Consider the following 72,089-nt stretch of genomic DNA (forward strand, 5'->3'; position numbering starts at 1 on the left):
ATTTCTGGCCTTCATTCTTTTTGAAGCAGAGCAATCTCATTGTTTGTATGAAAGAAATTTGATTGAGTACGTTCCTTGCGACTTTTCTCTTTTTAACCAAGTCTTGATTCTGTGGGTATTCATAAGTCGAAAAACAAGAAAAAAGAAACGCACATATTATAATTTGCCTTTCCTATGACAGATACTAGACATACGCACACGCAGATCACAGCGAATATGCATCATTTCCATAAGCAATGGTTTGATCTTTTCTAGTGGAACTACCCTAACACACCCTGCAGTGTGCAAATAAATCTGCTGTTTCAAGTTTGTTCTCGTTTTTTCTCCGAAGAAATGATTTTCGGTGAAGGGAAAGTAATGAAGATGATCTCTCTACTCGCTAGTGAGAATAAATAAAACTTTTAGGAATTCTACCAAGTGAATGAGGCTATATATATCGTATGCTAAGATATATGTATCTGATAGATGACTAAGGATATAGAAAACTGAATAAAATGATGCCATAGCGCAGTGTAGGGGAATGTTTGATATATATTAAGTTCCGTGACTTCCTTTCCTTCATTTTGCTATCCACATAGTGGAAAAATAACTACAACTTGACAGTACAACTTGGTGGCATCAAATCATTGTATTTGAATAATATTTTTCATAATTTTTTTCTTTCTTTCAACTTGCACCAAGGCTAATATGTACATAATCTTTGACAAGATATAGGAGTATGGTTTTAACTAGTCAAGATATATTGCCACATACATCAACACGCGAGGTGCGCTGCATATTCCATGTTTAAGTGCACGAGTAGACTCGAAATGATCGAAAGGGAATACGGGTTGCAGTCGTGCTTTAAACCTGCAAACACGTGTGAATGTTTTCTCACACACCAAACAGGCTTGCGTACACCACAATAACACACACACACACACGCACACAAAGAATATTTGATTAGCTGGCTGCACACACCAATAAGACAACACACGCACATGAAACACACAAAATCAGATAAAAATATCATTACTACTTTGCTCATTTCAGACATTACACTAGCTCCCCTAGCCATAAGAAACACAGCCCCTCGAGCCATCCACATGGACTCCCCTTACTCTAACAACCATCTCACCTTACAAACCTTTTGTGAACAAGGTGATCTTTTGGTCGTTTAAATCCTGTTCACTTACACCCAGCACACTGTCAGTGAGCGGGGTGGAGCTTTCTAATCAGCGATACAGTATTCACGCCTGCTTCGAAAAGTTTTTCCCTCTCAAACTTCTCAACATGGGCATTACGTAAGTAGAGATATTCATTTCACGCAACCTTTTCATTTTTTCCCAGATTGCAGCATTGGAATTAGTTAAAAACAGAGAAAAGTAACAAACACATAAAAGAAAAGGTGATCGTAAAAGAAAAGTCCCCTAATGCATGAACAGATTTACTGGACTGAGCACTGGTGGGTTATCTTCCAGTCATGCCCACACTTATACGTCCAAAGCATTTTCTTGGCTCTTGTTTTGGTAAAACAGTTTTTCCCAAAAGACACACAAGCATAAAACATACTGTAGCCATTCATTTTTATATTTCATTCACAGTTATCACGATAGAGAACATGGAAATTAAGTTTCAAAGGAACGCTGACTTTCCTTCATATTTGGTGCATATCACAAGGATAAAGATTTTGTTTCAGTATCTGTGCATGATTAACCTCTTATCGCTTATGAATGAAACACAAATACATATTAAACTATGGGAGGAAAGGGTAAGAAGAAGATGACACCTTTCATTACTGCCAGATTAAGTACTTTTATCACAATTACGGGACAATCAGCCTCGCAAGTTTTCAATGTTGAAACTGCTGGAAATGACACACTTGATTGATCCCACCCTTACTGTACTTAAGCAGTTTAGTGATGATACCTCTGTTTTAGTAAGGAGAATAACTCTGTCAACTGGGTAACAAAAGGTCATTCAATCTGTTTGTGTGGACTGACTGGCTAACAAAAGGTCATTCAAACTGTTTGTGTGCAGTCCACATCATATATGTCCATATGTCCCCTTTTCACCCAGGAACTAGATATAATACTGTACTCAAGATGACACAGGCCATATGTTTTTTCAACTGAAAGAGTGAAGAGAATTTCAGAAATTGTGACACAGACAGACATGTGCTAAAAGAAAAGAAAGTTCAAGTCTTACCTGAAAATCATGTATACATAGCAATTACCATATATTATCACAAAAGGTAATATTCTTCTCCTTTTTTTTTTTTCATGCTGGAATAGACTGATGTCATTCTCAAGTGATTTCTCAACCCTGAGTACAAACCAGTCTGCATAAAGACAGAATTCTGATTCAAGAAAGGAAAAAAAAAGAACAAGGAGAGAGCTGAAGATATCATACACACACGCTGCTAACTACATGCAACCTTCAAGCGACTACGTACTATCCTCTTTTTGGCAATGTTTTGTCATCTTGAACATCAATGATTCTTTTTCTTCTTTTATTGCTTCGCAGGTGTGCACTACAGATGACCTCTATGTTTTCTCTACCTCTAACGATCTCCTCAAAATGTGAGCGGGTGATAAACGATACACACCACCACCACTTTGTCGCCTTTTGCCACATGCCTCCTTTTCAAGCGATTCATGTCGATGGACAAGAGTCACCAATCCATTGCCTGTCCCTTCTTGAAAGCTGTGAGTGATGGAGCAAACTCGGCCTACACAGATCAAAAAGAAGGGCTAATGTCTCGGGGGTTACTTTCCTTTCACTCCTTTCATTGTAGCAGGCATATACTTCTACTCCACACATTTTGTATACTTCACTGATCTCTACCATCACTTGCCACCAAGTTCACAAGGATTCCACTCACACGATACGTTATGACTGGAACCACACAACCACTTCTTTTTTGGAAGCAGAACAAGCATCGCGGAGTGGCAGACTCCACGAGTAGCAAACTCTTCTCATTGGCTCAAATTCTTCTCGCTGGCTGGCTCACTTGTACGCGTAGAGCAAAGGGCCAGGCTACAACAGTAGCCTGGCCGACCGGTCAGACGTGGACTGCTGTCAGCTGCGCCTGGTCTTTAGCAGTTTGGCGTCCCGGCATCATCCAGCTTGAGGTTTCACACTACTGGGAGGCTACGACTGAATATGCGGACATGAGAGTTACAGCTTGAGAGATGCATTCACTCACGTAGGTCATAGAAATTGATCTTTTTCTAAAGGCATTCAACCCTGTGATTTTGAAAAGTTATGAAGCAGCAAGCAGTGCTTAGAGAGATGATAACGGCAGAAAAAAAAAAATCCAAGGAACTTGGAAAGAAGAAGTGGCACTGTAGCTCAACCACTGTCATACGATTGTGATGATGGATTGGGGGGGGGGGGGGGGTCCTCCAACCCACCATCCATCTCATACTGATGCTCCCATGTCGCTACCTTCATCTTCAACTGCGGCCTCGGTGACCTCAAGTGACCTGATGATATTGATTGGCTCCAATCAAGAATGATTTGCTGAAAATACCATTACTTCCCCATCACCATAAAATATGTTCTTCCTTTGGCTGGTATATCGTGGTCTCATGAAGGGGATAAAACCGAGTCTCTCTCTCTCTCACATGGATGATCGAGCTTTCAATCGAGATTGTGCTGTCATAATTGTCCTCGCTTCCTCAGCTCCCTATGCAACAACAGACAGACTCCGCCCCCTTCTTCTCCACAAACTCTTTCATCACCACGGTAACGGTGATGGGAAGCGAGGCACGGATCCCTGAAGGCATCACAGCTGCAGATCATCTGCTGTAAAGTATCCAACAATGATGATGATGATAATGATGATGATGATAAAGAGAGTGTGTATAGGAGTCCTTGTAGTGGGGAGGGGGGGATGAAAGGGTAAGCGTTGTGCCCAGAAATCATTCTTCGGCCCCACCCACAGCTCCCCTGGCATCGAGGCTGGCCGACTGGTCCGACGTGGACTGCTGTCGGCTGCGGCTGGGCTTAGGCTGCTTGGCTTCCCCGGCACCATCCACCTTCTGATTGGCACTGATGGGAGGCTGCAAGTGAACATGTTAACAGAGGAGTTAACAAACAGGAATCATACGACCAGCAAGCACACACATCTTTCCACACAGATAGAAATACTGTATACAATAAATATTTTGCAATGTTTTTATTTTCGCGAATTTAAAAGCACAAAAAAATATTAACTCTGTACGACCTGCACGTGACGTGCACACATACATTTCTCCAATCAGTACTGTACTCCACAAAAAACAGATGGAATATCCTTTAAAAATTAGATTTTTGAAAGGAAAATCAGACTTTCCAGAAATCTTGACACCCCCACTTGCCTGTTGGCCCTGGGTCAGTAATAGAAAAAAAAAAATGTTTCCCCGGTAAGAACGGGCAAGTAAACATCAACATCAATATTGATGAAAAAATTGTATTAAGCATCCGCATATTTTCCACCCACTTAGGCTCATACTTCAATTTTTGTAGGGCTTGCAGGAATTTAGAAGTACATTTTACCATGTGATGTACTGTTTTTTCTGCACTTTTCTGCACTTTACCTTGCCCTCATTTTTTGTTCTTTTTATTTGAAGGATGAAAAGTCATACTTACAAGAGGCAATATCATATTATCGTATTTCATTCTGTTTGTCGTACTACATACTATAAAATCATATTGGTTGGCATCTCTGCCTTCATGTCACATGTACCTCCACTCGGAAGTCCTCCAGTGTTCGATACTTCTTGAGGGCCTCGCTTAGCTCCGGCAGGATCCCCAGCTCCCTCCTACGAGAGTACTTGAGGTACGCCCAGAACTTCTCCAGGCCGTACAGTTGCCCTGTTTGAATCATCCATCAAAAAGGAACAGTCATCACGGGGGAATCTCAATGCCAAAGATACATCTGTACTTGATTTCGACCTTCATTCACAACCTTGCTTTTCCAAAAGATATCCCTACACGATTTGCAGGACTCACTTGTGGTATTGTGTAGACTTGGGGGTCTAAATCTACCTTATCTACAACATTATTTTCTGGACAAGTAGATTTTACCGATATCTTAATCTCTCAAATGCATGCCAAGTGCTTGCACAGTGTCAAGATATTGCATTCAGGGTGGCTTTAATTGTTTTTAAGAATCAAAGAATCAAAAGGGTAAAAATGTCATCAATATCAGACCTAAAAGAAGAAAGTTACAGCATTTTTAATTTTTGAAAATTTTCACGGGAGAAAAATAGATGTTTCATTCATCTCTTGAACAATCATCCCTGCCCTTCTCCCTTCCCCCCTTCACTGTCCATCTGCTTCTGAATGGATTGGCTCCCATCATTTAGACCAGTTGTTCCACTAACCTGACTCGTAGTCCCGCAAAGTCTCCAGCTGAAAGTCCTTGAAGATGTCAGGCCGGAACTTGACCTCGAGGCCGTAGCTGAAGAAGCGGAAGAGACACTCCACCCCGTAGCGGTAGCCCTGCTTGCCGTCCTCCACCGCCAGGTTGCGGAACTCCTCGTACATCTTCTTGTTGAAGTTGGTTCGCAGGAAGAAGGACCAGAAGCGGAAGAGTGTGTTCATCTCCTGCGACTTGCCGATGCCCAGCTTCTTTCGTTCTGCATTTGCATGAGGAAAATGAGATTGACCATGCCATTATTGGAAATAAAATACAAAAAAAAAAAAAAAAAATGTCAGCTTACTACAGCTTTGTTGGCCGTGGCATATGACAAATGCTGCTGAAACTCGTCTACAGCTAAGGCAACCAGTGATCGTTCAAAGGGACAAAGGGATCAGCTAGCACAAATGACTTTATAAAGGTATCTACATAGTATCAAGGTGTAGATGTAATCACAGGAAGAAGTGAACATTTCTATGACAGGGCCACAGTATGGAACCTGTCTAGAATGGCCACCTGTCCAGAATGACCACAGTTTTCCCTCTGAGTAGTCATTGCAGACAGATTTGACTGTATTAGGTGAATCACCTTCAACTATAAACAGAGCAGATAATCTTGGATCTATCCCGGTAAAAACTGAGAGCTGGCATTACCTTTAAGACATTTCTGGTGGTACTTGTGGTAGGCGTGCTGGGTGAAGTTGTTGTCCTTGAGCAGCTCATGGGACGGATGCTCAAACTTGGGGAAGCTCTGCGGAGTGCCGTAGCTGGTACTGATGGGGGCTCCTTCCGACGGTGAACTGCAAAATGGAGAAAAAATGATAATATAGGAATGAAAATCTGACAAGTGGCACCTTACAGATGCACCATCTGTAAGTCAAAATCTAGTCTCCGTTTCAATTTGTTTTACTTCTCCACTTGTAAAGGTGAAATCACTATGACAAAATCAACAATGTTCACATCAAACATAAACAAGAGTATGTAAAAGAAATACACATAATTATGTGAATAATAAATGTACATACATTTCATTGTAGCATACAGGTAGAGGAGACCATTATCAGTGAGTAGGTTTCAATAGTCAGCAAATAATGACAATCAGCAGGCTTTCAAGCGGGAAAATGTAAAAAAGTAGGAATAAAGTAGGAACAAAATCTCTAAAAAAGTAGGGAAGAAGTAGGACATAAGAGGGAAAAAGTAGGGCATTTAAGAAAACTAGATATATCGCTACGGCTACTGATATGCCTCCGCCATAATGCATGGTTCTGGCCTATAGTACAATGTCTTGACAATGTGTGATGACAGTTTCACACAATTGGCAAAATATTAAAATGACAGGTTTGACACAAATGTGCTGAATGTTCACTTTCCTAGAACTAGGTTCAATTGGATGAATGATTAAAATGTCAGAGTGCAGGTATTTGGGGAACTGATGATTTTTACTTGACTTTTGACCCTTTTATAAGTTTATGCATTGAGTAATTTTCAAGGTATTGAGAAAAAGTATAATTTCAGTATCAAATGGGAAAATAGCATTATCTAAACCTGGCCTTTCACCTTTGACCTCACAGTTCCAAAGAGAATCACTGTTAGGTTGAACATGCATGAATATGTAAGTTTCATGATGATACCTCGAGTTACTTTCGAGATATGGAGGAAAAAGTGCAATTTAGCACTTTCACTTGACCTTTGACCTTTTGGCAAGAAACTTCCCAAAAAATATACATTGGGTAATACATGCCATACATCAAGTTAAAAAAAAAAAAACCTTCAGGCATATTGCATTTTAAGGAAAGTAGTGATATTTTGAGGAGTTGACCTTGACCTTTGACCCCCCTGACCTTTGACCCATGACCCCAAACTTCCCTAGATAATCACTGCCCATCGGTACAAGCATATATACTAAGTTCCATGAAGATACCTTGAACCATTTGCGAGATATGGAGAAAAACATGAAATTTCAATTTTTTTTTCACAAAATAATCTGTGACCTTTGACCTTTGACCCTGTGACCCTAAAATCCACACAAAGAATTATCCCCCAAGGATATACCCTCATACCAAGTTTGATGTAAAACCATCACACGGTTCTTGAGATATTGACAAAAACAAAACGGGACGGACGGACGTACGGACGTACGGACGGACGGACGGACAGACGGACGGACGGACGGACGGACGGACGGACGACCCGAAAACATAATGCCTCCGGCCACTTCGTTGCGGAGGCATAAAAAAGTAGGAATAAGTCAGGACATGAGCAGGCTTTTTGGAGTAGTTTTCGTCGATACTCACCAGAACTCTTGATGTTACATGTAAATCTTAATTTGTACTCACAACCTTGCTGCCTCAGCCTCACTTTTGCTCCTGGGAGAGCCTGGTATTATTTTGAGCGATGATGAGAGCTGGTTGAGCACTGCACAGGAGCAAAAGCTGAGGCTGGCAGCAGTCTTGTGGTTGATTGGTGTGTGTTATCCCTCTTTCATGCTGAAGAGGCTCTCCCCACCACTAAGAATCTGCAACTAGAGTCTACTCATCATTTCTGAATATAAATTATTCAAGTAGCCTTGCACATTTTTTTTTTTTTGCGGGGTTTTTCACCAAAAAAGTAGGAAAAAGTAGGAAAAGTAGGGACGGCAGTAAAAAAGTAGGAAAAAGTAGGAAAAGTAGGGCCACTTGAAAGCCTGCAATCAGGCACATTGTCACATACACGAAGAGAGATATCTACACTATGAATTTACCAGTCTTGCCACCTCTATCTAACTTGTGAAAAGAATACATCAGGTTGTTATACAACCCTTTAACATTCTTGTTTTGAATCTATGCTGTATATCACTAGGAACGTCAGTTTCCATCTTCAGCCTTATTAAGCACACCTATGAAGGCTAGTTGTAGTGATAAACATTCAATGGCACATTCTCTGTAAATGGCTGGAAATATCCAAGATGCCAGAAGTCAATATATGGGTCCATGTTAATTTCTGCACAAAATCCTACCTTGTCGAAGCGTGCCTTGACCGCGGTGGGTGCTCTCTCGAGTCGAGAACCCAACCGACGTGACTTTCTATAGGTGGGTCCTCACTGTGCTTTGTCTTGCGTTTCCTTGGAGTCTACATAACGACAATCATGCAAATTGACAAATTGAAATTAATATATACAGGACTTGCAATCATCATCACTATCTAGACTGTAATATTGACAAGAAAGAATGGAGACAAAATTTTACTGAATGCTAAAAACAGAATGCCCCATCATTCATAAATCAGTATGTCGATCACATAACATTCATTAAGCATCTGGCAAGTCTACAAGAGCCTTGTTGAGGTCTGCAAAGAAGCATAAGCATCCATTTCCTGTCCATCTCTGTCCATGCAAATTTGAGAGGACATAAATGCCAAAAACAAACCTGCAAATGTGCAAACAGTAAGCCTGCTAATTTGTAGAATTGCCTAGAAAAAAGAGAGATCTTAACCTATGCCTTTATCACACTGTATATGCCAAATATTTTGCAAGGTTTTTATCTTCACAAATATCATGAGAAAAGGCCACCGCACACTACACGATCAGACTGGTCTTAAAGTCTTAAGCCAAGCTGGGTCTTAAGACAAGTCGTACGACCGGACACCGCACACTACATGTCCGAACCTTACGAGTAGGCTTACGACTGTAAAGCCCGCGCAGTGCGCACTGCGTGCACTTGCATTTTACTGCATTGTGAATGGCTGAAAGCCTACGACCGGTCGTAGGAATTTAACATGTCAAATCTCTACGACTGGCGCTAAGACCCAGTCGTACGACTAGAAAATGGCAAGACTCTGACGTCGCACTTCTAGTCTTAAGGTCTTAAGACCAGTGAATCGGGGCAAAATCGTGTAGTGTGCGGCGGGCTTAAGGTGCTATTCGTGAATTTAACAACACACAAATATATTAACTCATACCCAGAAATGAACATGACATGTCTCACCTTGTTATCCACTGGCTTGGTCTCCTTCATGACTGGGTAGAACCTCGGCGACATCTGCGCCTTGCCGCGAGGCGTCTTGGGCGCCCTCAATGCCTCCCTCAGCTGGGGACCCTCCGGTATCGCCGTGGGCAACGACCTCGCCACCGCGGGTTCCACTTTGATGGAGCGAACTGTATCATTTCAAACAAGTCATTGACGTTAAGGCAGCACTTCCAAAGAGTGGCAACATACAACGCACATACATAACTACATTTTGATGTCTGCATTGTATGATTGTACTGTAAAACCAGGAATGTTTGCGTGCATTTTAATTTAGGGAATTTCGCGAGCCTAGATTTGCGAAATTATAATGCCTTGTCTACATTGTATGCATAGAATGCCAGTGACAATTGCAGAATGTGAACAGCACCTTGATATAATCATTAGTGACAATGCAACTGTTCACGTCTTTTTTTTATATATTTTTTCCCCTAATCTCTTTCTTTTGCCCTTTGAACAAAAATTTCAATCATTAACAAAAGATACACAAATCATCTCTGACTTAGAGTCCTGACATTAAATTGCTAAAAAGTTACAAGGACAGATTTCAATCATAAACACTAACTACATGTATTGTCAATGAATTGTTGTCCTGAAATAAATGAACAAATCCCACGACTGAATGAATTTCTTTTCAATGGGAACAGTGCATAGTGACTTCATACATTAGGATTTGGGTTTTTTTCTACAAAGCGACAGGGCCGTTGTCACTTAATTGCAGAATGTGAACAGCACCTTGGTATAATCATTAGTCACAATGCCACTGTTCACATCCTTTTTTATTTACTTTTTCCCCTAATCTCTCTTTCTTTTTGCCCTTTGAACAAAAATTTCATGCTGCCAAAGAGGCCATCGGCTCCAATTCGCAGAAATTTCATGCCGCTAATATATCTTGTTTTATAAGCCATCAGGAGCCTATCTCTGAAAGATGCTTGTAATCAATGATATTGGACGGATATGTCTTAGAGCCACTCGAAACACACAAAATTGAATCATGACAACACGGATGTTTACAGTACTCACCGGCACTCTTCAGGATAGGAATGCCGCCTTCCTCCACATCCCTGGACGCCTCCTCCGAGGCATCACCCTTGGGCGGGGCCGGGGGCACCTGTTGCCTGGTATGGGGCTTCTCGGGGGTCAGGTTGGAGAACTCCTCGTTCGTGATGGTCTGGATCTTGCTGAACGCCATGGCAGCTATGGGCCCGGCACCAAACCCACCAGGGGCCATTGCAGCAAGTTCAGCCTGCGAGAGAAGCATATTAACTTATTATTATTTTCGCTCTTCATTACCCTGGTCATTCCAACAGACCAGCTTTGGCAGTTATACAAATTCAACACCACAAAATATTTACAGACTACCTGCTTTTGTGCAAGGACATCTAGAAGTATTACATACTGTGATATGCAATAATGCAAAACATCTCTTTAAAGAAAAGTGAAGTGCGAGTCTGAGAGCATTTGAGGTATGACCTTTTTTTTTTTTCATTCAGAGACTAAAAAAAAGTGCGCAAACATACGTCATTTTGCTCTTCAATGGTGTACATCACTGGTCTTTATAATGATGTATTTTGGAAGAGACACTCCTTCCACCTATGAACATGCTGCAGTTTTTCATTGCGAAGATGCTGGTCTCCTAACCACTTTGATCTGAACTTTGTGCATGAAAGAGGACGTCCTTATTGCAGGAACATGACATACACACAGCAGCATTAGATTTGGGGGGGGGGGGGGGGGGGTGGTTCATAAGCAGGCTTAGATAACAACAAAGGGACTATCAAAACATAAATGGACAAATAACCTCCATTGTTTCACTATAACAAAACTAGTTTTCTTTCTTTCTTTTGAGCAATTTAATTCAGAAAGAACACCAAATGAGCCAAACGTTATGCAAAGAGCAACGGTCATAAAACACTGCGTAGAGTGTTTCATACTAATTTCAAATATTTGCATGACACATCAAGAGTTATGTGGAGTTAAAGGCATAATGTACCATTTGCAGATGAAACGAAAACCCAGCATTAGTGTTTTAAAATAGTTCTAAAATGCCAGTTAGGGATAGAAACAAATTTGAATCTGTATAATCGATGTTAAGTGTTGTTAAATACACAAAATGTGAACAATAGTTATAATAAAAATGTTTCCAGACTAAACCGTCTACAGTTACGGTTTTTAGAGAAAAACATTGATATCTCCTTATATTTTAGGCTTTATTGCGAAAACTTTATATGGTAGGATGTTTTGCGATACAGCAGACCTGCACATATGCATCAAATGTGATATCTTGAACATTTTTGAAATCACTGCTCCCAAAGGTAAATTGGACCTCTAAGTATGATCTAAATTGAGCAGAGCAAAGAGCTAGTCCACACCATGGAGGGGCATTCATCCTCCCACAGGTCCATCTCATAGTAGTAGAGACCGTCGTTGATGATCTTGGCCAGCTCAGCCGTCATCTTGGAGCGGGACATGTGATAACCGGTCCTGTCGCCCCCGGGGTGCTTCTTCAGACAGGGCGGGGTCTGCGTCACAATGATGATCTTGTTGATCTCGTTGTCGGAGATCTCGTAGTCCTCATCGTCATCGTCAGACCTAGGAATGTAAAAACAAATAACTTGAATGACTAAAACAACTAGAAATATCACTTAAGGTGATTAATACCCCCGCCCCGTGACGACAGTCTTACCCAAGGAATGATCTTTCCTTGATCTTCTGCCATTTAAATGCCGTTACCATGGCAACGCAGCTTCCGACACGTCTGAAAAATATGTCTTGCACATCTTCCCACCAAGACTATTGTGTGTGCCACATTTCATAAGCTTTTGTCAAAAACTGAGGAAGTAGTTCAATCCACAAGATCTTTCCTTGATCTTCCACCATTAATATGCCGTTACCATGGCAACCTACTTTCGGGTACTGTCAAAAAATGCGTCTTGCACATCTACAACCAAAGGCACACATCTGTACCAAGTTTCATGGAAATTGGGCAAAAACTGAGGAAGTAGTTTGCAACACAAAATTTTCCATCATTTTGGCTCATAATATGTGAGCTGTTACCATGGCAACATACTTTTTGTCACTGTCAAGAAATGTGTCATGCTGACCTATATCCTAAGACAAACATTCAATATGAATTCCATGAGAATTGGAAGAACACTGATGAAGCAGTTTTGCCATGAAGCATTTTGCTCTATATTTTACCAATAACATGCCGTTACCATGGCAACGCACTTTTTGCCACTGCTGAAATATGTGTCTTGCACATTAACATATTCAGATGAACATCTGTACCTAATTTCATAAAAATTGATCAAAAACTGTGGGAGGAGTTCGCGACGCAAGATTTGTACCCATTTTTGCCCATAATATGCCGTTACCATGGCAACGTACTTTTGGGTACTGTCAAAAAATACGTCTTGCACATCTACAACCCAAGGCACACATCTGTGCCAAGTTTTATGGGAATCGGTTGAAAACTGAGGAAGTAGTTCGCGACGCAAGATTTGCAACGGACCGACCGCCCGACCGCCCGACCGCCCGACCGCCCGACCGTCCGCTGATTCCTATATACCCCCTTCAAACTTCGTTTGGCGGGGGTATAAATATTTTATTCCTTGTGTGTTCACTGTAACTTCCACTGATGTACAAATGTAGATACAATGTTGCATTATTATATATTTTCTTTTCCTTTTTGCTGTTTTGCTCCTTATTCTTTCATTTAAGTATTAACATAAATTGCTTCAGGTGTATTCAAGAGTACCAAGTTGACTTACAAGTGGGAAATATACACTTCAAGATCCAACTGCATCTGTACTTAACCCTCAAGGGGCCAGGGGGGCAGAATCTGCCCACCCCCAACGTTTCGCGCTATAATTCTGTAACACGAGAAGGCCTTGTCGCAAAGCTTCTCGACTTTCTTGACTTTCTCGCGCAACTTTTGAGACCAAATTTGCAATGTCTGAAGCCACACCCATTTTTGTAACGGCATGTCACCCGAAAATGGGCACAATTTTGTGATTTTGTGTACATTTCCTATGGAAAACGGTGCTGTCATGAAAGTCATAAAAACCTGATTATTCTTACAATTAATCACTTTCACTGATTAATTTTATTCTAATTATGGTAGAAAAAGTGGTCAATGACAATTTCCAATTAAAAAAAACAAAGAAAAAACAAAAGGTGAAACACAACGAAATACGTAAGAAATTCCGAAAATAATAAAATACATAAGAATTGAAATGACTTTTGGAAGTTTTTGTGATGTACAATTGTTGAATATGCTAAAACAGATAAACAAACCAAAAAGTAGACTCTCATTGCTTTTAACTAGGCTACAGTATGATCTTGAGCTTAATTTGCCTCATTAATCAATCAAAATCAAAAATTGATTGTTTCAAAAAATCTTTGACACAATCTTGTAGATTACGACATGGGTGTCAGGCATGCAAAATTTCATCGCGATTGCACCTCTGATGGCCGAGATCTCATCGGGGGCGGAATCCGCCCCCCTCCGCTTTTAGCATAGCCAAAAAAGCCTGACTAGGGTTTTAAGAATAAATCAACACATCCCCTTTATCGATACACTTGATATAAAATTGTAATGCCAGCAAACTCAAAACACAAACGAGGAAGTATGTTTACCATTCAGAAAATGTGTTCTTCCTCCCCGTGATCTCAGTCAACTCCTCGTCGAACTGGAAGTCCAACTCCTCCTTGGCCCCCTCGGGGTCACGGAAGTCGGGCTGGGGCGACGTCGCTCGCTGGTGGGAAAGGATATATCACGAGAGATAGAGAGAGTGAGTGCATTTGTAAGGGAGGTAAGAGCTAATCAGCTATAATAGTGTCAGACTGCTCATACAAGTCCTGTTAGGAAGATTGCAATGTCCATTAAGAGCCTTGCATCATCACCAAGGCCACCCAAAGAGGGCGCTTTACTTCTCCCTTGGTGACTCACTGCAAGGGTAGAACTCTTTGCTTGCATCATCAGGATGTAAGCATTGGTATATTATACACAGACACAACCAGGATCCCCTTGGATTTCATCCTGACCAAAACAACTGTAGGTTACAACAAATACAGTCATCAAAATTAATTGCAGTGACCAGGTAATAACAAGAATGCCCCCAGATAACTGATAGCAGCAAACCTCTTAGAATGGACTCTGAAACTCTTAAATGCTGTAACTGCTGTATACTGATGATAAACCGTATTTCATATATTCTTTTGTCAGGTAGTGGTAATTATTTGATTTTTCAACAAGCAGACTGCAGCAATTGGGATCAAGTCTGCACAGGTCATGGTCTTAAATTGTATATCTTCTTAATTTTGAGCAAATACAAGTGACAAATTTCTTCACCTTGTCTTTGGGGGTCGGGGCCTTGTGTCTCCTCTTCACCTCAGTCCAGTTGCCTGGCTCCTTCTCCGGCAAGCTTGTGGACAGTCCAGGGGTCCTGGGCGTCTGTAGGGTGGACTGTCCGCCAGCAGGCACCCCATTCTCTGGTACCCTCTCGTGCACATTGTTCTCCCCTGGAGTGGGGGAAACTGGAGCTGACTCTGAAATACAAAGGGGGAGGGGGAATGGGGATTGGCATTGGTAAAACAGAGAGAAGAATGATATTTTAATCTCGCTTTCAAACATACTACTGAGAGCTTGTCGTAGAATCAATCCTTCTATCAGGATGATATCATCTATGAAATAATATAGCAGTCTTAGCAATCACAAACATTTAGTTTTTTCAATCTTTGCAGAAAAACTGTGCTTACAAATTTCAATCATAAACAAAGGATAGACAAATCATCTCTGACTAAATGTCCTAACATTAAATTGCTAAAAAGTTACATGGACAGATTTCAATTAAAAATATTAACTACATAATCGTCACTGAATTGTTGTCCTGACATAAATGAAAAAATCCCACTACTGAATGAATTTCTTTTCAATGGGAACAGGGCATAGTGACTTCATACATTAGGATTTGGGTTTTTTCTACAAAGCGACAGGGCCGTTGTCACTTAATTGCAGAATGTGAACAGCACCTTGGTATAATCATTAGTCACAATGCCACTGTTCACGTCTTTTTTTATTTATTTTCCCCCTAATCTCTCTTTCTTTTTGCCCTTTGAACAAAAACTTCATGCTGGCAAAGAGCAAGCTACTACACGATTCCAAAACAATTTTTCTTTTTTTTTTATTATTATCATTACTACTATCAATTGCGTGAGACTAATAAATAGCTACTGAAATTGAACCATCAAATTCAGGGAGATTCCACACAGCAACCTGGAGATGTGAGAGTGTTACATGCATCTTAATGAGCAATATATAACCAAGTCACATCTCATTCTAGTATCTCTTGTGTATCCCTGTTAAATATTATTAGATACCATAGGATGGCTGTATGCTTAATATCTTCTACAAAGTCTGAAAAGAAGAATAAATGTTAAATACATCAGATCACGACAGTGCATTTCTAAGCAGCTATATTCCTCTAAACTCAAACAGGGGTCTAGTCTCACGGGGGATCCAAACACTCCCCTCCTCACCTGTGTCATTGTGGTAAGGGTACGGCTTGCCAGGGACGAACTCAGGGCTATCATAGGAGAGCTCAAACTTTGTGGTGGAGCTCTGGTCCCTGATGACCCACTGCTCGGGGGACTGGATGCAGCGGATCTTGGTCTGATCGGGTGACAGCTCCACCTCCGTACTGTCGCTGAGGGCCTGCCCAGCCAAACAGAATCAAGAGTGGAAAAGAGCAATAGACCATTTTGGTAATGTATTCAAATTCTATGCATGCTTTGCTCACAAAAGCTGCCATTGACAACCACAAAGGTATCGCCGTACCTAGCAGCAACTAAGTAAAATCCTAACGAACTTGATTGGAGGGAACAAGTGAATGAGAATGCTTTTTTTAAAAGGCCGCTGCAAAAGAAACATCAATGAAATGGTGTTTTCTACATAAAGTTCAAATCTATTTTAATAAATAAAGAAATATCAAACAAACAAATGATAAAAATCTCATAAGAACAGACTTGAAAAAGGACGGAGGTAGAGGAAAACGTCCTAGAATGTTAAGATTGATGTGCTCTCACAACAACAACAAAAAAAGTGCTATGAGAAGCAACCAAATGACTGACATGTACACAAAGATAAAGGCCTCATCAGACAAAACCTAGCAAAGATATATGGGTCAATCTGTTGCCTAATCTTTTGAGGAACAAGCCACAAAATGGCCTAAAAATGACACAGCCTGGCTGGACACAGCAACAACAATGAGCTCTACGACTTACCCTGGTGATTAGGGAGTAGTCACTGGTCAGAGCCTTGACCCGATGGAAGCTGGCGATCAGACTGACGGGCAGGTAACCCTCACTGTCCATCTGTGGGGAGGAGGATGGTCAGATAAACAGGAAACATGAATTTACACTCCTCACAAGATTGAACGGTTGTGAGAATTGTGCCAAACTGTCAGGCACTGCCAGCCAAAATTTAGGCATCATCACTAGCTGCTCTTCACATTTTTACACACTGCAGTACTTTCAAAGCACAGAGCCACATAAATTAAATCATTTGAAAGAACCTATACTATATTTCAAATTTCTCAGACCACTTCACAGAAGGTTTATTTCATAACACTAAAGCAAGACGGATTACGATGCAGACAATATAAAACTCCAACCCACAGGTTGGAAATAAAAAAAGAACTTTAAATAGGGAGGGATAGTTCCTTGCTATTAACAACATAAGCTTCACTGAAATTACGCTGCCCCCTCCATCCACAATAGGGGCAGGGGGCAAGATCTGTCAATAACACGAATCATCTTACCTTATTTCTCAGGAATATATCCTTCACAAGGTTTGCAACACTGAAGTAGTATTCACTGCAATAAGAAAGAGCACATCAACATACAAAATATCATCAATTACGCTTTGTCTGTAACACATCACCGTATGAACCACTGTCAGAAGGACGGTAAGTTTCAAAATACATGGGTTCCTGTATGAACAATCTTTTAATTTCAACAGGGATCTGGCCAGAATTGGGTGGGGTTTTTTTTCAAAACAATAAACTTTGCTCTTTGGCGAGAAAACAAAAGTCAATCTGCCTGTCTCAACAAATGTCATGAATAATTCATAAGATTGGGAAAATCAATGAAACTGAGTATCAAAGGTTAAACAAAAACAAAATCTTGAAAAGTTAATGACTGCCTTCACAGATATGCCAATTCAGTATAACATGCATGAAAAACATCTTTGAGCAAAATGGACATAAGTAGCACGACATATATATACTACATTATCAGTGCAAGCAAGTATGTCACATGGCAGTCATTTAAAACTAAAGTAAATAATTACGCTCCTTTTGCCAACACATAATCATACAAGCATGATGCCACAATTGCTTACTTATGAAATCAATCTACTGTCTTTTTTATATGAACCTAGACCTACATTTGCTTCTTCACGTAGTCCTTCAGCGTGTTCTCGTCGAGCGAGAATCCCAGCCCAGCATTCCTGGGTGTGAACACCGGCGTGGAGCCATCGTAGAACACCGGGCTGGTGTACTGGGGCGTCACAAACTGTGGAGTGTCGAAGTCGAGCTCCGCGCCAAGGCCGCTGCCGCTGTCAGCGCTGATATCGTAGTACTGCCGCCCATAGTCCGAGAATAATTCAGATTCAGGCGATGCTGGATGAGGATAAACGATACATATTACCAATCTGGTCCGTGCTTTCAATACATAATCAGAAAATAAGGATATAGACTGACTCAAGCTTGTTTAACTCTATGTATGCCACATTTTCCTGAGACTAAAATACATTAGTGCTTTCGGAAAACATTCTGTTTTTCAAAGCCATGTAAATATTTTACAGAACCGCTCATCTTAGAAATGTGGACGGAAGTTTTGCCGTGATGAAATGACAAAGCTATATACTGTGGCATACTACGATTAATGGATTGCTTTGTACACGGTTGTGCATTAGGGAAAAATATGCAAAGTTGGCAAGATGTCAGGTGAGGAGTTAAGGGTGACACATTTAATTTTCTATTCAATCTTTTATTATATTTATAAAATTTCCACTATTCCTTTTTTATTATCATTGCAGTTTGCATTATGTGTATATTAGCTGTTGTCACCATTACAAGAACTGTTTTTATTTATTACAGAAGTACCCTAAGGATTTGAAATCATACAACTTGCACACAGTCACAGTGCACATGGCGGAATCATGTGACCAGTTTACCATATGTCAGTAAGAGCCAAAGTGTTCACGCAAACAAATACTACATGCTACACGACTCAACGGCTCAACTACATGTATGCCACTCCTTCAGGTCATGTCACAAGAATTTCTAAAAGGTGTATGGTCCCCCCTCTTGGAAGTTGTTACTATCACATTTCAGAGCAATCATTCTCAAAACCATCTACATTCTTACAGAAGATTCTCTGTCTATAGTGTCAAATTCAAGGAGAAAATCTGTACTCTTTATATGGATATTTAATATGGATTATATTAGTTCCACATTCATGATCAACATTTTCAGTTCCATGGATAACATGTTTATAAATATGGTCAAGTTCAACATGGTGGTCCTGAGGAAGCTACAGGGTATTCAATTTCTCCAGTTTGTATTGAAATCAGTATCACTTTTTTAAAGTACTCGTTGGTAGAGATGACCCGTCACAAACTCATGCCTAGTGCCTCCACACTGGTTATGTCCCCACTCAGGAGGCACTACTATCCAAACTCTTTGCCAGAAGCTCACTCTGTTCGTGGTTGGTCGCTGGCGAGTCCAGGCTGTTGCTCTGCCAGAAGTCCCTGGAGTAGCCACCGCGCCCGCCCCTCCCTCGGCCGCCGCCTCCGCCCCTGCCCCTGCCCCGTCCTCGCCCTCGGTACGCCCGCTGGTTCTGCCAACTGCGGCTGTCCACGCTGGAAGCACTGGGACTGCGGCTCCGCTCCTCCTTGGGTGGGGCGAACCCAGCAGCTGGAAGAGGAATGATTTTCATGTCTTCAAAAGTTTGCAAAGTACTCAGGACACTACAGCACTCCTAACACTTCACCTTGAGTTTTGTCAAATTGATCATGTTGATGTTGGTATATAACCAAGCATTGAATACCAGGGCACATGTTTTAGATTATACGCCAAAATCACATTGGTACAATAACCACAGTCTTCCTTGCTATGATCAAACAAAATATGATTTGCAAATGAGGGCGATAAACTTTTAGAAGCATTTAATGCTCAATCAGATCCATGCCATATTCCTACAAGCTATATATATCAGCTGTGCACCTAGCAGCTTAAAACTAGCATTTAGACATAGTTTCATGCTCATTTATACGTTATCAATATAAAAAAATTCAATTTGACAGCTCAACATTGAAAGAAATACCATAGCATCAAGACATCATTGATCTGTCTTGTCCACCTAACTCAAGTAAATCCTGAAAGAAAAGTGAAGCATTTGAAGCATTTACCACAGGTTTTCAAATTGCAACTGACCACACCAGGATAGTAGACAGATGAATACAAAAACCTGAAGTTTTTCCATAGTAATTATGTGATAATTATATCAAACTTTGAGCAGGCACAAAAAAGGGGTCAAAAATGTTTTTCTATTTCCAACAGCAAAACAGGTAACTGGTACAAGCACAACACAAGCTGTTTGGGTATAAGAGCATTTAAGATGAATCCTGGGAGGTTTACAATACCTTTGGTAAGAGTCTCTCTACTCGTTCTGCCTTCTCCATAACCCCTTCCCGGCCTCTTGGCGGTGGCAGGGTCGCCGGCGGAGCGAGGTGCCTCCCTCCAGTTCGTATCCCGGTCGCTGTCCCTCATTGGCCTCTCCCGCATCCTGCCGTCGCTTTTGGGGTTGCGTCCTCGAGGGTCACGACCCTTGCTGCGCGGCTCTGGCGGGTCGAGCGGAAGAGGAATCCACTTCTGTTTTTTGTCTGCAAAGGAAGACGCATGAACACAAGGTACACAATGAGCCTCTCCATTTTGGTTCACTCAATGTGTACTATCGTATTCTTCTTTTTGAACTGTTTCTCACGATTTGAAACTTTGATACCATTATGCCACCATATTCAGCCTCCAGTTGTAATTTTGAAATTCCAGTGTGTGTTGCGATACATTTTTTTTTTCTTTGAGATAGCAACAACAAACTACAGTCAAACCTGTCCATAGCGGCCACCTGCCGTATACGACCACTGAAAACAATTCCCTCCAAGAGAAAAAGCATGCTAAAGAACCTGTCTCAAACGGCCACTTTTTTCTTCTCTTGCGTGGCTACTACAGACGGGTTTGACTGTATATGCAGGTCACTTGACTTTGTTCTGTAAATTGCTTTCAAGAACTCTAACTGCCACAGCTACGGCTTGACGACAATCAGCTTGAAACTTAAACACCATCGCTACGAGAACGACGATCAGTCATATCGTCTAAATTGTCCAAATCTAAGTCTCTTCACGACAGCTCTCAAACTTCTACATTACCAAGACTGTACATCAAACAAACGTTTCTGCAATCTATACCTTTACCACGATTTTTCTTGTTCTGTTTTTGCCCATCCTGCCCACTCTCATGACGCTCCTTCTTGGATGAGGCGTTGGCGGCAGGCGGAGCAGCGGGCGGAGTTGCCGAACCTGTTGGCGATTTCACGTCCTTGGTCTCCTGTGGGGCTGCCACTGGCGACTCCGAGGGCGGCACTGGGGGAGACACAGCACCGGTCGCGGCAGCGTTGGTGTTGGGGGTTTTCGTAGAAGAGACAGTTTCAGTCTGGTGGGATGCCTGCTGTGGGGAGGGGCTGGGTGTGGCCGGACCGGTGAGCGGGGGTGTCTTAGCCCCTCCCTGAGAACTAGCTTCTTTCTTGCGCCTGGGAGACTGAGGGTCCTGTCAAAAAGTAATAACAACAATACATTTACACAACAATCACTGAACATATCAAACATGATTGGACGAGGGATGACAGGATAAACTCTCCTGCAAAGATTCCTCTTCCCTTAATTCATATTCTCAGTAATGATACTGCAGGGGCCAGTCTGTTAGTGTTGTAAGTTCTAGGCTACAATTCATTCAATGTACATTAACCTCTCCTCATTTTGAGACCAATACTAGTATACTATGCATTCAATATGGCAAAGGAACAAATGCATTCACAAGTACATTGTAATTAATATCAGCATGCAAATGACCTTTGGGGAATCTTTGACTTGCTGTATTAAAATTGATATCGGCATCAGACTTGCTGCGTTCCCTGGTTCATCATACATCACAACGTTTATGCAAAACTCTCTCTCAAGAACTGCAGACATTTTACAAATCTTCAGAATTGTCAGTCATACATTTACCATATTCCAGTGCATGGCATTTAATGCTTACACCGATGAAAAAATTGAACACAACTTTCAATAGTATACATTTTTGCAAGGTTGGGGGAAAGTGAAGAAGAGGATCAGCACAGTTACATACATATGTAATGTCTCTATATGTGTGTGTGTGTGTGTGTGTGTGTGTGTGTGTGTGTGTGTGTGCATGTTTGCGTGTATAAGTGTGTGAGTATCATAATCATATTGGGGTGTGTATGTCATGCTTGTGTGTATGTAATGTGTGTGAGTGTGCGTTCATGCTTGAAAATCTTCGATCTCTACTCACCGTTCCTTCTTTGACTGCAGCGCCCAAAGACGGCCAGCTGTTCAGGTCATTGAAATCACTCGCCTGCATCGGAAGACCACATATAAAAGTGATGATGTCACAATCATTATCAAAATATCCACAGAAACCACTCAACTCCTTAGCACAGAATGAAAATTCCTAAAAATTCACCAGCAACAACTCTTTTCAATCTAGGCTGTGGCCCTAAATATTCACCTTTTTTTTTATGGCAAGTTCAATTTCACCCTTTAAATCTTCACTCTCCCTTTCTCTTTCAACAAGCCATGGCCATTGAAAATGAAGACTTTCCACTGAGTGAGCTGGTAAAATAAGTGTCATTAACCATTACACAGTCACTATAAATAGCTCAGTGGACTAAAGCACCAAACAACTGAACAGACTCTACTAACAAACAATCCAACGGGCAGGGGGATAATATTGTGTTCCCTATACTCAACTAGCACAATAAATTGTAAGAACAGTGTAACAACAGTCAAATCATATGAGTGAAACATGAAGACTGCTAACACAACAGGAAACTATGCCAATTAAGCCAGTTCGTAGTTCTACTTTGCGCATGAGCAGAAAAAGTTCATTGGTACCAAAACGCATGATGGTTTTTAAATTCACGGAGATAAGCATGTTCTGTGATATAATGGTTATTCATGCAATCCTTGTACATGATACTGCCATTACATCCACTGACTGAAAACCTGGTATTTGGCAATACGAATATAAACATGCTTTAATGCATTCAATACGAATATAAACATGCTTTAATGCATTCAATACAAAACAAAGAGATGGATGCTTCCCCCCGAGGGTTGTTTGACGGACCATTCTGGTCACCTGGTCTCGCTATGCAAGATCATTTTTCGTTGAACACGAATTCCATAAATTGTTACGCCGGGCAAACTTACCGGTATGCCTTATGTTGCTTTGAATATGAGTGAAGTGCCTAACCCACTAAAAAAATAGAAAGGTCATTTGTACCAACGTGCACATGAGCTAATTACGAACTGGCTTATTCTCTCGATACCCTTCGACTCCATCTAATTTTCTCCGTTTGTTAAGCTGTTCCTTTTAGTTTGATGAGATCATTCATAGTAAGCATCTCACTGACGGAAAACTTTTGCTTTCAGAGAAATTTGACACAAGAGAAAGTTGTCTTGGATCACAGCAGAGAGGAAGAGGAGAGACATAAAGACACATGCATGAGCACTTGACTGTCTGTTTAACTGTCTATGTAATCCTTAAAAACCTGAAACTTGCAAGTACTATATCTGTCTTGGTCATGTGACTACTGCCTACATTGTATGATATACAAAAGCCTCTTGCATAGTAATCATAATTACTATTATCATTTTTTTTTTTTTTTGCTTTAGAGAGCTCGATTGTCCTCTTTATGTTCCCTTTGCTTAAGTATGGAATAAGGTGTCTCTTTCTAAAACAATGCAGCAATAAATTCATGCACAAATATCACCTTTTTTACAATGCAACAAGCTCACATTCAAAGTTGTGAACCAGCCATCATGAGAGGCTAGTGTGTACAAATATCATAGGTCAATTTCTGAAACTGCTTTACATTGACTTAATAACAATGTGCATCTCTGTGAGGTAGTTTCAACATTCAACTACACTGCAAAGCTTCATTTCAAGGTGGGAAGCAATCTTTATCTGTCTCCCCTCCTCTACCAATCTTATCAATCCATCTGTCTGTACATTTTATCACTGATTCATCTTTCCACTTATCTACCTAAACATTTATTTAGCTACTGGTACATTCAAATCAATCCCCTCTCTCTCACGAAAATTTTCCTGTCACCAACAAAGTTGGTTTTCATCCCTTTCCATCCATTTACTATACCAGTAGCAATATCTATCTACTATTATAAACAGATGAATATATAAACTGGAAAATTAGAAAAGAAAAAAAACAGAAGGGGGGGGGAGGGAGAACAGAGTCATTTATTTTTACCAACTGGTAGATGATTACCAGTCAAATTGGAAGTTTAACACCCCATTATTCATCCAATCACTGGTGGGTATTATTATAAATCAGCTCCACTATATCTCACATGTATGGCTCAGCACACGCTATGGAGCTTTCTTAGCTCCATGCTCAACAGAAAAAACACTCACAAGTTGATAGACACTCCCCTCCCCAAACCCCAACCCAGATGAGCACTAGCTACTCACCACTGCGTTGCTGACTTTCGACGCAGCCTTGACAACAGATGGTGCAGAAGTTGCTGGTACCGATGCAGTCACTGTTGCCGGGGTTTCCTTGTGCTCTGATAGTAGCAAAAAAAAAAAAAAAAAAAAAAAAAGGACCCTCCATTAAGAAATGTAATGATAGAAGGAACAAGAGACAAAATATACACCAAGCACAATGCTGAAAAATGACCATGATTACTACTTCACCTGTTAAGCAGGGTGGTCCACAACTTGAAATTTTAGCATGTTGCAAGCTCAGAATCTGAGAATATTGCAGAAATTGAATATGCGCGGAGCGCACACGATGAGTACGTAGTACGCAATATTTTGCTGCTTATCTCTCTTTGTGCTGCTTACATTCAATGTTCTCTCTCATGTTTTGCATACAAATATCTAAAGTACCTGGTAGTTTGATGTTTCTTATGTTATGCACATGTTTTGCACATTTTTGAATACTTTTACTTTGAGCTTGTTGCAAATTCTTGAGGATGTTGCATAGCATGTTGCTGGCTTTTTAGGATGTTGCACAAGAATTTTAGCATGTTGCAGCGACATGCTAAAACCCCTCATGGACCACCCTGGTTAAGTGTATCACCACTTACTGTATACGCCGAATATTTTGTGAATTTCGCGAATCTGGTGCTATTCGCAAAATTAAAGACACACAAAAATTTTGACTCTGATCCCGATGTGAATGTGACGTACGAGTGTACACTTCTCCGTTCAGTACAGGACTCCACGATCACGAATTACATGGCGTACATGTATACAGTAACAGACAAAAGTCAAATGAGGGCAAATGAAAATCATATCTACATTTTCAACATCAGAAAATGGTTGATAGTTATTTATGTATCATATTTATTTGTGTCAATGTCATGAACTTCTGTTGATCACTGTGAAGGATATTTAAGTAATTATGTACATTTGTAAGTTACCAATTCCCAGAAGAGTGACCACAGATATGCAGGACTAAATGGTACAAACACAATCTGCTTTTTCTATTATTGTAAATAACTAGCAGCACCCGTGGAAATCCACGGGTCTGAGTGGTTTTATTTATTTTTTCTCTCATATATACGATTTTGCACTTTTTATCGATGAAATAAAAAGAAAAGTTTTCTCATTCTTTCGTCACTTGTGCTCTCTTCTACCCATGACCACCATCCCCCCCACACACATTTTCGCCCTCGCAGAACAAACAAACAAACAAACACTCAGGGAAAAATCACCAAAAAACGCTTATGAGATTCTCCGAAAGTTCTGCCCACAGATTCTTCCCGTCTGAACTGGGAAATACTATTGACACTATGACTTTGATATTAATTATACCCCCTGCTCTTGCATCCATGCAGGCACCCGAGGGTCAAGGCATCGCATTTTTTTTTATTCCTATTTCTTTTCCCACGTTATGAGAGAAAAATATATTTTCGTCTTCAATTGCTCCCTGATTTTGTTTTTAATCACCAAAACTTGGTTTGATATATCATAGAACCATCCGTTTATCTGCTTCAGACTAAACATCATCATTATTATTATCATATTATCATTCTTATTATGCCCCTACTGTTATATTATTATTGTGATCATAGTCATTAGGCTTTATAAGTATAAGAAACCCGTGGAAATCCACGGGTCTGAGGGCTTCGTATTCTTTCTTTAATATTTCTTCACCACGTTATGAGAGAAGAAATACACAAAGAATATTTTCGTCTTCATTTGCTCCCTCATTTCTGTTTTCATAATCAAAACTTGGGTTGATGGAGCTAGAACCGCCTGTTTATCTCATTGATACTGTTTATTGTTTTTATTATCATTATAATCATTGATTATGATTATGATTAGGATTATTATCATTATCATTATTTTGAGGGAGGGAGATCATAGTCATTCGGTTTCATTATTATTTTATATAACTCATTGACATGGGGATGACTCAAGGGAATTAAGAAAAAAAGTTTATCGGTCAAGGATAGTGAATCTTTTTGTCCGTCATGTCAAGGTTACTCTCAAGGTTACTTATTTCAAAAAGCTTCATTATCATTGATATTTCATAATTCAAACATTGCGTCTCTTCCGCCCACTCTTAGTTATGGATCATAGCACCCCTCCCCATTCATTTGCATTGGCCTATTCTCTTATTATCATTATTTCAGTGTATTATTGTTATTGTTATTATCATTTTATTATTACTAATATTATTATTATCATTTAGGGGAGAGGAGAGAGTAGAGTCATAATATAGGGATGATCAACATAGGGAGGCGGAAATGTTAATTTGTTAAGAATTGTAAAAGTCTGTTTCCCCCCATTTTTCTGCTCTTGATAAAAAGCCTTTCTGAAGACAGTCCTGCACAAACTGTCCAAAACTGCTTCACTGCACTAACATACGTAATATTGTGCTGAGCAGGACTATTGTTGCTATTGTGCTGAGAGAAATAAAATATTTTCGTCTTCATTTGCTCTCTTTTTTTAAATCACCAAACCTTGGTTTGATAGATCATAGAACCACCCGTTTATCTGCTTCAGACACAGGTACATTTTATCATCATTATTGTTATTATTATTACCATTGTTATTATTATTATTATTATACTATTATCATTATTATTATTATTATTATTATTATTATTATTATTATTATTATATTACCACTATAATCTCCAATATTATTTGTGGAGGGGGAGATCTATCATAGTCATTAGGTTTAATAAGTAGGCACCTGTTGGAATTCCATGGATCTCAGGGCCTCGTATTTTCTCTTTATAACTCTTTTCCCACGTTATGGGAGAAAGAAAATAATTTTTGTCTTCATTTGCTCCCTCTTTTTTATTTTTATCACCAAAACTTGGTGTGATGGACCATAGAACTACCCATTTTATTTCCACTTGGAAATTCAAAAAAAAAAAAAAGGCGGTCGGCAAGGCGAGGGTTTCCTCTACGTCCGCTTGATCATCTTATGAATATTCATGTTTACAGCAGCTCTGCAGTAAACGAATGGACAGCGGCGCGTGTAATCTAAGGATACGATCGGCAAGGACAAAATTTAAGTGGATATTTAGCCGTCCTAATCAGTCTGAGTACAATGATAACTGACTTGAGAGTAAACTAAATGACGTACCTGAACTGCATAGTATCCTGCAGTTGTGCAAAATACAATAAAATAACAGCATTCGTTGTTTTCATTAGGGCACGCCACGGCGAACGTCACTGTACGTAAATGCCCCTGTACGACCGCGCCGTGTATTATACCATGTTAGATGAGAGTCCATATCATGCGCAAGCAGATAGTGTTTCTTAGGTAACCATCGTCAATACATACACAGGCGCAGGCCACACACTGGCATACCGTACCCACCCGAGAGTACATTGTGTGCGTGCGTGCGTGTCCGCCGGAAAATGTCAGAGATTTCGCTGCACCCATCATCCTTATATCCCTGCACTGTCTCTGCAAGCTAAAAGATGCACTATCGAGAAAGTAGGAGTCCAGCGCAGGATTGGTGAATATTAAAACGCTCGGCTCTTTCGTCACGCACAAAAATGCATTATGCATCTATCTAATTAATTTTTCTTTTTTGTCTTCGACGTCGACACGGAGGCGGAGCGGGGACGAAACCCGCGCCATTCGATGCAGGATACTCTCCTGCGGCCGACGGCACCGCTCGCAGCTGCCCGGAGCCGACGGCTCGGGAGGAGATAGACAATCCAGCAACGCCGGAATAAAACAGGAAATACATAAGGCCGCGACAACAACAACAACTTCGCGTATTATATGTATAGATAATAAACCGTCTACAACAGTTACAGTTATGATTTAACTATTTCAACCATTTGAAATTACATTTGGTTTTGTATTCCGTGCCATGATTACCCTTAAACTTCCACTATTCAAACACTGAACATGTTTCTGCATGTAATGCAATTATGACTACCCTGACACTCACATCAAACTTCAAAGGAACTTTCCAATAAGATATCACATCCCCTAGCATAACTTATTCAAGCTTTATTCAAGAATGTTTCCTCGTGACACTTCATCTTTACTCATACATGAAAGTTTGCATGGTATTACGGACTGGTCCAGATGGAGAATAAATATAAACATCATTGGTGTTATGTAGATGTAATTTTTCCCTCTGATTTTACCTTCATGAAAAAGATCAATTCATACTCGGAATATAAATGTGCTGATCCACTTTTAATACACCAAAAAAAAAAAAAAAAATCTATTTCACAATGCATCTGTGACACAGGTTCATGTACATTGTATTCAGTGCACAAAGTGCGCTAAAGTATACTTTAAGTGTGGTGCGGGAGTAATTCTACATGCAGTCTTGGATTAAGACTACATGTATGTGACTGCTGGTACACATGCATTTTAATGAAGCTGCCACAAATGAGAACACAGCTGGAGAAATATCGCTCTTTTGCTAATGCCACGCCACACTCCAGTGATCACGTTAGACTGGGGAAAAAGTGCTTCTCCTCAAATTTGGGTGAAAGTGTTTCAAAAAAGAAAAGAAAGAGGAGATGGCAAGATATCTCAAAATTAAAATCTTGGTCACTGGCCTGAAATTTGAGACATCGACGCCCACTCAGTGGGGATTTGTCCTTGAGATCCATCATGTCTGGTTGGGACATCGTGATTTTCACGGGCTACCAGGCAGAATTGCGCCCTCTTTAATTTATAGCCGGTGACGCATTAGGTCACCATGTCGCGGCACAGCCACTAGCCTGGGCTCAAAAGCCTGCCGCTCGCGCATGATCTGTGATCCTCTGCTTTTCAGTCAATTTCAGCAGGCCGTAATGTCTGATACCATAGTTTAACCTACCTACATGTTTCACAGTATGATGAAGCACAGCATGGTAGCTTGGTCCAAGCAGAGAGGAAGTGCAGCCATAACAATTCATTCTATTGAACTAGTTTGTTCTGCTCTTTTCGACTGCCTTTAGTGATGAGCATGTTATACGCTTTGGTGCACATACCAGCTGACGAGCAAATTTCTGTTCCAACAGATTGATATACAATTGTAGTCTGGCCAATCTTTCCATTACATACTGTACAACCAGAAACATTTATGGCATGGCACATTGGTGAATTGGAACCAATGGCCTTTTCTGCAGCCTGAAACAAATTGCCACTGGCATTCAAAGCATTGTGTAGACAAACACTCCTCCACACATTTTACTTTTGCGAATCTTGGCTCCTCGCAACATTTGCAAAAAGTTTCATGCACATGAACATTTCTGGTTTTGCAGTAGTCTTCCATTGCTACGGGGTCTTAAGAAATGCAAATTTATCACAAAGAGTGTAATTCCAAGCTACTGTACACTAAATCTGGTTTCTGGTAAGATGCTAAAAATAGTTTGAAGTACATGACAACGTAAACCACGATCCTAATCATGACATTTCATTTACTAGCATATTACATGGAAACTGACAATGGGAATTTAGAAATTTATCACTGAACAGAAACATACATGTATATCACAGCGAGTGCACCTTGAAAATACACAAAAACCAAACAGAAAATTCAGGGGCTTTGACTAAACACCTCCCTTCATTTCATCTTCAAAAGAAAGGAAATAAACAAGCAGTTGACTTATTTAACAAATGCCATAAACGTACAAATTGCACAATTCATGTGGAGGAGCTCCTTTACTTTTTTATTATTATTATTCGTAACGGCATGATACACTAGACCTCTTTTCAAATGTCAAATTCACAGTGCATGACACTAGACCTCATGGCAATCGAGTTCCTAAAATGGCGTAGTACAGTAAATCTGAAGTATTGGAAGAACCTACATGTTGTACAGCGCTACAACAGAAAGATAAAGTTATACGAAGGCCTATCATGGTTGTTTTTATGTAGGTCAGTATTCACCTCGTCCAAAATCACACCATTTGTACTGCACATGCAGCCCAAATTGCAGGCTAAACCGTAACAGCTGTCTCTTCACAGCTCATTGACAATGCAGCCACCATTCTCACCCAGGTGAGGAACGCCAACTCCTAACCTACTTATACATTGTGCCATGCAGAAAGCCTGCCTGCACTCACTTCTTACATTTCAACAACCATGAAGACGACAGGAAACACACTGCACGGAGTATGTATCATGTTTGAACTATTTTTGATGGAAAAACAAATATTAGATTTTTAAAAAGCTATATGATTACCTGCTACAGTCTGTGTATGTCAATAACATATGCTTCCAAAAATACATATATACACTACGGAGCAATATGAAAATTCTACACTGTTAAAGAGCAGATTAATAATTTGAACTAACACAACTAAATTTTCCCAAAAAAATAAAAATAAACAAACTATAAAACAAGTTGTCAGTTTGATATTAATAGAACTATTCACAACAAATAGCTGTATGATAATTAAAGAACAATCAGTTATTTCGGCAAACAAAATATCAGCATACTAGTCTCATTATTTGTTAATCAATTTATATGGACATTCAGCACTAGTGATACTCTTTATGAAGGAGTTTTGCAAGTTCTGTATGTATTCTCTTCACCATTTACTTCGGTTTGATAGACGTCACAAAACAGTACACTTTCACTTACCAAGAAGACTGGCTTTGGTAAAATTCCATACATTTCCTGATAGGGCCATTATTGATCGATGCTCAAATATTCCTACAGCTGCAGCTCTACCTTCCTTTGGGTTTTTCCACTTGCGACACTTTCACAACGATATCAACAGCTCAACCACAGTAAGGCCATGATCTTTTATAGTCTTCCACTCAAAGTGACAACGGCAAAAGTTCCACATGTAACATTTAGGCAGTGGCACATGTGTGGCTGCAACAAGACTATCATATTACCACCAAAAAAAAACAAAAAAAAATCTGCTCATTTCAGAACTTGTAACTCAAAACTGTGAAGCTCTAAATAAGACAGTGCTGGCTAATGCCGTAAGTGCGCCTTTCCAGAAGCTGTGCCCGAGCTGCGGAGCAAAAAAGCAGGGCTCCTGGTGCCACCAACCACACCACACGTCACAATGTTCCTTCTGCGCCGCAGATGAGCACCAATAGAGCAGCGCACTCGACCCCTAATAATGACATGGCCCGCAGGCACTAACGAGATAGCTCAGACAACGTGGTGAGCTACCAGGGCACAGATTACTGCATCATTATCATATCCACAGCGGACAACGGCCACACACCACACACCCATGCCAAGGGTGAGACCTGTAACACCTGTTCCCATCATATCTATCTCTGACAAAACTGTGCCGGCAAACAAGCGCCAATATTTGGGCGTTGAATTGATAGAGAGTTCACATCTGTCCATCACTCTGTGTATTGTGCGAATGAGCTGAGGCAATGATAGTTGGTAATGACAGCGGGAAGACAATATAATAAAGATTTATTTGTTGATCTACAATGAGAACTTATGAGCAACAAATCACTAAATCTGTCGCTGAGTATATTTTCAGAACTCAACACTAACATGTTTCTCTGGTGGCCCATTCATGCTACTTAAATCTTTAAATTTAAAATGTTGGTGGTCCGAAAAAGAGACGTACAGCGTATTAGACAAAAATAAAAGGAAACATTAATAAATTTGGAATCTTCATTGCCCAAGTGGGCCACATAAAGATCTAACCTTTTTGGAAATTTGGTGGCCTGGCATCAATTTCTAGTGGCCCTGTGCCACCATTAACATCGAGCCCTGATATGTATTTTTTAATGCTTGTTTATTCATAGTTTGCCCAGTTTTTCTGAATTACTGTACATTTATAACAAGGAGTAAACATGCATTTTTTGACTAGACACATTTTTTTTTTTTTTTTGCATGTCATGCCATCACATAAGGAAATAGATTAAAGGGATGGTACAGTATTGGTGGAGATGAGAATTGGGCTTTTAACTTTTTGCGAGATACCAAGAAAACACTTAAAGCTGTATGATATAGTACAGAGCATACCATTTTAAGAGGAATTCAAAGTTTATTTGCTGAAAATCGGGTTTGGAATGACTGCAACATCCAAAAACAAAGTAAAACAAGGAAAAGTAGAAATTACGCGGTGCGTAACATATGTCCCCGCCGGAAGTAGCATTTTGTAACAAAATGTGCAATATAGGTAAAAAATCAAGGTCAAAGGTCAAAGAAGTCAAAGGTCAAAATTCTGTGTAGAAGTTTTGAAGCCCTCACCTAGTGCCATCACATAAAGCAAATGGAATCGAAATTGGGTTAGAAATGGCGAAGGAGTAGCATTTTGTAGCCAATGTACAATATAGGTCAAAAATCAAGGTCAAAGGTCAAAGAAGACAAAGGTCAAAATTCTGTGTAGAAGTTTTGAAGCCCTCACCTAGTGCTATCACATAAAGCAAACGGAATCGAAATCGGGTTAGAAATGGCGCAGGAGTAGCATTCTGTAGCAAAATGCACAATATAGGTCAAAAATCAAGGTCGAAGGTCAAAGAAGTCAAAGGTCAAAATTCTGTGTAGAAGTTTTGAAGCCCTCAACTAGTGCCATCATATAAAGCAAACAGAATCGAAATCGGGTTAAAAATGGCGAAGGAGTAGCATTTTGTAGCAAAATGTACAATATAGGTCAAAAATCAAGGTCAAAGGTCAAAGAAGTCAAAGGTCAAAATTCTGTGTAGAAGTTTTGAAGCCCTCACCTAGTGCCATCACATAAAGCAAACGGAATCGAAATCGGGTTAGAAATGGCGAAGGAGTAGCATTTTGTAGCAAAATGTACAATATAGGTCAAAAAATCAAGGTCAAAGGTCAAAGAAGTCAAAGGTCAAAATTCTGTGTGTAGAAGTTTTGAAGCCCTCACCTAGTGCCATCACATAAAGCAAACGGAATCGAAATCGGGTTAGAAATGGCGAAGGAGTAGCATTTTGTAGCAAAATGTACAATATAGGTCAAAGGTCAAGGTCAAAGGTCACGACTGAAATTCTGTGTACAAGTTTCAAAGCTCCCATGTAGTGCTATCATATAAAGCAAACAGAATCAAAATTGGCTCATAAATGACAGAGAAGTAGCAAATTGAAGATTTTGATCACACACGGACGCACACACGGACACACGGACGGACGGACGGACACACACACGTACGGAGCCCGTTTCATAGTCCCCTGCTCGAACTCGTTCGGCGGGGACAACAAAGCGATCATGATAAAGTGTGGGTCCCACACTTTATTAGAATTGCTATTTTTTGGATATCTCAGTCATTTCAAAACCAATTTTCATGAAATAAACATTTAATTCCTCATAGAATTACATGCTCTTTCATATCTTATAAGAGGTTTCTCATTATCTCACCAAAAAATGTTAGAAACCTGAAATCAGGTCTCAACCAAAACTATCCGATCCCTTTAAATGTGACTATACAGTGCAATTTACCAGCATCAGACAGAGGGATACACTGTTCCATACTCATGCAATGTTACAATAGATCAAAAGCTACCGATATGAGGCAGAATGAACACTTTGCCAATGATGACCATCTTGCATTCTTAGATTTAATGCGGCATAAAAATCACGAGGAAAGATGATTACACAAGTTACACAAGGCAAGTGACTACTTTATTAATACTATTTCAATATGCATAGATAATTATTCCCAAGGACCTACACAAGAGTGTAGTTGATTGATTCACTTCACTTCACACAGCTAAATACTTTTTGATCCATATTTAATAGTTTATGCTCAACAGTTTTTGCACAGTCATGCAAACCTTGCACTACAGTTCTGATAAAAATTTGAATTATGTCAAGAAACTGCTCTGGCATATATCCACTATAAGAGCAGGATGCTACATAACTTTTTTTTCACCACTTGCCTGGACGGGCAAGCAGATTTTCAATTTGTTGCAGAACATTTGCCCAAACATGACTTTTACTTGCCCAAAAAGAAAGTCCAAAGATATACAGCAAATGTGTGGAATAACAAACATGGTTTGATAGAGTGTTGGTGTTGGATTGCATTGGGACTTCTTCATGTAAAGTGTTGGGAACTAGGGTGGCTTCAAAACATTTTGCTTGCTCAAATCAGGCAAGCATTTTTCTCATTGTTCCAAAACATTTGCCCGACTTAGATTTTTACTTGCCCTGGGCAATCAGGCACGTGCTTATGCAGCACCCTGTAAGAGATGGACCATAGAATCAGTACAATTGGTACTACCATATCTCAAAATGCCTACTAAATCAACCCAGTTCATGTTCATTATTTTCATAAGCTTATCATCATCATCAAATTGCCAAAAGGAAATCACCTTAGAAACTGACAAGACTTACTATATAGAGGAAGATGCGGACTGCAAATCTATATTTCACTTGTATTACAGTGTACCTATCCCCCCCCCTCCCAAAAAAAAAAAAAAAAAAAAAAACTGAGAATGAATAGCACAAAGTACACTGGCCATGTGAGTCACTCATACCATATTGTCAGACCAAAGATGCTTGACAGTACGACACCCTCTATGGCCCGAATTCACGAAGGTGGTACAAATGCAACCATGGTTTAAACTATGGACAAAAACCATGGAGCGCCAAGTGTCGCATGGAATATTTCGCTACGAAATCAGTCATTTCGTTGGTGAAATGATTATTTTGTAACGAAATGACAACATTTTGCAACTAAATGAACATTTCATTAGCAAAACGGTCATTTTGTCCACGAAATGACCAATTTCGTAAAGAAATATTCTGTGCGACACTTGGCGCACCATGGTTTTTGTCCATGGTTTAAACCATGGTTTCATTTGTACCACCTTCGTGAATACGGGCCTATTGGTCTAACTAGCAGGCAGCTCAAGATGCTGAAAATATGAAGTAGGCCCAAGGGCAGGTAAAATCAGCAAGAGAAAAATTTTACTAGCCCTCCTGTAGCCAACTTGTGAAGGCACAAGTTCCCCTGAGTACAGCAGAAACATATCAGGGATGGACAGACCAAATCACAATGGGGCACAGTCTCTAGCTTCCACACACTCAAGACGTGGCCATTCACAAACACAATGGCACTGCCTTTTCTACTATGTGTACATAGAAGTACTATGTACGTACACATATTCCTAGTGTGTCAGTGTGTTGCCACAAAGCATGTGTCCATGTGTGTGTGAGAGCATGCATTCCACATGTGAACAATCTCTGCAGCAAATGAATGATAAGGTAGCACTGTTTTTGGTTTTGGTTTTGGTTTTTTTTTAAAAGGATAGTTAACATTGGCCCTGCATTACCATGAAAATTGAAACGCTCCATTCCCCTCGCACACGTGTCGAGTATCAACATTTCTACAACACCGTATCCGAAACCAAATTCATAGGCTTGTTAGACAAAATGCAAGTACTGTGCAACTGGGCAGTATTGTATCATACTACATCCAAACACACAGGAAGATGAATGTCTCTGCCACTGGACTGCACATCTTGCGTCGACATACTGGTACTTGTGGCCAAGACATTTGCACAGGCTGGCGCTCTGTTGCAGTTTCATATAGCCATTTATTACATTTCACAACCGTACAGTCAATCCTACAATGAGCAGAGCATATTCACTGGTAGCACCAGCCCAACAAAAAACTTGGGCTTTGTGTGAAGTTGGTCTCAGGCCCATTTACTTGCCTTTGAGTGTATGTTTATCTATTCATTTTAAAAGTTGTATGTATTTAATAACATTCTGCCTTAATCACTCTCCAAGACTTCCAGTGTAGGTACATTATTAATCAACTGCCTTTGTTCAATAACAAATTTCATGCACTGTATCAATATTCAAATGAAATTTGTATGAATAACAGCAGCAATGATGTGAACAAAATGTAAGCTACAGCACATGTACCTTTGGCTGTTGCATCATAATAGCTTGCCTCTGTTGACATCAATTAATCTTCTACCAGATGCCAACAGACTGGAATGCCCGGGATACTTGATGATGCTACAAAGGCGAGCCTCTGATTACATTCTTCCTGTATTCCTTACAGTGTGTTTACATCAGGAGGTCCTAATGGGCTGTACAGCAGGCAGTGACTATGTACACCACCTTTAATATGTAGTTGGTTCATGCCAGTGCCACAGTCCCATGGGTGGGAATCTGTGTCATGTTTGGCATGTGGCTTTTTCATGTCCTGTTATGAGAGGGTCAGATGCAGAATGACCTAGACATGCATGGTTTTGAATTTCCACAATGGAAACACAATAACAAATGAAATTGGCACGACTCTCATTAAGTGGCAAATGTATAAATACATAATACATAAATAACTCATATAAAGAACGAGGAAGAGGAAATATACAGTACTACAAAAGGTAAAAGAAATAATGCCAGGATAATGAAGAAAAATAAATATTCAATGCATTGTGTGTCTATGCGAGCATTTACACACAAATTTTAAAGTACAGTACGCGCAATAGAAAACGCCCGACGAAAGTGCGTCCAAATTTCGTCCCAACGCTTTTTTCGTTGTTGATTTCGTCGGGGACGTTTTCAACGCTTTTTGCGTCCAGACTTCATGGACGGATTTTGGACGAATTCAACGAATTCAACGAAATCCCCGAACGCTTTTCCGAAGCTGTGGACGCTTTCAACGCTTTCGACGCTTTCAACCCTTTCAACGCTTTCAACCCTCTGTACACATCACACACACAGCTACACTGTATACAAAGTTAGCTCGAATCGCGAATCGCTAGCTCTCCCTTCGTCGAAGTTGTCTAGGTTTCCCGTCCATTTCTCTCATTTTTCTCTCTTTTGCTTTCGTATCATTGTATCCCTTTCTTTTCAGAGTACAATCATACTTCTGAGAGTTTAGTTTTCTCATTTTTATTAAGTGATTACCTTGTTTGCAACAATTTGGGGTGAGTTTTTGTTCGAGTGTTTGTTGAGTTTTTCGATTGAACGATTTGTCGATTATCTTCGTGTGTGCGAGGACCTCGTACCCACTCGTTTGTTTCCGTGTAAGTATTTTTACCGTAAAGTGTCTTCATCGTTCGTCTTCACGCATCGGGTTTTCACCTAGTTTTCCTCATCGTAGTTTTCCACATCCATTTTTTTTTCCGGTGCAAGATACTCTGTGTATTTTCTGCTACGGTAAAATGCCATCGTCGATAGTTTTTGTGTATTCATCGTAGTTTTCCACCTCCATTTCATTTTTGTGTGCCAGATGTGTAGCTAGGTCTGCGATGTCTGAATCGTTTACAGGTTTGTTTTGAGAGGGATTTTGAGGGTTTCGCGGTGGATGAGATTGACTGGAATGATAGTGATAATAATAATGATTCTACTATCTAGTGGTGTTGATATACGAGCTCTTTTGACGATGCAATTTATTTCGTGTGACCGACCATCATGACGTTGTCGTTGGCGATGACGAGTACGAAACGAGTAGCCTACACATGTACAATGTAGGCCTGTAAGACGAGAGTGACACTGACGACATGGCCTGGCCCTGGGGGCGGTTTTAGTGTTGGCTCGCTCGATCGTGCACTGGAGTGGTCTAGAGACCTGCATTTTATTTTTTCATTTAATTGTATCCTTTTGCCTTTTTCACTCTGGTTTACTGCTACCAAAATTTATGTCTCTGAAGAAACTCAACCAGAAGTTAGACAATATGTTTGCACATCAAGCCCAAGTCTGTCAATTGCGATGTTCCTACTCCTTTTTAACTCGAAATCCCATTTTCTTTGCTCATTTTTCCACTGATAAATTATTTAGAACTGTACTGCATTTCTGATGAATTGCTTTTGTGTTATATCAAGAGCCTGCTGAGTAGGTGTTTCATTCTATCCTTTCAATTATCTTTCTATCACTTTCTTCTTTGACCCTGGATGGAAAAGAAAAACCCTATCTTGCCATGTAAAGACAGAACACATACCATCATGAAATATCATGACATTACTAAAGTAATAAAAGAAATAGGAAAGCGATGAAAATTCTTGTTTGTAAAATCATAAATCAAAGGTGATTTCATATGAACCAGCTCTTTGAAACGTATTTAATTTGCCTATTGATACTTGCTTTGCAAGTACACTGTATGAATACGTTTTCTCTCCCATGGACTTTGTGTCCCCCTTTTTTTATGTGCTTTAATGATTATTATTCTAGTTTGTTTTGTCAATATCATCATTATTGCTGTATCATTATTACCATACTTTGATATGGTTAATTGCATTTGTTGATTGACTCACTTTCATTTCGTTGCCTCCTCTTGGTACTTGTGCAGATCCTTTCTAGGGCTTGCTGTTTGCTCACCCCCCCCCCCCCCCCTTTGCTGTTGCTATTTCACTCTTTACCTTTCTTTATCTCTCTGTTGTTCCTTATCTTGTTTGATGTTGCCTCCATATTCATCCTTTTCCTTCAATGGTTGCCCCCTGGCCCTCACGACTATTACTAACCTTCCCCTGCCTTTTGTCTGTCCATCCTCCTGCTCTAATCCCCCTCCCTTTACCTGTTGGGCTCCTTGCCCATGACATCCGACCCTCTCCTTTTGTTTTCTTTGTTTCGTGTCCCTTGCCTGTTCCTGACTGTTCTTGTTGTGTGAAGTCGCTTTACATGTATGTGGTTGCTTTTTCTTCCTATTTGCCATTTTGCTTCTGACGAAGATTCTGCTATGATCGAAAGCTTAGGTCCCTTTTGACTCTATCCTAAAAACATTCATGTACACTCCCAAAACTTGCTGGGCTGTAGTAATGGAAACTTCATTATCTAGCATGGGAGGGGGAATGCTTTCATTTTCTCAAGAGAGTTTGTGTGAGAGAATGCAAAACTTGATTGAGTGTTGCCAAGTTGTTTTCAAGCTTCTTCATTTTATTTGATCTTAAGCATAATCACTTTCGTAAGTACATGTACAGTATTACGATTTCTTCTCCCCTGACTGTAATCGGAAAGTTCGCCATAACGATGATCGCTAATGTGTTTGCAGATGTGCCGATATGGGAAACACGTGGTTCAAAGGAATGCACCATGTGCTACTGCAAGTTTAATGGATAGAATGCGCCATAGGCTTAGTTACGGTAAACAGTTTACGTTCGATGCGAATGATTATTACGTCTTTCAGGATCGAGGAATAATACACACAAAACATGCAAACAAACAAATCCACGAACGAGTGTTGATAACCAAAATTCATATAATGAAAAGTAATAGGCAGTTTTGATGAGCGTGAAATTAATTGTCATAATTTTGCTGTTTAATCGGGTGGTGGCTGCATCACATAGGACATCGCAGTGAATTTGTCTAGGCATATGAGACATTTCATATATTTCTGTGATTGCATTTTTGAGTGATTAATCAATTCCTTTTAACAGTTCGGGAACATATAAATGCATTGTACTTAGATCAAGTACACAATAATCGACGGTTCGATGTATGCGCCTAAAGAAAGGCGAAAGAATCAGAACATCTTTGCAATGATTCCTTTAACTCAACTCACCAGCGAGTTCTTCGATCGATATTAGACCAGTGCGCGCATTCTTTCGACTGGCACCTGGGGTCTGGCACGCACCTGGTTTTGTGGAAATTTCCACAAAGGGAGAGGGTGGGGTTTTTCCAATCCCAAGAGACCGCATTACACAAGAAGACAATCTCGTCGCTTCTATTATTTTCCGTCACTTGTGTTTCCCCCTTATTCTTTGCTAATAATGAACATTTAGGTTGAACTTGATGATGGTTGTTCACACGTGGTTCCTTTTGTTGTGAGGTGTAGGTATTTTCTTTTTTATCATTCTTGGGAGGGGAAAGAAGAGTAAAAGAGGGAAAACTCATTTAAATAAATGAAGGGCACGTACGCTCAGCATCCACAGCAAGCCGTCTTTTACATCAGCATCGTTGATTATCATCACCATCATCAGGCATCACTCCGATAATTTTGTCCTTTTCTTATAAACATTTAGAAACACGATCACCATCACTCGAGATAAACACGTAGCAGTGGCAGATCCAGAGGGGGCGCATGAGGCGCACGCCCCCTTTATTTATCGTTAAAAGAAAAGAAAAAAAAAAGAAGTGAAACCCGGAAGTGGCACCAGAAATATTACAGAATTCCTGGATCCGCCCCTGCCTGTACGAAAATAAATGACAACAAACAAAGTATCAACAACCTCCCCGACAACTACATAAACATTACCACAGAGCACACCGAAGCGGCTGGGATCAAACACCCTTCGAAATACTGCAGCAAAGCGGGAAATCGCCGTTACTAAAATGCATATGTACACAGTGCAAGGCAATTAAAAGAATTACCTTTAAATATTTCAGAATATAAAGGGAACAAATTAAGTGATATGAAACGAAAGAAATTGTATACCAAACGAGAGGTATGAGAAACGACCTCCAATATTATAGGCCCTTAGCCGCAGCATATCAACAAACATGAGTAGGCACACGGAATATGCGTGTTTGGGATTCCTCCCTTCTATATTTCTTTCCTGAACTACTAGTATTCCCAATGCCCGAATAAAATAATGACTAGTTTGTTACTCTGATTTCTTCTTCTGAGGTAAGGAAGTTCGTTCATCCGAAAACGAAAGGATTGACACTCCGAAAGTTTGCTAATCGGACAATGCCCCCCCCCCAAAAAAAAAACAGCCCACAAAATGCTCGTTAATCAAATTATTGGTTAATAATAGTGAAAGACGATAATAATGATAATAATAATAATAATAATAATAATAATAATAATAATAATAATAATATAACAAAAGACAGAAATAAAACAATATATGGCCCTATAGCAATTACCCGCAGCATGATTACATTTTCGAATAAACAAACATGGATAGGCACAAGGAATATGCGTGTTTCGGATTCGAAATAACGCCGTAACCATCGGAATAGCGCACCCGTTTTCTTTTTAGGAATAATGAACACCAAGGAAATGAATAAATTATTTCAAACTATAAGAATCCAACGTAATTCTTGCCTTAATGATTTTCCTCCCTTCTATATTTCTTTCCTGAACTATTCCCAATGCCCGAATAAAATAATGACTAGTTTGTTACTCTGAAAGTGGTGTTGTGAGTAAAGGAAGTTCGTTTATCCGAAAACGAAAGGATTGACACTCCGAAGGTTTGCTAATCGAACAATGACCAAAAAAAAAAAATAATAATAGATTTTATTTTCACACTAGGTACGAACGTCTGCAAGGTGTAGGGAATTTGCGTGTTACGGAACATTTTATCAGTTTCGCATCAGCGAACTTTACGTGGGTACTACAAAAATGCCTCCCCCCTAAAAAAAAAAAAAAAAAAGTATTACACCAACACTTGAGCATAACAACAAACAAGAAAGCTAACAAACAAATAAACAACTTAAGATTTAATCTCATTTAGCTGCTTTGAATATTTCACGTTCCGTCTGTATATTATACTTCTTTTCAGAATTATCTCTCGCTTCCCGCTTCACAACTAGGAAATAAACGATGTCATACTACAAGTATATAAGAATTAAACTTATTGTCTTGCTCTAATATAGAATTCATTATTCCAAAAGTTCGTTTATCCGTGAATACAAAAGGCTCGATACTACAGTACTACGAAGGTTTGCTTATCCGACAATAACGCACCTACCCAATCACAAACATTCGTGCATTTTCGGATTATGAATCATAATATAATTTGACTATCACATTTACGAACATCTATACTAGTATTTCGTGTAGGGAAGTCGCGTGTATCTGAACGTTTCATTTTCGTACTAACGAACCTTTATATGGGTGCATGGGTACAACGAACATGACCCTCAACCCCCCCCCAAAAAAAAAAAGAAGAAAAAAAAAAAAGAAAGAAAGAAAGAAAGAGCTTAGTCAAACTAAGAATCAGTCAGAATTAGTCGCTTTGAAAATTCCACGTACCGTCTGAATTATCTCTCTGTCCAATAAAGAAATAAACGATATGAAACTAAGAATTAAACTTATTGTCTTGTTTTAAATATTTTTTTTTTTGCTTTTCTGATTCAATAAAAAAACGGGCAATGTAACGCGCAATTGCTGAAGAAAGAAAATATATTTAATGACCAAATAACGGCGAACAAATCCTTCTAATTTCTTTTTTCCTCTTTTGGGGGTTAATTTTCTTTCTAATACTCAAATGGATTTTACGTACACGCAATTTTAGTGAAACCATTTTCTTTTTGGTCGGCATTCTACGATAAGGTTCCTGTGGGTTCCCGCTCGCCAAAATTGCGTGATTTCTCTTAAATACTATGAACCCGAGTGATCTCTGATTGGTAATTTAGTCTATTTCATGATCAACAGTTGTTTATTTTCTGCTTGTAAAAAAAAAAAAAAAAAAAAAAACCACCACGTGAACTACTCGTACTAGTACATCGTACATATCTCTGTTTCGTTCAGCCAGTCTCACCTGCCTGGAGGGTGTTTCATAAAGCTGTTCGTAAAGTTACGAACAACTTACGAGCGACTGGTGATCAGTTCTTGTGCTGAATTATGGAAATTCTGATATGTATAGCACATCAGAACTGATCACCAGTCGCTCGTAAGTTGTTCGTAACTTTACGAACAGCTTTATGAAACGGGGCCCTGGTTCAGCCCACAGAACGTGGTTCAGGCGAGCGAGCCATGCCATAGCAATGGCGACGCACACACGGCGCACTCGCCTTTCCCACCACGTGCACTTTCCCTGGTTAATACGGTTACATGCAGCCAGCAGCATGAAATGGATGTATCAGGTGACTTACTAAATGCAGTGATAAAACGGTACCGTACTTACAGCTAGGGTAAGGGAAACTAAAACTTTTACAAATTGCTTCAATGAAAACGGCATCGATATATGTATACATGTTACCATTTTAATATTATCATGTGTATCAGGTGAATTCCACGCCTGTCTACAGTTCTCATTCCGACCGCTGTGCTACTTGCTGAGTCTTGCAGTGTGATTCTTGCCGGCTGGCTAGTAGTGGATGTGGCCACTACACACACGTGTATTCCATGTGCGCCTTGGATCACGGACGCTTCTAACGAAATTTGGACGAAACTGCCGAGCTCCGAACACGCATTTTCCGAACGAGCAACGCATTTGCCGAACGGAATTGAGCGGGCGGTCGTGCGTGAAATGCGTCCACAAAGCGTCCACAAAGCGTCAGAATCGTTGCTACTGGATCGATAACGAACTTTCGTTGGAAAACGAAATTGACGGAGGCGTTTCTTATTGCGCGTACTGTAGTGTGTCTCTGCATTACACTGATTTTTATTCCTGCGTCACTTCAGACATTTCACATTATAAGAACATAAAGATAACACAGTTACATGTATTAGCACTGCAGAAAACATTTTTAAAGTTTTCTCTCATGTCCAACTATGAAGACACATTGGGGAATTCAGTGTTATATCTCTAAATTCTCATGCATATCTGTACATTTTAGAGCAAAAATACTAGCAGACAATTCTGCAGGCAAATGAGAACTACACGTTTTACTCTTTTTTTGTTTAAAGATTTTGTCAACAATACGAGGGCAGAGAAGAGCCAGTCGAGTGAGTGCTGCAAATACAAGACTATGGTTTGCCTCCATCTCCACTCCCTTTGACCTCTCAGCATATCTGAATGACTTGACTGACTGGGTAGGAATCACGAGTGTTTATTGGAAGGCTGCCAAAACTTTCTTTACTTACTTCTGTCGTCTTATGGGAAAGAACAGGACTCTGATTTATTCATTTATTCTTTAATGGGGGGGGGGGGGGGTGGGTATGACTGGGCTGTACGTCTAAGTATACCGGTACATCAGTTTCATATTTGCATATGTGCTCGTTAGAGTACTTAAGCACCAGTCTTTTCAGTAGTGATTCAAATAAGACTGGGTTTGAAGTTTCCCACTTCAGTTCTCAATGGTGGGAAAATTTGACACTGATGGAAGTTTGGACTCACATCAGTCTTATGGTTGCAACATGCAAATTTAGCTCAAGTGATAAACCCATCAATTTCCTAATGATTGGTTGGTACTGCAACCTCATCATTCTTTCCAAATGTGAAATAGGTGCAAGAAAATAAGAACCCCTTGAAATATAAGTACAGTGTATGTTTGAATTTGAAATTAATGTCAAAAATCTTTTTTTTTAGACTCACACATTTTGTGTACTTGCATTCTTGTTTATTAGCGCATGACAGAGAGGGAGAGAGTGAAAGAAACAAAGAAGGGGAAAGATACTGTATTTAGTACTGTACATGTATGCATCACAATGTGCATATTGTGTGGATCTGAAAATCTGTGGTACTTGATGATTAATAAGAAAACTGACTGAACCACAAGACTATCTGTATTTCCATATCAGTCAAAAGATTAGCTGTGCAAACACCCCAACAGACAGCCCATTACCCTGTAGTTTCCACAATAATGCATTATAACAATAGCTTTAATGACCATTCCCCTGGGCAAATTCCCATCTCTGATAGAGTTAGCTCTGACCTTTGCACTTCCAGAGGCAAAGCTCTAGTCCACCTAGTATGTCTTCACAGAGTGTAAGCAGTAACCCTATGCACTGAAATCTCACTCCAATGCACGCTACCAACACCAGGCATTGCCACATTGCATGGTGCGGCTCTAGCGTCACAGAAGGTCTGCCATTACGAATCTACTCGGCCGTCAAAGCCTCACACACAATGCACGCTGTGGGGCCCCCACACCATGACCTTCAGCTTCAATGCACACAAAATCAATGGGAAGCATGCTTGCTGCGGTCAGGTGTAAAACTGCATTGTGGCTGCAATGTTGCTTTGTATGTACAACAGTGTCAGTGTAAATTACATTATTTTTCTACACCGTGTATATGCTGCACAATGTACACCAAACATGGTGAGGATCACAGCAGTTTCGACTCAGATTCGTGTTCAAGTCTATGACAAAGTTACCATATGGTAGGCAAAAGTGTATAAGGGCCTCACAGAAGATGACTGACTATTCAATTGCTGTTTACCATCAATACGTCAAACTCAACAAAACCTACATACAGTGTAGTTAGCACCTTTTTGTGTTGTCCCAAAGCCTGCACTTTCAAGGGAACTGTGCCACAAAATCTATGAGGATGCATATACTTTGTAGTGTACGCAAAGAACCTGAAAATGATGACATAGTTAGGGAACTAAATACCGAGCCAGTTTTGGACTACAGTCAAACCTGTCAATAGCAGCCACCCAAGGGAGACAAAGAAGAGTGGCTGTTATAGACAGGTTATCTGACCTTTGTGTGCATGTCTACATCATTGTATAGTACTTACATACTGTACAAATTGTATGTATACTGCTGTGCATACGCATGATACACACATGTGTTGAACAATGCCAGTATTGATCAAGTTGTCCCACAGTAGCATGTGTATAATCGTGAAGAAAGCTTTACACTTGTCCATTATCATGACTGAACGAGTGACGAGTGGAAGGGTGGCTATCATTGAATGTTACCCATGAATGACTGGCAAGGCTACAAAACAGAAATCATGCTAAATTGTCAGCTCAGCTGCAGCAGCGGCTCCGTGTGGGTCTTTTGCCGCTCCCGTTGGCCGCTATATAGACAGGTTAAAATGTACCGTGGGAGTGAAAATTCGTGGCCGCTGGCCACGCGGGACAGGTGGTCGCTACAAACAGGGTCTCTAACAGGGCTTTTCTCTCGGGGGATCTTTCAGTTGCTACATACGGCAGGTGGCCACTATAGACAGTGGCCGCTAAGGCAGGTTTGACTGCAATACTAAATATTTTTCTGCCAAGTGCTCTCAATGGAAAAGTTTACAAATTATATAAACTGAAGTCAGTACAGGTCTTCGTCCTCCTAAACTGACATCCAATTGATGAAGGAATGTAATCTCAAGTTTAAGTCAATAAACTGCAATAAGGCCTTTGCTTTGAGAAGAAAAAAAGAGACATTAAATACACTGTATATATCAAATGCAGGAAATGAATGAACACACTTAGTACATCAGACAAGGAAAACAAAGAGAAGAGTTTAAACTACATAAACAGTACAATGTAGTTGTTGAAAAATTAAGCATATTTGATGGCTACCTCCACTTCTGAAAGACATACATTCAACATGATTCATCAATACAGCAGAATATTTTTTTTTTCATTTCAGACAGATATTATGTGATGACATTTCATATTAGGTCAGCCAAAGTTGTGGTTAGATGTCCTTCTTCCTCTGGCCAGTAACAAAAGCTAATGGCTAGTTTTACCTTCTGGGATTATTCATCAAAATCTTCCTATGCGTGACACTGTTGACACTAACCAAATACACACATTGTACACTCCATCATTTTATATCTTTTTTTTTTTTGTGAGTGCATGTGGGAATACCTACACAACAGCTGTTCATTTTCAGTAAAGAAGGCCAGATAATTCCAACAACACGTATAATGAGACTCACTTTCACTAACAGCAATTTTCTGGAATGTCATATTGATTGCGCATATCACAAATGCTTCGCTAGATGGCAGCATTCTAATCACTACTATTTGGGAATGGTGTATCACCGTTCCCTATAAAAAAACAAAGAGAAATCTTCAGCAACATAACTCACATATACAGAACTCAGATTCTGTTCTCAGATTCATGTTACTTGGAATGCAGGAACTTACATTGTAATTTCTTGTTAGTTGTTGTTGTTCTTGATCAAGTTGGCAGGTCTATTTTGTGCATTTTAATGCGTGCATCAATGCCAGGTTATGTCATCTGCCTTTCTTAACCCTATCTCTGTCACGGGCCGATTAAATCGGCCCAAAAACTGCAATAGAAATGCTTCGGCCGATATTATCGGCCCTATTTTGATTGACAGATTACTTCAAAGGCTATGACACTACCACTCTATAAACTCATTTGTGATTGGCTGACAGTGTAAGGAAACGACTTCCAGCGTGAAAAAAGCTTCTCCACCTTTAACCAATCAGGAAAGCTTTCTCAAAGTCCAAGAAATTGTGGTGGCCCCGCCCATGTTCATTTGCATTCAGACTGCAATGTATTGTGTACAGTTTTGCCATGTGTGGAGAACTTACACGAATCTGTATATGTGGGACTGTAATAGAGATCGCCGCGAGCGATGAAAAGATCGTACACGTGGGTCAATTTTCATCTATTTTATCTAAGTCAAAATAGTAAAACATGAAGTGAAAACATTCAGATTAGGGATTTCAACATCTCTGAATTCTGTGAAGGTGTATAGTTTCAGTAATATCGGCCTCATAAATGATCTGAAGAATAGATGAACACTGCTCATTCGGTGCAGCAGTTACAGCAGTGCAATGGGTCTCTAGTTAGCCGGGGCCAGCGGGGCAGGTGGAAGGAGCAATAGGGTTACAGTAGCTTCCTGCTGGCGGCTTGAAGCTGTACAGTCTTGATGTTGGGGTATGTTTGACTGTTTATTATTATTACATGATGAAACCGTCACTATGCGAAACTTCAGATCAATGCAGGTTTATCATAAAGAAAATGACTGCTGTGATAGTTAATTCTGTTTCAATAAGGAAAGTGCAGAAAGTCGTAGACTAGCATATGATGATCAACTGGAATGCATGGACACTCCAACGACGCAACGTCGATATTTTCAATAACATTTTTTATCCTGAGATTATCTTATGATTATGGCATTATCATAGGAGAAGATTAATATAAATTTGAAAGAAAAAAGCACAATTCAATTTATATTTTCAGCTTGACAGGATACAAACATGCTTTGTCTACTTTCAGGCCAACATCACTCACAAAATCAGAAATTACAAAAATGTGTGAAATCTAGGTTGTAATTGCCACAGACTTTTGTTCATAAAATGAAAAGTACTGATGCTATTGATGAAAAAATCATACCATCTGAAAGCTGAATAAATTCTCTACAACATCTATGAGACCTTTTTGTGATGCAAGCTTATGTTGTGTGGAAAAATGAGGTGGTAACATGTAGAAATATGTCTGCATTGATAATTATGTGACATAAGAGGGCGTCCTACTTAAAATTGAAGTGCGCCCTCACTCAGATTATTACGGAAAATTAAAGTTTAGACCATAAGCTTTCAAATGATGTATAACATGACACATTAATGTCAATAATAATAATCAGAAATGGCCATCAACAATCTTGTGTCTGTGCACTGCAAAATGTCTGAGCAGTCTGGCTACGGCGTATGTGACAGATATAGGGTTAAGGTGTAAAAATGTGACTGAATTCAGACATGTATGTAACCCACAACATGGTCCTGTGATGCCATATTGTGTATGCACTATCAAAGTACAGTACAGTCAAACCTGCCTTAGTGGCCACCTGTCTATAGCAGTCACCTGCCGTATGCCACCACTGAAAAATCCCTCAGAGAAAAGCCCTGTTAAAGACCCTGTGTATAGCGACCACCTATCTAACGCGGCCAGCGGCCACAAATTTTGTTTCCCGCGGTAGATTTTAGCTCGTCTATAGCGGCCACAGACCCACATGGAGCCATAACCGAGCCGGTAATTCAGTGTGATTTTCTGCTTTGTCGCGTGCCTGTCATTCACGAGCAACGTTCAGTGATCACCATCGCTGCATTCATTAGTCATTCAGTCATGATAATGCAATTAGTGTAAAGCTTTCTTCACAACTGTGCACATGCTACTGTGCAACAACTTGACAAACATCAGCATTGTTCAATGAATGAAACACAAGTGTGCATACGTATACACATTCATGTGTACACGTGTACTTGTAGATGTATGCAACGATGATACATGTACATGTAGGCAATGCACATAAAGTCGGATAACCTGTCTACAGCGGCCACCTGTCTACAACAGTCACTTTTTTGCCTCCTTTGGGTGACCACTACAGACAGATTTGACTGCACTTTGTATGTAATGTCTACAGTGACAGACATAATAAATGCCCACTGTTCTAATAAAATAGGCAGTGAATTTTCTCTCCTCTATTTGAACGAGATTTGTTACAACTTTTGATTTGTAAGTTGATAGCAATGTGACACTTTTCCTTCAAAAATCTGAAGTCAATAGCATCAGTAAACCTGCATTTTGTATCAATGCTCATAACACAAATCTCATTGATGAGTAGTGGATGGGGCATGTGGGCTGACATGGGTCAATGGACGCATTGTATGAGGGTTCAGCTGTCCACAGTTGCTTCCACTTAACAGAGCAATAGCATGTTATTGCCTTTCACTCCTTCTGAAAGTGAAACAATTTTATCTGATGAAAGTTTGGTTATTCACACTCAAAACTAAACTCTAGCTTTACAGACACACAATTTTAAAAAAAAAGTGACTAACTCAGGATTGCATGTAAACAAACATAAACATATCCTAAACTGTGTATATAAGTTCCTTTAAGCCAAACAGAAGAAAAGCTATCAAAATGTATGCAAGTGCAAGAAAGGCTTAAACTACAACATAGAATCATGCTGGTATGTATCTACACTGTATATGTCATCTTCTGTATATATACATTTTGCTATTTAATGTACATATGTTCATCAATATTATTCAGGGCTCCATGGAAGACCACTATTTATTGGTGAATGGACTACCCTGACAAAAGATTAGAAATAAATAAATAAAAATAGAATCAAATGTTCTATTGCACTGACCTACCTGGCAGAAGCACTGGTCTGAGGGCAGAAAAGGTGATTACTGCAGTATGTGACACAAAGGGATACTTACCATTGACCTTAGCAACCGGGGCAGGGGCAGCAGCAGCAGCAGCAGCAGATGTAGTAGTAAGTGCCGGACTTGAACTACCAGCAGCATTTGCTGTGGGTGCCACGACAGGATTAATGGGTGCTTTGGTCCATGCATTGACTTTAGGCGGTGGCGCCGGCGTGGCGTCCACTTTTTTCTTGGCCATCATTTCCTTCTTGGCCTCCTCGGTTTCCTTGGGGTCCCTGGCACTCTTGTCTGTCCTTGGGCTCTTCTGCTTGTCACGGGGCCCGTTGGGCTGTCTGGAGTTAGTCCTACCCCCACCAGACTTAGCTGCCTGATAGGCCTTGCTATTTTGAGATTGCTTTTGATTGGAGTTTGGCGGTGGTCGTGAGGCGGCTGAAACCGCGGCCGGTTGAGGCTGCGAAAGAGACGGAGGCGGTGGTGACGTCACGCTGTTTTGAACACTTGGCACCACAGGCGGTGTTACCTCCTTGTTCCGATGCCATGCATTCACCTTAGGCGGGGGAGCTGGAACAAACTTCTTTTTCTCCGCCGCTTTTTCGGGTGTCTTGCCATCCTTCTCCTGCGCTTCTTCCTGCTTTCCGTCCTTGGACACAGGGGGCGCTGTCGCTGGATTCACATTTTCCTTCGACTCCGACGAATTCTGTGCCGCCTCATGGTTCTCCGTTGGAATGGGGTCCTGCTGAACTTTCTCCGGTGGCCCTAAAACAGCGCTGCTGTAGCTCGGCTGTTTCGCCACTTCAGCAGCCATGGCAACCTGGATCTTGCACCACTCTCAAAACACTTTCACACGACTCGTTGCTGCAGAAATATTGCTTCTCGCTGATGTATGCTCAGTGTTTTTGGCTAGGTGCAGCATGTGTTCTTCAAACTGCCATGGCTGGGAACGAAGTTCCTCGTAAATCTGTCAAAGATGCCACACTCTTCAGACTATGCTTTCGAGGATGGTCTGCGTCAGGAAGCTCCCTGAAATCAAAACAGAACCATCATCAATCATCAATACCGATTGTTACTTCTATTTGAATTTTAAAATAATGTTTCTGGCACCCTTCGGGCGGAGGCATAAAAAGCCATTGTGAAGTATATAAAGTTAACAGAATGAAATCACACAAAATCTAACTAATCAATCTTCATAGTATTATTTCTGCTTCTCTTCTTTTTCTTTACTTTTTTTAACTTTTTTTCTTGACTCTGCTATGTTTGAAGTGGCTTTGTTGGCGTGATACACTTCACAAAATACTGTACTTAGCACCACTAGTTTTGGCCACTAGTTTTTTCTTGAAATGATCCTTCCAAACATTTCCTATTAAACCAAACTTCCGCATGCAATAAAGCACACAAGCCAAGTTCTTCTTGCCTTTCTGTCATGCCCAAAACCATGTCTTGTTTCAAAACATGAGAAACTGACTATTAGGCCAAGTAAAAAAAGAAAGTAGTTTCTCATCTGGGTTTTTTGAGCAAGGCGATGAGGGAGGTCCTTACTATTTGACATCTTGGTATTTTTTAGAGGATTGTCAAAATGAAAGTAATATGTGTTTCTCGTCCGGTAATTCTGAGAAAGGTAACGAGAGAGGGCTTTACTATTTTCTATATCCAATTTATGAAATGAAATATCACTCTGGCAGCTGTGTTATGAGGGACCAGTTCCCAAGTGTATGTCTTGCCTGCACTCTGTGCATTTTCAAACAAATAGATATATGTACCATACTTGAAATGAAACTTCATGCTTGCAGAAATACATTTGCTTTTTCTTTCCACACAGATGTCAAGGGAAAATGACCATCTTAATACTGGTACAGTGTATTTAGTGTTGTAATGGCATTTCTGATACCAGTGTACTTGCAATTCTGATGTATTGTGCTATTAATTGAAACAGGTATAAAACATGTCTTTCAACAAATGTACGACTGAAATAAATTCCAGGATATTCAAAACACTGCTTTATTTATCAGTGGTGTTTGTGACTTTTTGTGTCCATAAAACACAGCTGGTATGTATCTGCATTTCTTCACAGTACAATTATTGTAGCACATTCAACTGGAAACTGGCTTGTACAATTGCAGATGGATGTCAAAATGATACTGATATGGCATTGTGGCATTAAACATTTAAAGATGTTCCTTCATGTTCCAAAAAGACATTTGATAATCACTCATTATTTAAATGATGAATGATTGTATACCACACTACAGATGATACGACTCACGGCCGTGTCCGTGAATTTACATCGTTAAAAAAAAGTATCCCGCAGAAATACGAGACAAACCAGAATCCATGGAAAAGGTATTTATTTTGTAGATACACCCATTTAATAATTCTACATTTGCTGGAAAGCGCATTCATTTTCTCTTCAAAATAGAACAATACATCGCCGTCAGATGCAACGTTACAGAGCAGAGTGTACGGGCCTCTAGCGGGTTACACATTCGAATGTGTTCATGCGTGCCTGCAGACAGCTGACAGACCAGGGGATGGGGACCCTGGGCCCTGTTTCATAAAGCTGTTCGTAAAGTTACGAACGACTTACGAGCGACTGGTGATCAGTTCTGTTGTGCTATACAGTACTTATCAGAATTTCCATAATTCAGCACAAGAACTGATCACCAGTCGCTCGTAAGTTGTTCGTAACTTTACGAGCAGCTTTATGAAACACCCCCCTGGACAGCTAGCTACAGCTGTACAGACACGCACCCTTTGCCAATACGGTGCGGCACGGCCAGCGCCACTGCACTGGCACCGTACCTTCCGACACTGCACACACATGCACATAGTCACAATGACATGAAAATGTATACAAACTCGATACAATCCTCACAAGCATTTGTACAGTACAATTCATCCGCTTAAGATATGAGAAAAGGGGAAAAATACGAACAATGCGCAAAATAATTATGCGTTGAATATCAGCGATTGTTCGCAATAATGTTGCCGCTATCGCGTTCACGACGTACCGAGTGCGCTGTACATCACAACCCAGGCCGGCCCGCGCCGCCCACCCATCCAACTCAGTTCGACTGCTTTGTGGGTCATTCCTCCTTGCCGAGCTCGCAGTGTGAAATGCATGCATTATTATATACGCACTACAGAAGCTACAGCTGTACTACAGCTAAGTAGAGGACGCAAGGCGTAATTAGAAATGAGACATCATCACGATTGGTAGGTGAATTGTCGATTTTTTTTTTACGGCGGCCGAAAAAATAGTAAATATCAAAAAAAGTCGATGCGGCAACTGAAAATCAATGCGGGCGGGGAGCAGGCTGGGACGAGAATTATGAATTTCTTGGTATTTTCAGCGCCATTTTGAAAATAGTAAATAGTAAAAAAATCGACGCCGCGGCCAAAATCGATGCGCGCGAGGACGAGAAACTGGTTTCTTTTTTTACTTGGCCTTAACATGAAGAAAGACTTCCCGACGATTTTGCGAGTGGTTAAATTTTGGATCGTGGAGTACAGTACTGAATAGAGAAAGGTATATGTGCACATCACATTCACACCGGAATCACAGCCAATATTTTCATGTGTCTTTCATATTCGCGGATAGCACCTGACTCGCGAAATTCGCAAAAATAAATAAAAACCCCGCGTAATATTTGGCGTATACAGTAATGGCTTCTCACCCAGTGTACATTCCAGTAGCCATCATTATGGTCTATTTCCTTTCCTTTTTCTATCAAAATTTTGGTATACAAGGCATGTAGCATGCCCTAATAAAATACTGAATTTGTATTTGTGTGTGTGTTTGGCTTGCCATAGAACCAGTAGCCATTTGTCTCATTCACAATGGTAACGGACAATGACAATCACACCGTCTGCCCCACATTCCACACATAGTGAATGCCACTGATTCTATGGCAAGCCGGATTCTCGCTGGTTTCGGTATCTCTGAGAGTCCAAAATGATCACATTTTGAAAACTGAAAGGGTTTACAACAAGGCAATCGCCAAATTGTGTCTCGCCCATTCGCGTACAAGGAATTAATATTCTTTATAACTCCCAGAAGTTAATTGATCTGCTTATGACCTTTGACCTTGTGGTGACCTTCAACACCTAAGGGACATTTACCATCCAAGTTTGGTCACAAACGGACAAAGGGATCAAAAGTAATGAGCCATAATCGAAACGCGTCGTAAAAACTTAACATTGGGCCCTAAAAATTTGTTGACCCCTTTCTGTGACCTTTGACCTTGTGATGACCTTTAACTCCCCAAGGGACATCTACCGTCCAAGTTTGGTCACAAACGGTCATAGGGATCAAAAGTTATGAGCCACAATCAAAACGCGCCCTAAAAACATAACATTGGGCCCTAATAGTTTGTTGACCCCTGTCTGTGACCTTTGACCTTGTGACGACCTTCACCTCCCCATGGGACATCTTCCATCCAAGTTTGGTCACAAACGGACAAAGGGATCAAAAGTCATAAGCCATAAACGAAATGCGCCCTAAAAACTTAACATTGGGCCCTAAAAGTTCGTTGACCCCTGTCTGTAACCTTTGACCTTGTGGTTACCTTCAATTTCCCAAGAGACATCTACCATCACCCAAGTTTGATTGCCATTGTAGCAACATGTGCTGAGTTACGTGTGATAAGAGAGTCTTGCAAGTAAACTTTAACGTATGACCTCAAATGACCTTTGACCTTATCATGTGACCTCTTACGGCACTATAACATGAAGGTACCCCCAGTGCATCCATCACCCAAGTTTGATTGCCATTGTAGCAACATGTGTCGAGTTACATGTGATAAGAGAGTCTTGCAAGTAAACTTTAACGTATGACCTCAAATGACCTTTGACCTTATCCTGTGACCTCCAACGGCACCATAACATGAAGGTACCCCAAGTGCATCTATGACCCAAGTTAGGTTGTAATCCAAGCAACTTATGTGAAGTTATTTGTCAAAAGAGAGTCTTGCAGGTAAACTTTAACATAGAAAAGAGAGTCTTGCACATACTCTTTAATATATGACCTCAAATGACCTTTGACATCATCACATGACCTCTGACAACACCATAACATGAAGATACCCCTAGTGCTTCTATCACCCAAGTGTGGCTGCCATTGCTGTAACAGTTGCCAAGTTATGCATCATAAGAGAGTCTTGCAGGTAAACTTTAACATTTGTGACGGACGACGGACGGATGACGGACGGACGACGGACGGACGCCATTTGGATCCCTTATAATTAGTCTCGCCTTCACCTCCAGTGGGCGAGACAAAAATGGTCATAAAATCACAACGCATTAACCAAAATTAAAGAACTTTGTGTCATTCTATTGGAAAAATAATGGTCTTTCTGATAGCATGCAAAATAATGACATATTTGCATGAATATTGCTGAAATTAAAGATCTTAGGTGTTCCGTTCTTTCTGGGCCACCCTGTATATAGGCCATTCTGGTGGAATTATGGGCGGCTTGCATTGAATAGTGAACAAAAAAAAATAATAAAATGATGCACCAACAAAATTGGATGCACATTAGGAATAGAAACTACTTTGTTTTTTACTTGGCTTTATAATCATATATCACAAGTTGATTGTGGTGACTCCACCACCCGAGCCAGACCATAGCCACAGCATAAACAAAAGGCAGTGTATACAACCACACGCGTGTGTCTTTACCATCCTGCCACACGAGTGTGGTTGTAGCCATGGCCCGAGTCGCTGGATACAGCCACACTCGTGTGTAATGTACAGTGTACATATCCACACACACGGAGAAACTGATCGCCGTGCGTATCAAGCACATGAACACCACACAACCAGCTTGCTCGCAAAGCGATGAAAGTAACCTCATTTTCATACCTTCTAATATTGTTTTCTTACAAATATTTTTTATTGCTCCGTTCTTATCGTGTTTGCTTGATACGGTGGGTCTAGAATTAAAAGCAAAGTTACAACTGCCGCTAAACTGGGGGACTTTGGACTGACATCACTAGACTGCAGGTGGCAGGCCCTACATCATGTACATCGTGACTTCGGGTGCATGCTAGCGATTGCTCAGCGCAGCTGCAGCAGTAGCCTAGCCAGCGCAGTTGTGCTGCCGCCTGCACCACCCCAGCAGGGACCCGCGTGCCAGCTGCCTGCGTACGCTAGGTGCCCGATTTGCGAGTTACTGTACCCGAACGAATGAAGGCGAAGTCTAAATAATGACGCGATGCATGATCAATCGTAAATCAAAGTGCAAAATCAATTGTAACTTTGCTATTGATTTTAAATTCATCTTATCAAATAAAGAAAAATGAGAATAAAGTTCAAAATAAAATGTCTACTAGGTGGCGATGGTGAGATAATATTAAATGAAATTAATCTAGGAGGTAAGTTCATTGCTTTATCGCGTGTTGATGTGACCACACACAGCGTGTTCCCCGCTACGCAATGTAGGGTTGGGGGTACCACGTATCGTCACCCTAAGGATCTGTAGCTTGTTTATTCTAAAAATATAACACAAATCCGCCTAATTCTTACCTCAATGCCATAAATACTGCAGTTTTGAATGTCGTGACCGTCTCGTTGATTATGAATCTCCGTTTTAAAATAGCGCAATTTTAGTGCGTGCGTTCCGTTTTCTTCACGCAGCTAAAAAGGGAACCTTGCGATCGGCACCCCCTAACCTCCATAGGTATACACGTGAATTTCACAGCATAGGTAATACACGTGAATTTCACAGGCCATAGGTAATACACGTGAATTTCACAGCCATGCGTCATTACTGAGCGGATGTGTAATTTTTAGCTTGGTTTGTTTGAGTTTGATTTTCGTTTCTTCGTTTTTATTGTTTTTATAGCTAATGACACTTAATCCCGCGCTTACTTTTTCGTTCTATACGCAAACAGCCATGATACGCAGGGTGCCGATGGGAAGGTGCCCTGCCGATAGGTGGTGCCCCAACCATGTATAAAGCTTCTCGCCGTGTGTGGATATGTACACTACATTACACACGAGTGTGGCTGTATCCAGCGACTCGGGCCATGGCTACAACCACACTCGTGTGGCTGGATGGTAAAGACACACACGTGTGGTTGTATACACTGCCTAAACAAAAATACAAGTCATGTTCCATTTCTATATCACATTCAACTTTGAAATTAAATTCCGCTCCACATGCCGATAGATGTTTTGCATGTTTTAAATCATCTAATTTTTGAAGAATAACAATATTAATTAAATATTCTCTATTTGACACATTACTAAATAGTTTCCAGTCAGGTTGTCTCCTAATGACGTAAATGGCGGTAATTTCATACCGGGGAATACCATTTCATTCTGATTGATCTATAGCATTCCTCGCTTGAACCAGCTCCGGGCGGCAGCGGCGCGCTGCATTTGGCCATTAGCGCGCACATGCATGTGTAGAAATGTACGTAGGGTACACACAGTACGTGCGGTGGCTGCATGCATGCAGCGCAGTCGGCCCATATCGGAAACTCACGTACAAGTACCTGCAAACAGCCACAGGCAAAAGCCCGATCTATAGCTGGGCAGAGTATATCTTTTGACAATGTAACCGCAATCTCTAATGTAGCTGGTATGTTCAAGATGAAATTGATAACTTAAACTCTGTACACGCACATTATTGCATCTTCAGCACGTTCCATTATTGTAAAAAAGCAAGATCTCGTGGTAGTGTCTTGCAGTCCCGATCCCGTGCGCACACAGACAAGCTATCGAGTATCGTTCCCACCTCTGAACCATACGTGTACTTACCTACACACTCCTCCTGCTCCTTCCAGTTGTTTCACGGCGAAATATAGAATGCTAAATTTTAAGAAAATGTCTCTCTTTGTGCACCCTGTGACCCAAACTCAGTCTTCCTCTTCCAGAATAAAACTATAAAATATAGAAGCTCTTGCTGGCAGACATCCGAGGCACTCGAAATCATAGAAATTCCGTTCGTTATGCTTTCAAGCCCATGCACATGTCGCCATTCCGCAGAAAGAGGGTACCTAGCAGTTCGCGCATGCGTGAATGCGAACGAGCCTCCGAAGTGCGTAAATGACGTCACACGGACCATGCTGTTTCATGCTTTCGGGACCTCCGTGTTTTTCACGCATGGCGCTATACACATTATTTTTTTTTCCCCAATTTTTTTTAACGGATACTGTCCTGTAAAAGTGGATATAATTTGTTAGTAATTTTTGCGCGCTTGGCTGGGTTAGATGAATTTTGCATGTTCTTAATTCCGCGGAATCAGGACATTTGATTACAGGAACGACAACGTAATACATGCAAAAATATTCACGTGCCTTTATTTTCGTGTTACCTTCTGGAAGCGCGAAATGAGCGAAAATTTCCACTTTTGCCCTACATGTCGAACTGGTCTGTTTCCGCTTGTTTTCTTGTCTTCTTCAGTGCCGTTTTTCAAAGTGAGGGCCTGAGGGTCAGACATTTTGCTGCCACTGCCCTCCCGAAATCATAAAAAAAAGAAAAAAAAAATGTCTTCGCAGCTTTGGCTGCCACTGCTTTGCCAAAATCGACTGACGAGCTATCTATCTATCTATCTATCTATCTATCTATCTATCTCATATCTATCTATCTATCTATCTATCGATAGTTTACCTATCTATACATCTCTCTTATACCTTCAATCTACAGTATATAAAATTATCCATATTCAATGCTCATTAAGTATGTATCTCTAACAAGAAGTGCGTTCACCTGTTTTGATGCAGATGTAGACAAGATTGAAAGTATGTATAGGGCCTATGAATTCGAAGAATAGGGTGTCTATTGACACTCAGGAACAACATCTCACTCTCAATTAGTGAAATTTGCGTGATGATAGCTGTGAGCACCTCAGTGAAGCTCCAAAGAAGCTCCGAAAAAGGTCAATTTATTGTAGTACTACTTGAGCGATACTAAACCTCAGTATTGTGGGAATTTGTGGGCCTATAACGTTGATAATGTGATTCAGGGAAAAAATGTGTAATATATATATATATATATATATATATATATATAAACATTGTAGATTGGCTATTAATGCATTCCCTGCATTCCTCTGTTGTGACTATATATATATATATATATATATATATATATATATATATATACATATGTATAATTATATATTATATATATATGTACATACATCAGTATATGTATATATATATATATATATATATATATATATATATATATATTATGTATTGACAATTACTGTTGTGCATGATGCGTATTCTTATTGAAATCTATTCTGACGTCCTTTTTATTACGGACTTTCGCAGATCATCGACGAAGACAATGAACCTTTAGTTGTTTTTCATTCCTGAAAAAATATTTGGTCCTGTAATATTGCCCAATATTCACAGGTCAATTTACTATATCATACACGTCAGCACATGGATTACATCAGATGATTCGTCAGTCAACTGATTGCCAAGACTCATTCGATTCCTGAGCACGTGGCAGTGTAATAGCAGCGGAGTGAATTGGACTTCGAAACAGGCCTCCTCCACCCCCCCCCCCCCTTACATGGGAATGTAGTATAGAGCGCCCTCGTTTGAATTCAAGCGTTGAAACTCCTCCATGAGTCAATGAATTGATCAGCTTGTCTCTCTATAAGTGAGCTGTTACATAGGGTCTATAAATCAATGCATTTGCGAGTTTCGTTATCTTTAGAAAGTACATTTATATAGTCTCAAATATCAAATCATTTTCCCCCTATACCAGGTTAGGCCAGCGCCACGTTTTTAAAAGGGGGGGGGGGGCAGCTTATATTAAATCTTTTGTGCCACTTTCGGGTTTCATCAGCTGACAAGACAACAGGAACAAAAAAGAGGCTCTCAACGCAACTTTCTGCTGCTACTTCCGGGTTTCTTCAGCTGACAAGCAAAAAACAAAAGCAAGCAAACAAAAACAAACAAACAAACAAACATCTTTATTTCATTTCATTTATTTTCCACCTCCTGATAAAAAGCATTTACAAAAAAAAATACAGGAACGATACATACACAGTAGAACATTGGAACAATACAAGAAAAAAATTCAACTTACAACATTTTCACAACAGACAAACACAACATAAAAGCAGTTATTTCAGTTTGTGCATGGGGGAATCAACATAGACCGTAAATGGTCTTTCAATGGCTGATCCCAAATATCACAGCAAATAGTTACATTAATGCAATACACACAAGAAAACTATATTACAGAAAGTACACAATACTGAAGAAGACAAGAGTCATCAATGTGTAGTGCTTATACACTGAATAAAACTTGAAATGTAAAGGATATCTTTATGAACAAGAAAGAATTGTAACTTCGATTAGATATTGAAAGTCTATTAGACAACTTTATTACATTAGTATTTTGGCAATTAAATCATTCCATAGGACAGGCCCCGTCATTTGAAACAAACAACCAAACAAACATAAAAAACAAAACAAAACTTCCGGGGTGCCACTTCCGGGGTGAAAAAAAAAGTGGGGGCTCCCAAGTGGTTAGTCTTTATGTATTCCTATATGTATTATCCCCCAAAAGTGCCCCCCCCCCCCCCCTCCGCCGGCCCTGTCATAGGCTGCGTTTATCAACTTTCCCCTGTTTAAAGGGATTGTGTAGTTTTGGTTGAGACCTAATTTCAGGTTTCTAACATTTGTTGGTGAGATAATGAGAAACCTCTTATGAAATATGAAAGAGCCTGTAATTCTATGAGGAATTCAACATTTATTCGATGAAAATTAGTTTTGAAATGGCTGAGATATCAAAAAAAAGAGCGATTCTAATAAAGTGTGGGACCCACACTATGATTACGATTCGCTTTGTTTTACTTTGTTTTGGGATGTTTCAGTCATTTCAAACCCGATTTTCATCAATTAAACTTTGAATACCTCTTAAAATGGTATACTCTCGTACTATATCATAAGTGTTTTTCTTGGTATCTCGCAAAAAGTTAAAAGCCCAAAGATGAAAACAGACTGATTTAGTCGTGAACATAGTGATCCAACTTGACACGGGACGGAACTGAAGCTAAACGGTCAAGCACCCTTTTTCTAGCTCACCATATCAATTATTATGTCCTGCACAAAATACGGCCCCTTCATATTAAAGGACGCCAAAACCAACAGATAAATGTGAGTTGAGTGAAAGTAGCAACATTAGTAGAACACATAAGAGAAAGTTCAAGAATAATCCGACAATCAGAGCAAAACGTGCTGATTCTTTTTAAAGTTCTTGTGTTGGAACCGCTGGTGGAGGAGAGTACTTGAGTTTATGAAATAACATCTGTTGACATCAATTATAAAGAAATATAATAGAATGTATATTATTTCACTTTTCTTGCGTAGTAAAAGAGCACTCAACTATTACCGCTTTCAGAGAGCAGGGGGAAAATCTGCTACCCTTCACAAATGTTAGTGTCAAGTTGATGGAGTATGTAATTTTCATGAAAACAATAATTTTTGTTGAATTCCCTTTATATTTTGTTATGTTATTGCCAACACGTGACGTCATGAATTCTAGTAGTCTCCAACACCAAAACTTTAAAGATTGTAACTTTGCATATGGAGAGTTTGTTCGCAAAAAGCGATAAGTCCATTTTTGAAGATTTTGCCTTACGGTCTCTGTCATAAAATACAAATGTGACCGTGCACCTCAAAACGAACATAAAGTCGCACACACTGATTTTGCATGAGGACTGAAAATAAGTGAAATGGGTCAACCTAGCCGAACCTGACTTTTTCATATTTTCTGAAAGAGCAGGTCTTCTTTGACATTATGCTAAAATTCGGTACCATAAAACGGGCAGGAAAGTGTGTTTTTTAGCAGTTTATCTCGAACATTTTTGGTAGAATAGTGTGATTAGGTGCGTTTTTAGAATCCCTTTTTCATTTCTGAAAAAAAAAAACCTTGTCCACACTCTTCACTTTCAAGTCCAATAACTTTTGAAAGGATAGTGCTACTGCTTTGAAAGTTGGCATTGATTATGGACATAATCTGTCAATGAGGTATGTTTAATTTCAGTTCAATCTGATAATCCCTTCATTGTTGTTACTCTGGTGGTTTACTTTCTGTTTTTTGTCCCATTCATCACACAGCCAGCACGGTTTTGTAAAGATTAAAAGCGCTTGAATAGACACTATACTTCAGAGCCTCTTTTCTCAGTTCACGCTTTTCCTGAGTTTATGCTTTCTTTCCAATATTTAGATAGGTTAGGAGAGTCCATTTGATTTAAGTTATACATCATTTTAAAGCTTAAGGTCTGCTCTTTCAGAATATAGTCTTAACTAAAAGATCATGTCTGGCGACTTTTTGTTTGTTTTGAGGTGCAGTGTCACAAATGATAAACGCTTGATAAAGAGCGAGTCGCTTGAAAATGTGTCTGCAGACATAAACTGTTAGTGAATACAGAATGAACTTTGTTCCAGTTTATTTTGTAATCTTATTATCATGCCAACACATGGACAACCTACTCAATATATAAGAATACATACACACTCAAACCTGTGCAATTGCGGCCACCCTATAGTGAAACAAAGCGATTTGGTATTCAAAGAAAAATAAGTAAGAACCAAGCCTCAACTACATTTGGGATTGAAAATTATTTAAAAAGGGAAAAAAGAGAGTACTGAATGCGATATCAAACAAAATAGAATGAAGTCGTAATTCTTGTGGTTTGTTTTTAATTGATACAGGGAAACAATATCGTTACCTCAACAGAATATAAAGGCATTGTCTTTCACACAAAAAAGGGGCAAACAGAAACCGACAGAAATTTTAACCTTCCAGAGATAGAAAATTATTGATTGAAAATTTATTGATTGCCGTTCACATGACAACGACATGTACTCTTGGGCGCAAATTGACAGAAGTAGGCCTACTTTACTCTATTCCAAGCTATGTATATGGCATCGGCCTGCTTGTCACGATTTACAGTTCAAGCTTCGGCCGTTACATTTGGTAAGTACGATTAGATATCGTTGAGTATCTGAAAACAGAAACGACCCAAGTCCGTGGGGGGTCATTTCGAGTAAAGTAAGGCTTTATTATTATTATCATTATTATTATTATTATTATTATTATTATTATTATTATTATTTGTCAAATAATAATCCATTCAACTTTCATAGCAATGCAGCATTGTAAATCAAAGTTATTACCTATATCATTATCACAACTTACATTTACTTCACATGTGAAGGGAAACTTTTGTTTGATGGACTTGGGTCGTAAAACGGTTCTTTGAATCATATCTTAACATGCACCTCAAAACAAACAAAAAGTCTCATGACATGAGTTTTTAGTTAAGACCATATTCTGAAAGAGCAGACTTTAAGCTTTAAAATGATGTATAAATCAAATCAAATGGACTCTCCTAACCTATCTAAATATTGGAAAGAAAACACAAATTCAGGAAAAGTGTGAACTGAGAAAAGAGGCTCTGAAGTACAGTGTCTATTCAAGCGCTTAATCTTTACCAAACCATGCTGACTGTGAGATGAATGGGACAAAAAACAAGAAGTAAACCACCAGAGTATTAAATTAGCATGCCTCATTAACACATTCTGTCCATAATTAATGCCAACTTTCAAAGCAGTAGCACTATCCTTTCAAAAGGACAGTGTACAATTTAGCTGAATGTGATTTGAATATGAGACATGAATCAGCCTTATTCAAAAAGACTTGAAAGTGAAGAGTATGGACAAGGTTTTTCAGAAATGAAAAAGGGATTCTAAAGACACACCTAATCACACTATTCTACCAAAAATGTTCGAGATAAACTGTTAAAAAAACACACTTTCCTGCCCGTTTTATGATACCAAATTTTAGCATTAAAAAATTGTAAAAGAAGACCTGCTCTTTCAGAAAATATGAAAAAGTCAAGTTCGGCTAGGTTGACCCATTTCACTTATTTTCAGTCCTCACGCAAAATCAGTGTGTGCGACTTTATGTTCGTTTTGAGGTGCACGGTCACAATTATACATACTGAAATCTGAAACACTATTTACAAATAAATCTTGACTTTAACGACACTGAATTATGCTTTCATTTCCAAATTACCTCCAACAAAATTGTACACTTTTCAGCTATTGCTCATATGATAGAAATGATCTGAAATATTGAACTCTGGGACGACTTATTCGTAGGTGAGCCTATCACGGCCTATCCGCAAATTGATAATTGTAAGACTATTATTACTATCTTATTAGTATCATTCTTATTATTATTAGCATTAACATTTTCATTATCATATTTATCATAATTATATTAGTAGTGGTATCATTATTATTATTATTATTATCATTACTACTATTATTGTTGTTATGTCCACACTTTCTAAGGTTAACTAGATACATTCAAGATTTCTTTTACTTTGAATGCACCTATGTCGATAATTTTTACCTTTGAACGGATTAAATCTTGCAAAACCGACGAGACTTCGTCTCCAGCTTGAATTGTATGTGGATGCACATTGCTGGAATGTATGCTCTCTTATAAGATTTGAATGCCGCAAATGAACAATTTCATTGATTACTTCGACAGTAAATTTGAATGATCAAATTTTTAATGTGCTGGCTAATTCAGTACTGCGTCAAATGCGTGAAATTGATTGCTCTGAATATGAACCTGGATGGCAAAATGATGAAATTGACAAGGAAAACGTACATTTTATGGAATACATAATCTAAACTTTTTATGCAAACGTATATTGAAAACTCGAAAAATCTCAATTGCTTAGTCGTTTCTTTTCCTTTCGTGTTCTTCCAAGTTTATTCCAGTGAACTTCAGCGAAAGAGGGCACCACTATTAAGCAGAATGATGACGTTGACGATAGTGAATCTTGTAATCATCGCACTCGCAACAGGTACACTTTTTATTATCCATGCTACGTGTACATGTAAGGGGACGGGACGGCGTTGCATCGTGTAAATTTAATGAGCTTTTGTGTGTCGGCCAGTCATGAGATCTGCATGAGCAACAGCATGTTCTCTCTCTCTCTCTCTCTCTCTCTCTCTCTCTATATATATATATATATATATATATATATATATATATATATACATATATAATATATGGTAAGTCCAAAAAAAGATACAATGAGATTTTAGCATTTGACGACTTTTGTTGGCTTTGTGGTGCAGGATCATTATTTATACGTATATAAATGACTTCAATTTTCAGTAATGTTTTACCAAAAACTATTTTATGCCCTTTACTTGTTCTGTCGCCTCAACACCGTTATAGTGGCAGCGGTTTTGTCATATTCTTCCTTGTTACTTGTAAATACCTCTCAAGTGAAATAATCACGAGGAATTATTGTATACATGGAAGTTAAAATGTTCTGATCATTTAAATTTTGCTACTGTGAATTAATTTCATTCAAGACCTTCCTCTCTAGAGTTGGGATAAATTATTGTTGGGGATAAAACATTCGAAACGTTATAAATCATAATATTATTTTCTTTAACTATCTCCTTAACTTTGGTCACAGTTGCTAAGGTAGGAATAAGATTTCGTTTTATCTGTCAGTCTGTTATAATGAAGATTTATATCTTGACTTGGATAGACGTATAGGCCTAGGCATAATGTATGGTCAGGGTTATTCATTAGCTGCGAGATGGCATTGTCGTTAAGATCTTGAAGTGAGGCAGTCCTCACGAATAAAAAAAAAATGTTGTTGTTGGTACCCCCAATAAACTACTTTTACCAGAAACAAACTTTCAATTCGCCAAATAAGCTCGCAAATTTCGGTTGAAAAAATATGAGTCTGCATGGTGAATATGCTAATGAGCAAGTCTTGGCGGAGAGTTAGACGTCAGGCACAACTCTTCCCAGTCGTGTTCTGCTCGTTATCCGTACGCTCCCTAATTACCCGGATGCTGAAGAAGGCGATGGCTACTTACAGTATTTGACATTGTTGTGCTTCTGTGTGTGTGTGTGTGTGTGTGTGTGTGTGTGTGTGTGTGTGTGTGTGTGTTGTGTATTGTATATTCGCACAGTACACGTGTTTAGATACCCCGGTTTGCCCTTCGCGCGTTTCCGGTCTATCACAGCGCAGCTGCAGCCCTATCGCAGCGCAATGCCGTTAGCTTTTTATACTGTACGTAGAAACGGTTCTACACTATTTTACACTAGAGCGGCGACCGCATTCGGCATCGTCTGGTCGGGCTATGTTTCGTCATACCAATGTGTCAAGCAGTATTTTACTCGAATCGTAGAGAAAATTGCCCAGGAGATTCGTGTTTTTTTTTTTTTTTCATCCCAGACACACTTGTGGATCGTGAAAGGTGCGCTGCATGGCTGAGAAATCTCTGTACAACAAAGCCGAACATAAACTGAAGCATTCTCAATGTCGTTTTGTAGGGCTTTCATATTGGCTATGCGAGGACCATTTGAGAAGCATGTTTTGACGTGGGCAGGCAGGCTGTGGCCCTCGGTTATATACCGAGAAAACTCCTGAAGCCAGATGCAATCCCAACCATATATTTTCTCATATGAGTTATAAAACAGAAACACCTCGAGCATCGACTTCGAAGAGAACCGAGGAAAGGAAACGTAGAGAGGCAAGGAAAGTGGCTACCTATGTTTCATAACTTACGGTACGCGGTGGGGGTGCAGCCGGGGTTGGACTGCAGCACAGCAACGGTGCCACTGAGCTAGCTGCTGCCAGTGCCGACTGGACATGCACGGCAAAGTGGAGCGAAATCATTATTCCTGCGGCCCGCTGTTTTTACCCTGCCGGGTAGAAGTCAAAGTCATTTGATATTTGAGTACTGTCAACTTGGTGAGTAGGGCATCAATGACGTAGCATCTTTTTGCAGGCTCTTATACGACCGCTTGCAGGAATTATTTTTTTTTCAAAAATCGCCTACGGAGACAGTTTTCAATTTAAATGCGTATAAACTGGTAAAAGGTTAATATGTTTTACTCTTCTTCATTAACAGTACAATGAAAATTTCAGGAATGCCTCCCGCTAAGCCTTTGTTTTATCCCGTTACAACTCGTGTAGAACATTCCAGGGCAGGTGACGTGATTAATCTGAGTAAGAGTACACGATCATGTCAGGCAGTACTTTGCGCTGACGATGGAAGCTTCGAGCTCGCTGAGAATCAAATGCCTAGCTTCATCAGTAGCTCCCTGGTGTACTGCGAACAAAAATATTTCCGGAATTTACCTGGTAATTACAGCTCTCTCGTGTTTTCTGATAATGAATTTACCCAATGTAGCATTGTCTTGTTGTTGTTATTGTTATTGTTGTTGCTGCTGCTGTTTTTGTTATCGTTGCAGTTCATGGATTGGAAATAGAGAAGATCGTAAATGACCTGAATGTCACCATTTTTGATTTCGCTCATGCCTTAAATGAACTCGTTACCCTCCCCCTCCATTTCTATCATGTCATTCTTTATTACTGCCTCATTCCCGTAAGGAACCTTTTTAAAGTGTTTGTGCATGGTAAAATGATGTTCCTGAGAGGCTTTTAGGATTTGTCAAGTTCCTTGATAAAGTGCTGAAGGAAATACAAAGCAGTGGTTAGTAACAACCTTTTTAATATTTTTTTTGTGCATCTTAAAGAGCAAGGAATATTCGCCAGAAATGGATTTTTCGTTAAGGGTAGATGCGAAGCTTTAATAATATCTATTGCTCAATACAGCTGGTTCTTCCTAACCGACTAAATAATGAAAAAAAAAATGTATATATATATATATATATATACACCCTCGGACAAGGTGTTTACTGAGAAAAGAAAGTCTTTGAAGATTTGGGTCTATTTTCAATCTCACCAAGTTGAGTGTTGTGCAATATATGAGAGAGAGAGAAAAAAAAACTGTTATGGTGAATGGATGATGCATCCCTGGTGAGAGGGTCTTTCAATAGCAAATCATGGTAGAAGAAAATGAAATCTTACAAAAGTAATACAAAAGCGAAAATATTCATCAATGTTCTCGATATGAAATATGATAATAGTTTTTAAAAAAATCTTTCTTTTCATATGTAACAGATTCTGAGATCAATACTCTTTTGATCGTGGCCGGTGAGTCTAGCTTTCTTGTGAGTACGACAAACGGATACGTCGTCAGAAGGTTCTTCCACTACGCGTCCCGTGTGTGGGATATCGTGGTTGACAAGACAAAGCGCATGCTGTACTGGACGAATCAGAATTTCGAAATTGTTCGAGCTGGAATTTTCAATGATGTCTTCAAAACTGTTTACCGTAAGGAGGAGGCTATTTTGTTAGGAATATTGCTTGTACGAAAAGAAAACAACAACAACAAAAATAACAGAAAAACAATAATCATCAACAACAATACTAATGTAGTTGCTTCGTTCAGGACACATGGATTATGTAACCGATTCTAATGCATGTTATTATGTCAAGAGTCAGTCCATGCTTTATCTAATTATCTTTATTCCAACAAACCACGAGATATATTTTGGTGCATACATATTTATATTACATAATAAAGAATACGTAGTGCACCGTCAAGCCTTCTACCACCCAATGTAATTTATGGTAAGCTTTCTTTTTTCTCCCTCTAACCATCATTATTATTATTATTATTGTTATTATTATTATTATTTATCATTATTATTATTATTATTATTGTTATTAAAATTATTATTATTATCATTATTGTTATTATTATTATCATAATTATCATTATTATCATTGCTATCATTTAACGTCGTGTTGTGTTGCTTTTCCTCAGATATCCATTATAACTCCTTACCTTAAACTGGTTATTCACTGTTATACATTTCTCCCTTCTTTGCAACTCTTTTGTCAGTTTTTTTTTTTAAGATTTCAGATAGAAATTAAGAACTATTCGGTTTTCCATATTGTTATATCACAAACTCGAAACAGTCGTTTGGCGAAAACATTAAAAAAACACACGTAACTGAAATTACTTGCATAATATATTGCAGAAAAGATATGTTGATTTTAAAGGCTATTCAGGGCAGATTAATAAGCCGTCCTGACAAAATTAAGGTAAGTTGTCACGTGTCACGTGGTAATGTTTCCTATTGGCATTGTTTTATATACATGTTTGTGTTCCTATGTTATATGTGTGTAATACGCCGTAAGGCTAAAACAAGCTTAATATGTTGGATACTTTTGTAAAGATATCTCTCAATTTTCCTTCTTCTTTTTTTTTTCTATTCTTATCGATCAGCACACTGTTTCTGAAATGTATTAGAAATGTGTCGATGTTTTTTTTTTGTTGCTTAAAAAAAAGAGAAAAAATACAATAACCTGTTCCCTTCCATAAAATTTCATAATCAGATATTCACTGGGTTGGTTTGCTACGGGGGGTCCAGCAAGCTTTGTAGTTGTCAAGGGCAGGTGTGGTGAAGAAAACATGCATAAATCTCAATGTGCAGAGCAACGTCAGTCTATTCATTTACTTGTTTTATCATCTGTCAATGCATTTTCCGTTTTCACTGGCAGGTGAGCGAAGTCGTTTCATTGCCTTGTCTGAGAAGAATCGAATCATGTTTAGCTTCTCTGACGTCACGATGGGTATCACCTCAATAAATGTTGTCACCATGGCAACGTTGGGAGAGTTTGCCACTGTGGGATCTGACGTGTTGTGCATGGAAGCAAATGATAGAGATGGGTAAATCGCTTTTGTTAATCATTTGGATGGTAATTTATTAATATTCAATTGAAAAAAAAATATGACGTAACAGAAATTGCGCTATTTACTATGGTAAAAGCGTTTAATGTAATAAAAGAGTGCGCTTATTTTAGTTGGACTGTCCAACTTATTCTTGCTTACATCCACTCACAACACTTAACACAACATTTAATATCGTTAATCAATCGATTCAAATAAATAAAGCATTGAATAAGAAAAAGAATAGAACGAAGAAGAAGAAGTCGAAGCAGAGGAATATGGTTATTCCAAAGTTTCCTTATTGCGAAGTTATGCTTGTACGTTTTTTTTTTTTCGAACTAACAAACTTTATTTCATTTTTTTCTAATGCAGAAACCTTCGGAATAACAACGCTTTTGATGTTTCAATTTCTGATTAGAGAGCAACAGTAATCAGACAGACACGCGATTTTTAAATTCTTCTATGAACGCAGGTACCTTTACTGGTCAGAGGGAAGACAACTCCTACGCAAAAGTATCATAAGCCAAAGTAGCTCAGAAGTGATCTACGCACATCCCGACGTGCATCAAGTTACTTTTGGACTTCAAATCGGAAGTGGAGGTAGAATTTTAATGATATATGATTTTGTTTCATCTTTGCATCTTAGGACTCAGTGGCATCGTCATCTCAATGATGAAATAAAATTAAAGTCAAGTTATCAGAAACCAAGAATTATCGTTTCTCTTCAGTATGAGCAAATCATCACTGTACACGAGTATAGGAGATAAAGGACCGCGAAAGAAAATTCAAAAGTATTTACGTCTCTGTGACTTTTAACACAATCATGGACGAATGTATATGTAATAGACTATCTTGACATTTAATAAACGTGTACCTCTTGAGAGAGTTTTGTAGCTCATCTTCTTTAAAGAAACGACTTTTTAATTTTTTTAACTTTTTTTTCCCCGTTGGTCACGTTGTTGGTCTAAATTGACCTATAAAATGTGAATGTTAAGTAAAGAAATTAGGGACTAAAAATGTGAAAATGAAATAAGACAAAAGGAAATAAGTGACGTTTTAATTATAACATTCAGAATGTTTCTTGTCATCAAATAAAAAATAGAATGGTATCATTGGAAAATTCTATTTCACTCTATGATGGATATACAACTCGTTTGAAAATGACACTTTAGAACAAAATATTTCAATTATACTTCCTGTGAATGACTGAATATTGAAAGAAACCATTCATGGAATATAACGAGTCTCGAGTGTCTGACCTCTCTTTACATCGATTTGCAGGACATCATCTACTCTTCAACACTGTGTGGGATTTGTTCTTGTATACTGCCCTCTCCAATCTGACACCTTCTGGCTTCAACCGAATAAAGGTTCGAAAGCTGGAAAGTGTATTCTCGCAGGCGAGCATGAGAGATTTTGCCGTATCACATGAAACACTCTACGCTATTGGCTATGACGACGGCAAAGTGGTTCTCCGAGTGTTGCCAAACTATAAGAAATCTAACACTTACATCCACGTGCCCCTTCCCGCTCAGGGAGAAGAAGAATGGCTGGCCATTGCCGTTTTCAAATATTATTAGGTGAAGGCACCGTCCTGGATTAGGTTGAGGAAATGGAAGAACAGCTTTATTACTGATTGGACTGAAGCAGTGCCGGCATAGTGAGGGAACTCCTCATGGGTCTCAGCATGGAGTGTAACGAAATGCACACGAAATAATCATCACCTCAAATTCGAAGTTATGCACACAATACCTACCTATTATCATAGTTATTGTTATTGTAATTATTAATGATATTATCATAATTATTATCATTATCATTTTTTCGTAGTAGTAGTAGTAGTAGTAGTATTGCTCGACACAAATCACGACTGGTTTGTAATGGAATACAGTTACTGACAATTACTGTCCACAGCAGGGAATTTCAGCACATAAAATTTATGTCAACAAAAACAACGACAGCAAAGAAAATTTGCTACAAATGAGTTAGCAACTCTTTTCTAGAGCTTGAAGCTGATTAGATGTGCAAATTGGTTATTCATATTTTGGACCTAATATGAGGCGGGTTCAAGGAAAGATGTGAGATATTTTGAAACATGTGCATGCATATCGAACTCTTCATTCAACCATATCAGTATCTGGTTGTGCCAGACACATGGTTTTAAAGCGAGAATCTAAAAGCTGCATTCAACAACCACAGAATTAACATAAATTTCCCGACACCAAGTGGGTGGTGTGTTAGGCTCCACTATAAAAGGTTGGACCTCAGTACCCAACTAACGTTTCCCTCCTCAGGTACAGGTGTCCCCCGAACGCAACTGAATTTATCCCGCTTCATACACAATTCTCGGTTTTTGAAGGTCCACACATCATTAAAAATACCAGTGTCAAAAAGATTATTTCAAGCGGGTTTTTTTTTTCCGAAGGTAGATTTCGATAAATGAGTATGATACTTGTAGATACATGTAGATACATCGCGTTTGAATTATTGTGATATCTATGCCATCTTTGAAGAAAGTACTAGCATGGAAATTAACGCCATTAAAGAATGAGGATGTTAGATTTTAGACTGTTCAACCCGAACTACATTGCTGAGGAGTGGGCAAAGTTTACTTTGTGTTGGTTTTATGTTAGGCTCCTTTTTATCCAGTCTTTTCCGATAAAATCAATGAACTTTATAGTTA

The 72,089-nt window shown here is 39.5% G+C and overlaps 1 protein-coding gene across 1 annotated transcript; it reads right to left on the reverse strand.

The window, feature by feature from the left end:
- Nucleotides 1-2,001: 2,001 nt before the first annotated feature.
- LOC139737831 (uncharacterized) lies at nt 2,002-57,765 on the reverse strand. Its single transcript, XM_071648505.1, has 21 exons — nt 57,558-57,765; nt 49,853-50,818; nt 24,239-24,333; nt 22,040-22,102; nt 20,920-21,277; nt 20,098-20,337; nt 19,151-19,369; nt 17,836-18,070; nt 17,210-17,264; nt 16,674-16,763; nt 15,930-16,104; nt 14,743-14,939; nt 14,028-14,146; nt 11,759-11,978; nt 10,410-10,632; nt 9,348-9,517; nt 8,381-8,493; nt 6,040-6,185; nt 5,352-5,606; nt 4,712-4,839; nt 2,002-4,046 (listed from the first exon to the last, which is right to left on the reverse strand). The coding sequence occupies exons 2-21, from the start codon at nt 50,601-50,603 to the stop codon at nt 3,906-3,908; spliced, it is 3,993 nt and encodes a 1,330-aa protein (XP_071504606.1). The 5' UTR covers nt 50,604-50,818; nt 57,558-57,765; the 3' UTR covers nt 2,002-3,905.
- Between the last annotated feature and the right edge of the window lie 14,324 nt (nt 57,766-72,089).

The sequence above is a fragment of the Diadema antillarum genome, unplaced genomic scaffold (genome assembly GCF_040938485.1).
Source record: "Diadema antillarum isolate AM-2024a unplaced genomic scaffold, OU_Dant_1.0 seq00000708_RagTag, whole genome shotgun sequence".
Taxonomy (NCBI): Eukaryota; Metazoa; Echinodermata; class Echinoidea; order Diadematoida; family Diadematidae; genus Diadema; species Diadema antillarum.

Coding starts and splice junctions, on each gene's coding strand:
- LOC139737831 (XM_071648505.1), bottom strand. CDS start 50,603: ATGGCTGCTGAAGTGGCGAAACAGCCGAGCTACAGCAGCGCTGTTTTA. Junction 6,186..8,380: donor TCAAGGCACGCTTCGACAAG/GTAGGATTTTGT, acceptor TCCATTTTGCAG/TTCACCGTCGGAAGGAGCCC. Junction 5,607..6,039: donor CCACCAGAAATGTCTTAAAG/GTAATGCCAGCT, acceptor ATGCAAATGCAG/AACGAAAGAAGCTGGGCATC.